The following is a 72,089-nucleotide window of genomic DNA, read 5'->3' on the forward strand; positions in this document are numbered from 1 at the left end:
CCAAAATTTTCGCCCCCTCCCCCACCCTATGATCCACTTCCGCTTCCATGGTTCCATCCGCTGACAGATCCACTCCCAGATATCTAAAACACTTCACTTCCTCCAGTTTTTCTCCATTCAAACTCACCTCCCAATTGACTTGACCCTCAACCCTACTGTACCTAATAACCTTGCTCTTATTCACATTTACTCTTAACTTTCTTCTTCCACACACTTTACCAAACTCAGTCACCAGCTTCTGCAGTTTCTCACATGAATCAGCCACCAGCGTTGTATCATCAGCGAACAACAACTGACTCACTTCCCAAGCTCTCTCATCCCCAACAGACTTCATACTTGCCCCTCTTTCCAGGACTCTTGCATTTACCTCCCTAACAACCCCATCCATAAACAAATTAAACAACCATGGAGACATCACACACCCCTGCCGCAAACCTACATTCACTGAGAACCAATCACTTTCCTCTCTTCCTACACGTACACATGCCTTACATCCTCGATAAAAACTTTTCAGTTTTTATATATATATATATATATATATATATATATATATATATATATATATATATATATATATATATATATATATATATATATATATATATATGAACTTACGTTTGCCTCATATTCCAGTAATCTGTACTCACGCACTCCTACAATCCCCCTAGAATATAACATTGACTCAACACATACACACTTAAATAACCCGACAAGCATTAAACAACCGACCTCCTAAACTAGTACTTAACTCCAATCCACCAGACAAACACGAATCATATTCTCCCGTTTACTCTCTGGACATCATCTGCTACTACAACACTCCAAGCATCTATTCCTATGAAAGTTTGGGATGTGTTTCAACGTATCCCAAAGTTTGGGATGTGTTTCAACGTATCTCAAAGTTTGGGATGTGTTTCAACGTATCCCAAAACCCTTCATGCCCATGAAGTAAGCACCATAAAGAAGAAAAGGAGAAATGACTACGCAACTACTCTTGCATGCACACACACACACACACACACACACACGGTAACACTTTATGACTTATTTCCCCGACTGGTGGATGTGGCTAGCTTCTTGAGTGCTACCTGGACCCCATAAAGATAGAAGGGTTACCAGACGTAGAAAGTTAGGAAATACCTAAATTCATTTAGATTAGATTTAGTCTAAGTAATGGATCTTTATGGTCTAGATACTTGGCTTATCGTTCTATATATACCTGTTTGATGTATCACAATGCCCTGTATGATTCAGTATTATATCTTCATACTTTTGGATTGATTTCATTCCCAAAAGAAATTTTTGCTGAAGGTGATTTCGTCAGTAGTACAGAACAGGTTTAATTAGCATACGGGTTTATCTGGAATCACCTCTTTTCACAGGAATGCTCAACTGTTAGTTCAGTTCCATGGAAATGCTGGACGGCCAATGGCTACTGCTTTACATTTATCTCCTTAGATAGCTACCGACAACATTTCATATAAACTGACATTTTCCGCTCTTTCTTCCTACAGCATACTTTAATCAATTGGGAGGTAAGTTTGAATGGAGGAAAACTGGAGGAAGTGGTTTTAGATATCTGGTAGTGGATTTGGCAGGGGATGGAACAACGGAAGCAGAAGTGAGTCACAGGGTGGGGGAGTGGGCAAAAGTTCTGGGAGCTTTGAAAAATGTGTGGGAGGCGAGAGACATTATCTCGGAAAGCAAAAATGGGTATGTTTGAAGGAATAGTGGTTCCAACAATGTTATATGGTTGCGAGGCGTGGGCTATAGATAGAGTTGTGCGAAGGAGGATGGATGTGTTGGAAATGAGATATTTGAGGACAATACGTGGTGTGAGTTGGTTTGATCGAGTAAGTAATGAAAGGGTAAGAGAGACGTGTGGTAATAAAGAGTGTGGTTGCGAGAGCAGAAAAGAGTGTTTTGAAATGATTTGGTCACCTGGAGAGAATGAGTGCGGAAAGATTGACAAAGAGGATATATGTGTCAGATGGAGGGAACGAGAAGTGGGAGACCAAATTGAGGTGGAAAGATGGAGTGAAAAATATTTTAAGCGATCAGGGCCTGAACATGCAGGAGGGTGAAAGGCGTGCAAGAAATAGAGTGAATTGGAACGATGTGGTATACCGGGGGTCGACGTTCTGTCAATGGATTGAACCTGTACGAAGATTCTATCTACCAAGATTCTGTCTACCAAAATTCCATCCTCAAAGATCTCGTCTACCAAGATCCTGTCTATCAAGAACCCGTCTCTCAAGATGCCATCCACCAAAATCCCGTCACCCAAGACCCCGTCTTCCAAGATTCTGTCTATCAAGCCATCAAACAAGCAACAGTCCGTGTAGCTCGAGAAACAGTAGAAGTGTTTATGATTATTTTCTCATATATTAAGTAACTTCGACGTTAAGAGAAATATAACGATACTAATTTGCATACGACATCACGGCTACTTTTTGGGACGAGATCGGAATAATTTCCGTAGAACAACTGTTCGCTTTCTAAAGTAATTGTAATTTGTCGTTTTCTCCTCGAAATAAATTAAGGCACCTCAAACAGAATTCTAATTTGTAGTGAGTGGGCTTCAGTCCCACTCTATTTCATTGGGGCTGGACAACCTGTGGACATTCCATTACAATCAGCTGAAAGAATCGAATCCCACTACTGCTCCAGACAACCATGTTGACTCTATAAACAGTTTTGCAACTAGTGGGTACGCAGGTAGACGAACCGCCATCACCGCTGTCCAAACTCTCAAGCGCCATTGTATATATATTGGACACGCGAATTACTAACAGAAAGAAATGGAAGTGATTAGGGTGCAGGTTTTTTTTCTAAATGGTGACATAATGGATTACTGGGACAAAGGAAGTCCAATGACTTTTATGGAGAACAAATTAATAGTAGCAATTCTTTCTTTACCTCTCATAAAAGATTGAAATGCTAGTAATCTAAATAGTTAGGCAATATTTCAACGATATTCTTACCATAAATGGTAAAATACATTGAGCCAAATATCATTCTCTTCATTAAGCTTTCTTAGCATGTAACTTACTATGAAAGGTGATTATGGCAGTTTCTTATATAAACTAGGATTAGACTCCCTGCCACAAACCTGTACGAATAACGTTAACAGTCATTGTAGAAATGTGAAAATAGACTTCATATACAAGGAAAAAAGCATGGTTGAGGATCTCAATTAGTATATGAAGCTGACTAACCTGTCATCTTCTGACTGTATAATCATGACGTGAGAAATAGTTGCCAACGGCCTCCTTATACGATCTCGGCCGTTATAGGTGTATTGTTTGTGTTCTGGGAATGCGTTATCTCGATGAGCTAGAAACAATGGTTCGATACTCGTTGTTGGCTTCTCGAGACACGAGTGAATACATTGATCTAGGCTTATGGAGATGATTAAGCATGGGATCTCCTACTTCAGGCGTTGAAGGCGAGGACCTTAATATGTCTTCTGTTGTTTTTTCAGTTGATCAAGACATTTCAAGGGTGACGTGCTGCTGAACAGGTTGTGGTACAAGTGAGACCCCCTGAGGAGATTCGGTTACTGGGTGACGACGGTTGGTATGAAGAGGGAGTCGCTGTGGAGAGGTGGTCATTGTAGACAAGTGGTTGTTTTGAGAGAGTGGTCACTATCAAGGAGGTATAGGTGGCTGTGGAGAGACGGTCACCCTGGTAAGGAAGGCTCTTGCTGTGTGAAGAAGGGGAAGTGGCTGTGAGTTAAAAAGGTAGTCACCCAGAGCTTATCAATACAGTGAGGTGACCGTTGTAGGGGAAGTGGTCACTGAAAACAGGTCTTCGTAAGACGAGGGTCTCTCCTGCGGGGAAGTCGGCTGTCAGTTACAGTTGGTCTCGTAGGTAAGGTATTCACTGTAGTAAGACTTTCGCTATAAAATCGACGTTTTTTTATCAGAAGATAACGAAAACGGATCTTTAAGTAGCTGGAATGATCCAGACTTGTTCTAACGTGTTATAAATGTCCTAATTCACTTTTTTTGGTGACGAGTGTTCTTCAACATTAGAACACTGTATTTCCCTTTTGATTCCTCATATAGTTGGTCATATCTAGAAGTCCCGTATTAAGTAATCAGATGATTCACCCATGAAACTATTGATATCAAGCTGAACGTGTTGATTACTTTCTTCAGGTGAATAACTGGAATTAAATCTCCGGTATTGGTTTTTATATAACAGGGGTAGACGTAAAGTGTGTGACAGCCTCTTTGATTCAAGGACATTTTTTTCTCCCCCATGAAATGAGAGAGAGAGAGAGAGAGAGAGAGAGAGAGAGAGAGAGAGAGAGAGAGAGAGAGAGAGAGAGAGAGAGAGAGAGAGAGAGAGAGAGAGAGAGAGAGAGAGAGAGAGAGAGAGAGAGAGAGATATGAGGAGGAGGTGGCTCTGTAGGATGACGAGAGAGAGGGAGGTGTGAAGCCATTAATACATTAGCATTAGGGCCTTGGATTACTTCAGAGAGAGAGAGAGAGAGAGAGAGAGAGAGAGAGAGAGAGAGAGAGAGAGAGAGAGAGAGAGAGAGAGAGAGAGAGGGTGAACGGTAATGCATCTAATGCATCCACGTGTCAGGTCTTCAGATGCCAGCAGCCGAGGCGGCGGATCCCAGTGGTGTTAGAATTCAATCTGCCTGCATCTGCTGAGATCCGTATTCCGATCTGTAATGTTGCCAGCCTAATCTCCATTCACCAAGGCCATTCTCTGTTTCTCTGTTCAACTCGCAGTCTGCTTCACTCCTCCCCCTTCTCTGCTTAGATGTAGCCACACATTGATCTTCCAGATGGTCTCCTCCTCTAATGGATATGAAATGGGTAATATCGCCTCCTGGAATGGCACGAGATGCTACAAGATGCAGACAAACCTTCGATATACATCTGCTCCCAGTAATTATCATATCATTTATAATCAATTCAAGACCAATTTCCTTGAGAGTGTTCTAGTGTCACTCAGCACCTTTCTAATGGCTGCACCTCTTCTGATACCATGAAGACGTACGTTGCGTTACATCCGGTAGCAGGATAATGTAGAGCGAGAACTTCTTCGCAGAGACTGTACCCTCAGTGGTAGAGCCTCACCAAAGGTGGCTTTTCACTCGCTGTGTGACTTTGAGTAGGCGGAGTCTGAGATCGCCAATATTTCAGCTTCAATACCTATATATACAAATCTGTTACCTGAGCAGATGTATGTCATACGTGCTATCTTGTTAAAGGTCCTGTAGGCCATTAGCAACCTTACCAATATGGTATTAGGAAGACGATCTCTTTTACCAACATCAATTCAACTCCTTTTCGTTTATAATGGACCTCACGAGGCTTGATATTCATAAGCCAAGAATGCAAGATGCCACAAGCAGAAAATTCCAATACCGAAGAGAAGCAGATATCTTTAAGGATATTAAGTTTCACATACTGTTTGTAGTGAGGTTTTAACGTTATGTAGCTGCGATACATGGATTCATAGGGACATATTAATAGCCTCTAAGGTATATACAGACGAGGCTACCCGTAAAGTGGAGTGGATTCCCCCGCCCGGATTCAGTTTATCTTCCCATCTATCGCTATCAACCTGAGTTAAGTAATGTCTGTGAACTTAATGTCTTCAAGTTAAGCTTTTAGTCTGCTGGTCGAGAATATCTTTATTCATCATTCGCCTTACAGAATAAGGTAATAAGTTTTATCTAATCCTTTGTTCAGAGTGAGGCATATAAAAGACTATAACGCTGCGTTGAAAGATCATTTTCTTTCCATTCCATATTAATATCTATGGTTTTATTCTAACAGAAAACTAAACACCAAAGATGTAGCATCATCCCCAGGACCTTCCAAAATGAAAACCTATTAGCAAGTACCAACCAAAGCGAGTGTCTGTTAATGAGTGCCTACTAAAAATGATACCTTCTAACGGATAGTTACAAAAACGAGTACCTGCTGACGAGAAGCTACCAAAGCCACTACCTACAAGTAAGAAACTGGTAACGGGTACCTACCAAAACGAGTACCTACAAACGAGGACTCACTAACAGGTACCTACCAAAACGAGTACTTACAAAGAGATGTTATCATTAGGTAAGGCAAGAGCGTAAGGGTGTCAATAAGAAAATGAGGATTATAAAGGAAATGAAACAGATGGAAATAAGAGGGTATGTTAGTGAGAGGGAGAATTAAGGAAGTACACCTGGAATGAGATGAAGGCAGGATGAAAGGTTAGGAAGGCCATGGAGATGAGATGATAAAGTGTCATATACGAATAAGTGAAGTTTAGCAGTAGTGGAGTCAAATAATAGAAGGCAATGTAACTTATGATAATGAGAAAAAAAGAAGAAAATTGGAATCAGTTATAAAAGTATATGAAAGAGAAAAAGAATAAGAAGCAAAGTGAACACAGATAAAAAGAAAATTGCCATATAAAAAAAATCAAAACGAAATGAAACGAGAAAAATGAAGAGTTCACTGACGAAGCTAATGGACAAGGACCGTAAAGAATACAAGCTTCGAATGGAAAGAGAAACAACAAGCTAGAAAAAAGAAAGACTTCAGCAAAGTGGAGAATGGAAAGAATCATAGAAGACGAAATATATAAGCAAAAAACTGGTTTATCGCGAGGAGAATCCTATGAAAAGCCGAAACAAAAGCCCCGAAAAAGGGGATTAATCATATGGACAAGAGATCCACCTGAAGAGGGAACTGAGTGAACAAGAAAACATGAAACAGAGAAGAGAAAGGACAACAAGAAACAGGATCATTAGGTGTTTCAAAAGACAGAATTCAAGTACAAAATTCACTATTGACTATAATTCAAAAAGTTTTCAAACAGCATGTCATGAACTTGCATACAGTTACCTTTGAATAAGACTCGTTCACAGGTATGTGTGTTCGCATCCTGCAAATTTCAACATTCACTGAACTAAAATCAGGTTATAATTTCTGTCTATGAGTCCAGACTTATGAGACAAATCTCTTCCTTGAATCCGGACTTTTCAGGCAAATTATCTTCCATGAGTCCGGACTTTTGAGACTAGACATTGGTCTGGACATTTCCGATCGGACTTTTGAGAGAAAAGGCTTGCCTATGAGTCCGGACTTTGGAAACAGTATTACCGACGAGACCGAACTTTTGCAGCAGACTGTAGGTACAATTCGACGAGAGAGAGAGAGAGAGAGAGAGAGAGAGAGAGAGAGAGAGAGAGAGAGAGAGAGAGAGAGAGAGAGAGAGAGAGAGAGAGTGGGAGAGAGAGAGAGAGGAGAAAGAGGCAGCTCCAGCGGACCAACCAAACCACTCAGGTGTTTGCATCGGTGCCCACCTCTTTGCATTGGTGCTCAGGTGCGGCCTACGTGTGTGTAAACAATGGTATCGGCGGGTCATATAATCGGTTCCGATGCCCCAGAAAGGAGATCGGTATCAGCATATTTCTGGCGCTGTGTGATAGATCCCATTCTTGTCGCCATCAACAGCGGAATGTTTGTCGTATCTCAACCTAAGAGTCGATACTGAGGAGCGATATTGCCAGGCTAGGCAAGGATGGGAAGCATTTTTCTCTCTTTTTTTCTTTCCTATTCTTTTAATTTTTTTTTTCTTGGGGGTGTCATTTTTCTTCGTGTTCTGTTGTTCTTTGTTAGGGACTCCTTTTAAAATGTGTTAATATGAACGAAGGGTGCGTTCTGCTGTTTTTTGTGAAGGGCATTCTTTTTTTTTACAGTTTGTTCATATGAACGAAGATGTGTTCTGTTGTTCTTTGTGAAGGAGTTTTTTTACAGTTTGTTCATATGAATGAAGGGTGATCTCATGTCATAAAGGTCTGTAAGGGTAATGGTAGGGGAGCCAAGGGAGATACCAGAGTAAAAGGAAATTCCTGATCCTCAAAGATGCCATATTTGGATCAGATTGTTAGAATGTTTATGACTTCAAGTCGAGGCTTACCTGGGGGAAAAAGACGCCTGTTTACATCAGATGCATAAGTCAATTGTATTAAATAGAGAACATCTTGTTCAATCCAAGTTTGCTGATCTACATGTACATAAAAGGTGTTTGTGAGTTTACATTGCTGTTTGCCTCTTAATAGGTTTAAACATGTAAAGGTGTTAGCAGAGAGAAGAATAACAGTTCATACTATATGTCAACTATCAGTTAACTGTTTTAATGATTTCTCACGAGACAGTTTTTTTTTGGTCACAAAACATGATCGTTTTGTAATGCCCTTATACCAAGCGACCTGCAGGATACTGCATTATACTTGACGAATATATGATTAGCTATTGTAACTTGAACCCACAATGTTTCATAAGACCAGAACCTCATTATTTCATAATTATTGAACAATTTTCAAATCAACATTTGATGACCAAACTTTTGGTTGTGATTCTTTAAACTTCCAGTACAAATTTGTGAAATTAGAATGAATTATTGTGCGTTTATATTATGACGTAATACTGTCAAAAATCACAATGACTGCAATATATATATATATATATATATATATATATATATATATATATATATATATATATATATATATATATATGTATAACAGTTCTATACAATCTATACACGACACGGCTGGAATGATTTCTCAATATCAAAGGACCTGCTTCATATTGACTGAGGCATGAAAACATTTGTGCAGAGTCTCAGTTAATCACAATTGGTCAGTATTATTTGCAGGTAAAAGTTACTGAAGTTGTAAAGTCGCATTTGCTCCAGTGATGGTTTCTCTTTCATTTCAGCATTTTGAAGTAGGATATATAAAATACGGGATACAACTGCACAATGACACGGATCACTGGCCGTATATATCTTTCAAAATTGAAGTCTGACGCTTTTATCTTTTTTTCTCTCTTTTTTTTTTTTTTGGCATAGCCTTAAAATATGCAAGGTGAATTCCGGACTGTGCGTGACGCTTGCTTGCTTGATAGCATGATAAAAGGCCTCGATGGTTGCTGGTCAGAATGTGGCTGATTAAACTCGAAGTATAGTACCACAAAAAAAGGCGTGTGGTTACTCCACGTTTCAGCAAATACTGTACACTTTACAGACATATGTGGGTAATCTACTGTTACGGTTAGCTAACATGTGTTTAGGAGACATTTTTCTGTAAAGTATTATCATTAATATTAGTAGCAATAGACATCAACAAAGCCTTTGACACCGTTCCTCGACACATCCCCACACAAAAGACATTTGACATTACATGTAAGTGATAAAATCTGGCTCGCCGGCTTCATAGCTGGCCGCTAACCCAAATGCATATAAGATAGCGTCATCTATAGACTCCCTCAACTCTACAGTGGAGTACTCCACGGAGCAGTTCTTTCTCCAACCCTATCCAGTCTCATTCTATATGCCCTCCCATCACCTGCAGACTTCCGTGTAAAGATCCTCTCATGAGCAGACAATCTTAAAACCACATCATAACACGCGGACACGACACAGGCAGCAACAAACATGTAGTAAACACTACACAGTTGGAACACTGGCTTACCCTATACAAAATATTTGCAAGTCCACTGATATGTTTAGTCCCCTTTTAAACCTCGGACAGGTACGAATCCAACTTGCACCCTTCTATCACCGTAAATGGTCAATCGCTCCTACTCGATAAAACTCCAACTAATCTGACCATCACATATTACACGCGTATGATGTTCATTCCCCACACGACAAAGTCTAGGTTAAAGGAAACAAACAAACTAATTGCCCTCAAAACACTTAATGATACCATATTTAGACCAAGAAATGAATTCAACCGCCTAACCCTAAACGATTCCTTACTTGCCTGATCATTCACTCTGTCAAAAACAAATGTGGAAAGAAGCTGCAAAACACGCAAAATATAACGCTCAGAACAATCGCTGGCTGCCTGGCGACTACAAGCACAATATAATGAAACGAAGATTCCCAGAATACAAATTCTACCTCAAAATCCTTTGCAACAATAAAGACACTATCTAGATCCCTCTAATAACCACCAATGAACCCGAAACAAATAAAAAGCTTACCTTTGCCTCATAAATCAACAGCCTATGCTAACAGATCCCCCCCACCACAACCAAACAGAAAACTGATAAAACAAATAGGCACCAGGATGACCCAACAAGCACTAAACAGCCACCTTCAGAATTAACCTTTTTATAATTACTTTAGGATTGATAGTTGAAGTGATGTGAATAGGAGGAGTCTAGTACTTATAGAAATATCTAAATAACTAAGCATATTGAGGCGAGATTGAATTGATTTTTTTCCTCTAAAATTGTATATTCATGGTCGCTAGTCAGCCGGTGATTATTCTGAGTGCTCTCTTTCGAGTATACATATTTTTGGCACGGTCGATAACCGTGCAGTTGAAGGGAAGTTAAAAGTGGAGTGGATGAATCGTTTGCATCGAGCATACTGTTTTTTTTTTTTTTTTTCCTAACTCCGCTTGGGATTTTTGATACCGCTGCTGTTAGAGCTCATTTTCAACCATACTATATCATCCATCGTCAGCGGACGGAGAGAATTGCAGTGATTTCGAAGGCCATCCCTCCGAAAAGAAACCCGACGCGCCCTGCATCCGTGTGGAGTAAATGAATAGGTAAGGGATATAAAGAACAGTTGATTAAATTTAGGCAGCCATTTGGCTGAAACTAATCAGATAAAGTATTACAGCTATTGCAGAGGTGGGAGGGAGGTCTTAACAGAACCAGTTAACTAAACATAAAGGAACCTAAGTTTAATATGGGTCTGGATATTTCGTGGTTTTGTGTGTGTGTGTGTGTGTGTGTGTGTGTGTGTGTGTGTGTGTGTGTGTGTGCAAACCCATGTTCATTGTATAAATGGCGGACATAGATCGTACTTTTGACCTGACTCGATGATCAGGTCTTTATCAGAATCATGATAGTGTGGTGCTCGCAAAACATCTTCAGTCTTAGAACATATTTCCAACGGTGAAGGTTCTCGATGAAGATTAATCGAAGACGATTTCTTCTTAAGAATCAAGATCAAGAGTCTGACTGCGTGGAAAAAAACAGATTTCACCAAAATATAATTCAACGACATTCGTAAATAACAAGACTTATATACCTTTACTGCGATGCACCGAGTACATTTTGTGGTTTAGAACAGTCTGAACAAGCATTTCAAAATTCATTTCAACTTCTTCGATCTTGTTGCCTAACTTACGAAGTCAAACAGAGTAATTTGCGGCGTTGCATAATATATAACCACTTCGTCTGCTGACGTAATGCTGCATATTCTCTCGTACTAATACATTTTTTGAGGAGTTTATTTATCACTAAAACGAGAAATATCAGCAGAATGACAGTAACTTTGTTCATAGAAAAACAACTCCACGGGGCTGTCTGCGTCTGAGAAGAAGTCATTTTGAGAATAACATCACTAATTTGGTATGTAGCTGTTTATCATCAGTTCAAAAGTGAGTAAAGCTGGATAGTAAGGGGATATCTGGTAAACAAACAACAAACAAAAACAAACAAACAACGGAAGCTTGATCATTTGAAGTGAAGAAGATTTCAATTTTCTAACAACTACATCTCTGTATGTATATGTATATATGTTGATACGTGCATGTATGGGCGTTTAGGTATATATATGTTCATATGAGTGGATGGGCCGTTCTTCGTCTGTATCCTGGCGGTAGCTCGCTGACGTGGAAAATGGCGATCAAATATAATAAATGAATAGAATAAAAACTTTTCTGCTCTCGCCATACTAATCTGTGAGTTTCTGATGTTTCCCATTATCACAAAACTGACTCGAAAGGATCCAGTAGTCTGTTGCCGATTGAGTTCCCTCGTGTTCCTTTATACTGATGAATTATCTGTTTTTAAAACTACCCAACACCTTAGCCTCCGTGACTGCGGTGGATTTGAGACAGACCCTTCTCTCAGACATGGTGTGTGACATGGGTGTTCCTCCAGATGGCTTTAGTGACAGATACAAAGATCCGCGGGACTATTATTAATCAAAATTTAAGTCCCCAAGGTGGACGGGGCGCGTTAATATCAAAATTTATCAAAAATACCTACAGTCCCTCCTGTTATGTATAAGACTGAATCATATCTAGTACTATCATTTCGGCTTGGATCAAACCAACTGCGTCAAATCTGTAGATCCAACACTTTTCGCTACCCTGACTGATACTCTTCCTAGAATATAGCCATATTCTTGAACACTTATAACACAACACAGTTCATGTATCTATCAGTGCTGCCACGGTGAATGCTTGAAGTGCTGTCACTACAGTCGAGAACAATAGTGTTAAAGCAGCGTTGTACTAAGAATAAACAATGTAATGTCTACCTTACAAATTGACTGTTTGTCATGTTCTTCGCTCTCAAGCTAATAGAAACTAATACACAATATGATCATCTCTCAATCTATCCTCATCATTTGCCCTATACTCCTGAGAACAGAAAATAGCATGATTACTTCTGAAGTAATGTACAAATAGGCGAGAACTGTTGTAAAAGGGATTCGAGTCAAACTGCTGTGGATTCCCATCTCACAGAGTGTTCTAAGAACACACTGGAGTTCATAACTTACCTATACTTTTGGCAGAGACACTAAAGAATGATGTTGATTTCTCCGAGGGAAGTGTAATCTTGTGATCAAGAAAGAACAAACAGTTAAATCTGAAGACGAAGAGTTAACTAGACACTAGTAAATCTCTTATCCATCATTAATGATGCACACCATTCAAAACATGTATATGAAAGCAAAAAACAGTAAGGTCTAATTGCTACAAGATACTGTCACTGCTAGATTACCCCGAGGTCAGAGATAACATTGCCAGTTTAGCTTTTATTATGCAAGTAATATAGATATACACATATGTGGAAATCTACATGATTATGATTTTTAACCTTAAAATGATTTACCCTTATTGCGTCAGGTCTAAACAGCTCCATGCAAAATACAGCACAGCTTATGTGAGAATGTTGAGACTATATCCACATTTTGCCTCAAACATTGGTCGGTCGGTTGTTTGGGCTTAAGCGTAAGCTTATTAACTGCTAGGGTCATTAAGGCCGTCAACGTAAAGCTACATCAACCAGCTGAAAATCCTTAACACCTTCTGCAGGTGTTAACGGCATTTGATTCTAAATACCGCATTCACTTTCGCAGTGTATGTGGTCTTCACCATGTATGTGGTTCTCACATCAAATAAACCCTGGCAGTCTCGGACCATATGACCCTCCCTCCCACTAGCTTGGGGCCGACTAAGTTCGTGTCCATGACATTATCGCTTTACAACACGTGTTTATATTTTACGACGAAGTGCGTTCTTACAGAGATGAAGAAATATGAATGTGATCCTAAATGGTTTATCTTGAATTTATCTTAGATAAACATCTAAAAATAATGTATCATGTTGCAAAAAATAAGATAACCTTTTCATTGTTCATGTATATATATATATATATATATATATATATATATATATATATATATATATATATATATATATATATATATATAATGTTATTTCCATATCATCCATATATTCATAGAAAACAGAACTATTCAGTTGTATTGTCTATCAATACCATTAGTATCAAAGTGAAAATTAACACATATAGATAAATGATTCAGAAACAGTTCCACCTATCTATATTTACATCAACCAAATTGTAATTGGTAACTTGTCAAAAGCAAATCCAATCAGATTCATAGAGGCAATAAAGTATACAGTCTCAAATAGTACATATACATAGATTAGAAGAGAAACCCAAAGCAAGCATGAAAGAAAACACATGCAAGTGCTTCAAATAAGCAAATACAAAAGACAAAAATGTGGCATTAACTCATGAAACACATTCATGGTAACAAAAAAGTTACAAAGATAAAAGTGAGCAAAGAATGTAGACAGCATGGCAGAAAAAAAGGCTTGCAAATGCAGTTGCCAGAATAACAAGGAAAAAAAGGAATATAAATTAACCAAAGCAGACATTTGGCCCAAATTTACTACTAACAAATTCTGATTGTTTTTATGAGTCAGTCACATATTTCAACGTAAATAAATTTGAGCTACGTTAGGCTAAGTTAGGGTAGGTGAGTTGATGTTAGCGGAGGTGGTCGGTCCCCTGGGTAATGCAAATGCTGGGAAATATTAGGTTTCTAAAGAAGGCACGGGATTTTCTTTTATATTTGATAATCATTTCGTGTAGGAAATTTGAAATATTTCCACTAATCCAGTCTTTTCTCACTCATCTGACGTTGAAACTCATATATTATACTCACGGGTATAAAATTTCTTAACATATGGCCTTAGAAACTCATATTCGGCTTCAAGCACGTCATGAATTTGTTACTGTGTGAAATGATTAAGCATTTACCTCACGAGTATTTTAACTTTTATCTCTGCATTTTCATTATCTTTCGAAAAGTCTGTTGCTTCAGATTTTTATTTTACTTTTCCTATAGACAAAGAAGTTTTCACATCCCCGTAGATCCATGTTTTTATACTTCCTTCTTCAAAGAAACCATTAGAAAAAAAAGTGTCAACAGAGCTGCGCAGACGACTAGCAGCCGAGTGTTGTGGCACCATCTGTCGGCTGAGCTAGCGGTTAATCTAGTTGCGAGACATCGCTATCATGTTATATTTCCATTACATCAATCTCCGGGAGTCACATTCCTCAAATAGATTATCTTTGGTATGATGAGAGGCCCAACCAACAGCAACAACGCGAATGACACTTACGAAAGCCAGTGATGCGCAGTAAAGCCAGCATTTCGTATACAAAGAATAATTCATGCAGTATACAGTGTATGGAAACATTTAGAGGATAGATTTCATTATATACAGGGAGCGTATGAAAATCCTGGGAGCTAAAAAGAAATCTGTAAACTAATATAAGAAATCTGATGAAATCTGGCAACTGGAGTCTGACAGGCTCCCTCTATAACCTCTGTAATCATTTTTGCGCTACCGCTCGCATGATGAACATGTGGGCAGCGCAGTAAATCATCTGCTAACAGCAACAAAATTGAAATTGGATTAACCTCTTATCCCTGTCCTTGAAGACTCGTTCCTGCGGTTGGCCAATCACGGTTCCTGCCCGCTCGTGCCGTAATTGTTAACTGGTCATCAGACTACTACGCTGTAATTATTACGGTATTACGCGATTAAATTTTACGATCGCTTATCCTCGAGGACCAGCGTGATGAATGGTCGTGCCGGAACTCGCTCTCCCCATTTTCCTCGCCGTTGTGGAGTAATTTCAGATTATTAATTATCGCGAATTGTTGACGAGATTTTCCAGTAGCCAGCCACCCAGCCGTTGAGTGAGGGGTGGGGAAATGTGTGTATTGGGCGTATTTATCTAAACAGATTATTAAGCCTTCTGTTTTCTGGGGGACCATTGTTTTTTTTTTATTGTCTTACACACAATGAGTGGTTGGGTTGATGTGGAGAAAACATAGACTCTTCCTCTCTTAATCTATTGCTCTGTTCTTCACACACACACACACACACACACACACACACACAGAGTTATGTAACATGCTTGGTGGCAGAGAGAAATGATATTACCAACTAAGTAAGACTTGCGGTGAACACTCCGCGATAGCCCTACCTATGGGTAAAATTTTGTCGGCGGTACTCATTAGTAGTCAAACCTTAATGGTCTTGGCAAATATGTACCTTGGATGGATTTATCAAAAGTCATAAACAAAAGGAATATAGCCATTATTGTTTCCATTTCTTCCATTCTCTCAGAACTTCGCTTATGGGAGAAGTCTGTTTCACGAATATCATAAAGAGAAAGACATGCTCTAATTAGGTTTGTTTTTAAGGAGAGACTGTTCTCTGTAATTCGGTAGTAAAAGCTGAAATCTGTCATATCTCATTATTCAGCCTTACGTTTGCAATTCTCTAATTTGTGTCATCATCCTCAACGTCGTTCACTTTAAAATGGGGTGGATCTAATGCATGCAGTCCATCATTTCATAGATAGATAGAGGGGATCTAATGCATCATTTCATAGATAGATAGAGGATATGAGCTTCAGGATTCTGTGTGTGAGTGGGATTTAAGAATCATCATCCCTTACCTGTCACCAGAGTCCCACTTTATGAAATAGATTAGGGGATCAACTGTCTATTGGCAGATGTTACAATTGATCTCAAGTTCATGGACTAGGAAATGGGTATTCAACAAAGTCTTTACGTCCTACATAAGGCTAAAAACTGATATATGCTTCTGAGTTTGTCCACAACACGTAAAAAGAACTGATAGAGGAGGTCCAGAGGACAGTAACAAAAAATGTATCAGAATGGAAGTAGCCGAGTTATAGTGAAATGCTAAGAAGCCTTGGAATTGCCCACTATAGAAGAGAGAAGAGTGAGGGGTGATCACAACCTTTGATCTTTTTAACCAGACTAATGATATAGACAGTCAACTGTCTTATAAAAGAAAGTATAGGGATAGAGCAACCAGACGACACAGCATGAGATTAAGTAAAGTTTGTGGGGAAAAATATGTAAACAAATGCTTTTCTAGTATAAGAACATCGGATTAATGACATAAACTGAATGATGATATGGGAATTGCAGAGGCCAGACAGAAGTCTGCCAAGTTATATCACAGAGAATGTTGAAAATATGAGATGCCACTGGTTAAAGACTCCTTCCCCCTATAGTACAAATAGTTAACTACAAATGAATTGTTACACTTCCTCTGCTCGCGTTCCCTGGACTTATAAACAAACTTTTTATGTAATAAGAATTGCTTTATCATTTTGGGCAGCTGTGGATATTGCCAACGTGACCTCACGTGGTGTTTATTGACTGAATTTTGCTGTTTACCTTAACACATGGTAAATATAAATGACTAATTAGGATAACCTTATGTACTAATTACCCAAAAATCTTTTTCATTTTTTTGTTTGTACTTGAAGCCTACAGATAATGCCACAGTGATTGGCTGCTGTCGTCTGCAACGCTCTGCTCGCTCTTTTTTTCTTTTTTTCTTTTGAGGTTCTCGTTGAAGATGGAAGCCCATAATCATGGGTCCATGTGAATGGAAAGACTTCTTTGCTTATAGAGGAAATAACACAAACATCTGAAAGAATCGGTTTCTAAAAGATTCCTAACCTGTAGAGGTAAAGGCTCCAGCAATCATGATGAGGTAGATGCTTCATTATTTCACACAGTAATAGCGTCATGATATGACTATAGCCTAACATAAATTTCTGAGGCCATACAGTAGGAATTTTAGTGCTCATTTTTGTGTAGGATATATTTCAGTTACAGCGTAAGACTAGGGAGTTAGATTTGATATCTGGAAATATTTTACACTTCTTTCATAGAATTATTTTCCATTAAGGAAAGATTTCCCGTGTATTCTTTAAAAAACTTGATATTTCCCAAACTTTGCATTTCCTAAAGTTTCGAGCCTCTCAGCTAACATGGACTGACCAACCCTAACTCAACCTAACGTAGCTCAACTTAAAGTAACATATATGTTTGACGTACAAAAATCGCAAAATTTACTATAAAAAGATTTCAGGCCAAAAATCTTCCTTTTTAGCTTATATTCTTTTTTCCTTGTTATTCTAGCAATTGCATTTGCAACAATTTTTCCTGTTCCTTTTTTTGTTCATTTTTATTATTTTCTATATTTTTTCCTTTGCCATAAATGATTTTCAGATATTAACGCCACTTTTATGTTTGATTGTTTTTACGGTAGAGACACTTGCATGTGTTTTGTCATGCCTGCTTTTGTTTGTTTATCCTCTGTTTTGCCTTTATTATCTATGTACATATGTTATTTGAGGCTGTTTTTGCTTTCAGTAAGTTACCCATTACAAATAAGGTTTATGTAAATATTTCTATAATAAAGATGATTTATAGAATGAATTATTTTGTTCCTACTATACGTTTCAGCTGCGCACAAACGCTGGCTTTCACAAATTTCTCCTAAACGAATGGTTGTATCACTATGATATTTCAGCACACTATCCTTAACACCCGGGCCTAATTTATGGCTGACATACCACATTGCTATATGTGCTATGTGAGGAGTTTACTGAGTGATATTAAGCCTACGCCAGTCATCATATCGAAGGCGTTATAGAGAATCGGACGAGTGTGGGGCACTCGTCTAACCCTCCCTCAACACCTCGAACCCCCCCAGACTAATACTACTCCCATCCCCCCACGCCAATATCGCAGTATCTCCCTCCCCATTTCCGTCTTCATCCCCATATTTACACCATCCACTGTCTGTCTATATTTGATTTTGTCGTATTCTAATTACGTACATAAATAATAGGTATGACAGTATGTATGCACGTATCATACATTAGTAACAATATGTAATACAGTTATTGTGTGTGGACGTGAAAACCAGAGTGCGTCAAGCGACCTTGAAAGCAACAGGTAATCCCATTGTTAATAACTGACGTGTCGACGGCGACCAGAAGGATGAAGTCAGTTTTGGTTTTGGACAACCAAATGAAATCATTTATGGGTATTTCATGTGTTCTCTACGTTTTTAAATAAGAAATATATGCCTTAATATAATATCCACAGTCCCCCATATCTCCTCCCCCTCTCTGAGGTATGAGGTACCCTCATCCCGAGGCTACAACTCTAGCCACTGCCGAGGCGCGGTCATCATCAGCAACAATGTTGTCCTTCTGCCCCCGTGGATGTAGGAAGGTGCTTGTTCTTCGTCTTGTCACGTTGTACAAACGTGAATGCATCCGCGGCAGAACGTACATAAGTTTGAATAGATGCGTAGACAATATATTCTGGTTCGAACGTACATTATTACATTTATATACATATGAAATATGAAAGTAAAGCAGACTGTATTGTGTCGCAATGTCATATTAATTATCATAATGAGGTGAGACGAAATGTGTAAGATAACATTAATTTTTATGCACACAGGCCTTACGAGCGAGTTGTGCACATCGTGGGCATGGTTGTGTCAAGAGTGAGGGACATAGTCAACACCACCACCACAGCCTCCCCTTCCACACCGGCACCACCACCACCACCTACATCGGCTGTTTGTGATAACTTTACTGTCAGTGCAGTACGGCGCCACATCCACAAGAAGGTTTCGGAAAAATATCTAACACTGAGAGTCATCATATCAGCCGACCTGAAAACACATGGTATCCTCCCGTAGGATACCTCTGTCACAACAGTTTGGCGGATCCTGCACACCATGGGATGTCAATACAGACTGTCACAGCGAAAGATGTATGTAAGGAGGGAATCGCTGGACGTTGTGTGTCGTCGGATTGACGCTCTCCGGGCTCTACAGCGCCACCGAGAGGAGGGAAGGAGGGTGGTATATGTGGATGAGACGTGGTTTACCACCAGGATGGGCCACAGTAGGGAATGGGTAGATACCACACAGGTTCCAAGCAACACCACGTACAGTCGTCAGGTACCACCTGGTGTAGAGGAGCGATGTGTAGTGGTCGCAGGTGGCACGGACGAAGGCTTTGTTGACGGCTCATACCTGTGGTACCCAGCCAAGACCAGCCAGGGTGATCATCATGGAGAAATGAATGCCGAACTGTTCCTGCGATGGCTAACAACGCAGCTCCTTCCGTCACTGCCAGAGCCATCGGTACTTGTGCTAGACAATGCACCATACCACAGCCAGCTGACGGAGGAGAGTCGATGCCCTACCACAGCCACCAGGAAGGCGGACCTCATCATCAGGTGGCTGGAGCAGCGCAAGATTTCCATCCCACCTGCTGCCACTCGCCCTGAGCTGCTGGTCCTCTGCCAGCAGAAGCGTCCACAGCCCCAGTATAAGATCGACAACACCATCCGTACGTGGGGCCACGAGGTCATACAGTTGCCACCTGGCCACCCCGAGCTCAACGCCATCGAGTAAGTATGGGGATTTATGAAGCGTCATGTGCTCTCCACACTCCAGCGGTTTACCCGGACGGACCTACAGGCACGATTGGAAGAAGCCAGGCAATTGGTACACAAGGACGTGTGGGCGGGAGCTGTTCAGCACTCCCGTAAATTTGAAGAAGAATACTGGAGGACTGACAACATACGCGAGGGAGTCGAACCCGTTATTATTAACATCACCAGTGATGATGAAGACGATGACGTTTTCTTTGACAGTGATTACGAATAGATTTGGTTTTCTCATGTTGTCATCATTTTATTCATACAGTATTTTATATATACATATATATATATATATATATATATATATATATATATATATATATATATATATATATATATATATATATATATATATAGAGGGCGAAAATATATGCAGATTATAATTTCGTCATTAAATAGATATGAAAGAGACCAGTCAACAAACTGACAGTATATCAACTGGACCAGGTTAACAGTTTATGATGGGTAGGTATGTACTAATGTACGTACTAATGTACTAATGTACTAGTAACAGCAATAACATTTCCTAAAAGGTCCAGACCACAGGTAATGGCAATACATTATGTTCATTTGGTTGACCATTAGGACTGTAAAATCGACCTTCTACATACTACATGTATGTAAATATGCTGTTGTACAGTAATTATCAACGTGAAATAAGTCTTGCGTCTATGGAATTATACCATACTGTTACTTAATAATCATACCTATACATATACACCTACATAACATTGTATTATAGTTATATATTAAAGTTATGGGAAAATAGGGAGGGACACAAGATTGGGTGATGAGGAGTTGGGGGAGAAGCGGAGGGATAACGAGGGCGAGAAGGGGGGGAATTGGGAGGGTGTTGTGGGGGCACACTTTCCTTCGAAAGCGTCAATATGACTACTCGGCTTTGTATTTTTTTTTCCACGAGTAAACTCCTCACATAACACATATAGCAATGTGGTATGTCAGCCATACACTTGGCCCGGGTGTTAAAGACAGTGTGCTGAAATATCATAATGATACAATGAATCGTTTACGAGATGTATGCGAAAAACACCGTTTGTTTGCCGCTGAAACGTATAGTAGTTTCTAATTGCTCTTGATGCAGTCTGAACTCATTGTATGAATCATTTCATCAGAAAAAGGCCGATGGGGAATGAGCATGGTAAATATAATGTTCAGTACAATATCAGTGAATTTACATTTCTCCGTATGAATGAAGTACTATAATCATGCAAAACATATTTACATGGAGGCATACAAAGGTGCGCATCTGCAGCAATTATATACTATATATAAGCAAGCTTTGTACTCATAAAGCACGTTTTCAATGAGGTGTTACTCATGCATTAAGTCAAATGACCCTAAGTGTTCTCTATATGTTCTCCTTTACGAGTTACGAAGTGCTCGCCAATAATATGGCGCTTGTGACAATTTTAAAGTACTCTCAAGAAATTCAGGTCACGTGAATGAGTCGTCATACTTCCGAAACAGATGATCTTGACCATACAGCTGTCTCGAGTGTCCAATAACAGCCCAGCTTCGTTTAGTTTACCCGGAACACTGGCGCCTGTGGATGTAGCTAGTGTGTTCGTGTTTGTCAAGTTGTTTTGAGCGTTTTTTTCTACTTTGTCATCTGAGTGTTACGTTGTGAAAACTGTCTACTTACTAGTGAATATAAGAAACGATGGCTGATAACTCTAGCGTATGTTTTCGGGTGTAAAAACTTTAAGAATGTTTACAGGTCCAGACGGTGATTCAGTGAAGGCCACAAGTACTCGTTACGAGAGGCAGGGAATATAAAGGTTAGTTGTTGAAAGGTTACTGTGCTATCCGTTTGAGTACAAACCCTAAAGTTATAGGGAAGTTGTTGGATGACCTTGATGCGGTAAGCTGTTTCTTATGAAAAATTGATAAACATGCTTGGTGCTAGTTGGTGAGTGACTAAGTGAGGCTTCGAGACCCCGGACTCAGGTAGGTGGAACTATTTCCGAATCATATACCTTCATGTGTTTGAGTTTGCTATAATATTAGTGGTATTCATAGGCAATACAACTGGATGGTTCTATTGTCTATAAACGATGTGAAAATGATGTTTTATGTATAGGCTCATTGAAAAGATGTTATATTTTTCGTAGCATGATTTTATATAAGGATGCTAATTTTTCTGTTTAGATGTTTATTTAAAACAAATTCTAGATAAACTCTTTAGGATCGTATTGATATTTCTTCATAGCCGTATGAACGCACTTCAGCATTAAAGATATAGACATGTATAGCGCTCATGTCAGGGACCACGAACCTGTAGTTGGTCTCCTAGCTAGTGAGAGTGAGGGTCATGTAGTTCGAAACCACAGGCGTTATTCATCTTATTTGATCCGATTGTGTGTGTGTGTGTGTGTGTGTGTGTGTTCATCGATATAGTATATATTCTTTCGATAAATTCATCAAAGTTGGTGACCGAGGACGCAGTTTAGTTCACTTCCATAATGCACATAAAGTTTTCTTACTAAATTTGTTTCGTAAAAAATTCATCTGCATTTTTTTATGATCTTAAGAAATCAAATCGTAAAAGAGGCAAATGCCACAGGAAACACACTGCATCTTGTATACTGTGGGCATTTTGAGTGCCTGGGAGGGTAAATGGACACTTTATTCCCGCTAACAATCAATTTCGTGTGTGCATGATTAGTGATCAGCTTGTGTTACTGTGGAATACAAGACTTGATTCTTTACGTATCACGAAATATGACTTTAACATACTTGAGTTGATATGGTTAATCCTTCCCCTCCAACCCACATTAAAGTGAAAGCGAGATAAAGATGATGAGTATAAAGAGAAGGAGATTCAACGAAAAATATCATAGTTAATCATAGTCAATGAAATAAATTGGTTACTCAAGATTCATTGAGACATATGTCTGTATTCTTACATAGTCTGTAAGAAATATCATTACTGAAAGTCAGTGAGAAATTCTAGTTACTCAGATTCAGTAATAAATAGTACTATGACAGTAATAAATATTATAAGTACTTAGAGTCAGTGAAAAATATTGAGATTACTCATAATGAGAAATATCACGATGCTCATATGAGCACGGTGAAATAATCTTCGTATTACAGCTACCAGTTTTGTAAAAGCAGAACAGGTATAGAGAAACTGCTCATTCCTAAAGACCTCCTCTTTTCAAGAGAGGCACGTAAATGTGTTCTCCTTCTCTTCTCACCTCATCGACTCTGCGAAAACGTAAGAGCCACTTAGAAAATGTGATTAGAAAAAAAAAAAAGGAAATCCTGGGGAGGTTTTTCTCGACTTCCCTTTTATCAATTTTTTCTCTTTTTTTTGTAGGAAAGAGTTAAAGGCGTGAGTGGCATCGGCAATTCACTCTTCGTTTTGAGACTCTCTCTGAGAGAGAGAGAGAGAGAGAGAGAGAGAGAGAGAGAGAGAGAGAGAGAGAGAGCAGCACACAGATTTGATAGCTTTTGGGGGAGGAGGAGGAGTGAGGGTGGGAATGAAGGAGTGGCAGGGAGATGGAGTGCCTGATGGAAAGGGTTAGTAAGGTTGTTCGACTGGCAGTAAAAAGATGGTGTGGGAGGAGAGGCGCAGGTGGGGAGTGTGGAGGAGCAGGGGAGTGCTTGAAGGTGAAATACGTGTTGGATTCTATCGGGACGGTAGAACACACTAGGGCAAAGACGTGGTGCATATATACACGGTTAAGAGACAGGGCAACACGGGTGTAAAACTCTTTCCCCGTAACACACAAATAGCGGTCACACACACACACACACACACACACACACACACACTCCAGACCAACCTTCACAGCTCAACGTCCGTCATCATAATCACCTTTTACCAACCAGTGCTCTTGCAGACTGATACAAGAATCCTCCTATACCTACTATTGTAAATGTAGCAAGCAATCCATATACAACTGCACAGATAAGGGAGACATATAGTTCTCTCTTAGGTATATATAGAATATTACACCACTGTAACTCAACCAACGTGAAGTTATTCATCCTTTGGTGTTCACCATCAAGTTCGTAATGAATGTCAGCCACAATATGACTGCAGTTCAACCAACTTGAACCTATTCGTCACTGAATGTTTAACTAACTCCCCGCTAGATGTATAATGCATAAACTATAGAATTTGAACTGTAAGACTTCCTGTAGTATTTAGGTGTACCTCGCCCATGTGCTTATCCAAAGTGAAGAAGTATCCAGCCCCTACCCTGATCTTATGATCTTTTGTGATTTATTAACTAGTTACTACTATGAATCCCCCCCCCCCTCACCCCGCCCACCCATACACACACACACACACACACACACACACACACACCACTTCTGTGATATCTCAACAGTATATTTTCAATCGAAGGGCTGTCTAGATTCAATAAGCTGCTTTTTTATATACAAACATATATATATATATATATATATATATATATATATATATATATATATATATATATATATATATATATATATATATACATATATATATATATACGTGGGCCTCCGTGGTGTATTGGTAAGCGTTATTAACAACGAGCTGGCATGGGTCCGCATGGTTATCGAATCCTAGGCTCTGCAGTCGGCCCACATACATACCAGGTGTTCATCCTTTCCCCGTGGTTGGTCAGTAAATAGGCATCTGACTCAGGCTGGTGTGTGTGTGTGTGTGTGTGTGTGTCTGTGAGTGTGTATGTGTGTGTGTGTGTGTGTGTGTGTGTGTGTGTGTGTGAGTGTGTGTGTGTGTCCGTATGTGTGTGTTGTGTGTGCGTGTGTGTGTGTGTGTGTGTGTGTGTATGTATGTGTGTGCGTGTGTTTGTCAGTGTATATATTTAGGAACAAAGACATGGCGCATATAATCGAGGTTACGCGTGCGGGTATAAATCTTTTCCTGTAATACAAATGATAATCCCACAATGTGTCAGTATTATAAGATGATCAATGCTAAGCATGAGGATATTTTTTTCTAGCGTAAATCATAATATATACGTGAACAAACTCTGTATTTTAATTCAATAGGAGAGTTAAAAAATGCTTTTGTGAAATATTAATCCAAGATTATAACCATATAAGATTTGAGCGTATGAAGGAAATTAGAACGAGGATTAATCATACGGAGAGTAGATTAATCAAAATGGTCTCCTTGTGAGGTACTCGAAGCTCTACATTAATTCTGCCGATTTGTTCTCAAGTATGGCATTGATCAGCAGCTTGGAGTACAGATCGACCGGGTTTTCACAGAGGAGGCCCTCAGCACCATCTGGCAAGGGAGTTACCTGATCATGTTAAGTACATTTATGGAGATGATAAGGATGTCGAGAGACCAGGAGAAGTAAACCAAGGTGTAGATGTGTAATGAGACAGAAAAGGAAGTGAAATGGGAACTAGATGATAGATAAAGATTAGAATATTATGAGGAAAAGAATATGCTTCCAGAAAAGAGTGAGTAATTAGGAGGGAAGGATAAATCAGAAAGAGACTAAAAAAGAAGATTAATACAAAGGAGATATAAAACAGTTAGCAAGAGGTTGACAAAAATTATTACAGTTATGAAAGAGAATAATAGAGAAAGTGCGACAAGAGAAAGAGATAAGACTTGATGATATAGGGAGGAAAACAATAAAACCAGAGAAAATGAAGAGAGCAGTAAAGATGATAGAATGAAAAAGGGAACAGAAAATCATATCATGAAACAGATTAAAGTGATGCCATGAAACCAAGAGAAGTAGAGGATTAAAAAGATGAAGACAAAGAGGAGGAATTGTTGGAGACAAAATTGGGAAGTTGCTTTCGTTTCTGGGTTTGGTCATTCATGAAAAATGTAAGCACAAGTACCAATAACTGACATCTGAGGTGTGATCTAACGTGCACGTAACAATTTTCAGCTCTATTATTCAGTCGATTGCTCACGTTTCCCAAGGCAATGCTCCCTGGCTTTGGATATTATCAATGCTCCTACTTTATCATTATTTAGACCTTTCACTTGATGATGGGGTTGTTCTGTGGAACTATCATGTCGACTTTGTCTAGTTCCATTGTTGAACGGAGACATTAAGTGTTCAATCTCAAACTATACAAAACACTTGCAGACTTATTCAAGTAATTATTCACATGATCTTCATACGCTCACAAAAGTTTTTGCTTTCTTCGTTTACGTTTTTGTTCATCGCTGTATAGTTTAACTGTTCATTTTATTTATATCAACTAGACTGATGACTTATCAATCAATCTCTTAATGTAACTCCGTATGTTTCACTGTACTGGCTAGTCTTTATACTTGACTGTTTACTCAAGGACGCAGATGTTTGCTGAATCACTTAGTTGTTCACATAATTCCCCAGATTATTCAGTTATTCACTGAACCATCGCTTCGTGATTTACGTGATTATTGTGTGGTGATTTACTACCTCCCTCATTTCTTTCCTAAGCCACTAATTCATACGTTAGCATAGTACTTCCTTTTGCAGCACACATGGCAAAACTGGAGTGAGTAGATGATTATTGATTTCCTGAATTAGTTGCAACCCAAGGCTGAAAAATATGGAGAGAAAATATGCAGAGTAAAGACAGTGGAGATGCAGAAAGAAGAGGCAATGAGTAAACGGAAAAGAATAACACTAGTATGTCTAGGAAGTGTAACTTTGGACTGGTGCGTGTCTGGTGGATGGCAGACTCTGTTAGATGGATGAGTTGCTGCTTGGTGCTCACTGATTTCATTCGGTGTGCATTAGATTGTGTCATCGTTGTCTTTGCTGGTGAAAATGGAGGGAGTTGGAGGAATCTGTGAATGAAGGTTTCCAAAGTGTGTGGTTGGGGGTAATTATTTTCTTTGCTCATGCATAGGGTTTGCTAGATGGTTATAGTATGATTTGCGGTGAGAAAGGTTTATCGTTGCTGCAAAGAACTGAGTGTCACGTATATTGTTGTAAGATTATATTCGAAGTATTTTCATCACACTGTGTAGTTTCTGAATATAGATAAGTAGTTCTTTGTTATATCTCTATTTACACGTACTTTTTTATATTTTCAAAATTCTACGAACTTTGACAAAAACGACATTTGTCTTCAAAATACATCCGTTAGGTATGAATTCTGTTTCTCTTTATTCTGTATTTGATATTATGATGGAGTTCTTTACTACGGTAAAAAATCCTTAATATCATGTTGCCGTTCTTGACTGGGGTACATTGTCCTTAATATTATGATGTAATCACTGTACTTGATATTATGATGTAATTGTAGACTGCAGTACATTGTACTTAACATCATGATGTAATTCTTAACTCTGGTACAAAAATTGACCACCGACAATCTCCTACGTACAACCATAAGTTGTACTCGAAAACAATTATCACTTTACCGTTCATCCACTTACCAGGCAGTACAGCTTTCATTGCTCTTCTGAAAAATCCTTTAGTTAGTCCACGAACGCTTGCAATTGCACTATTTCGACTGTATGCTGTTGTAACTAATGTAATCACCGTGCTAGATGTGAATTACATTATTTTTGAGAGCGTGGGTCTGTCGTGGTGCACTGAGTAGCTCAGCGTTGCCGAAATTCGAGTGTTCCGGTTCGATTCCAGGCTTTTGGCACGGCTTAAAGGGTCAATTTGCCATGGCTGTGGCAGAGTAGGTCACAGGGCCATGGCAAAGCTTCCAGGCTATCCGACTCAGCGGGTGAAAATTAGAGTCAAGGGAATTCTGGAATTGCATTTTCTATCTCTAATGTGATATTTAATTAGATTTCGCATTTTGCGTTCGTGTTACCGCCAAGACCATAATCTAAAAGGCTTGAAATTATCTTCGCAGAAGTGGCAATATAGATGGGAAGAGAATTTACTCCTTTTTTTCCCCCTCTTTGGTGGAAATATATCGTGTGTTCAATAATGGTTGACATCGGAGTTTGAAATTGGGCTATTGCCGAAGGGTGTGAGGTCAAGCTGCTTCAAGAGCGTCTGACCTATTAGCACAGTGGGTGTACTGCCCAACAAGCTTACTCTCTAAGCTTATCTGTATTCCTCTCTCTCTCTCTCTCTCTCTCTCTCTCTCTCTCTCTCTCTCTCTCTCTCTCTCTCTCTCTTTCTCTGTATATATATATATATATATATATATATATATATATATATATATATATATATATATATATATATATATATATATCCATTTCAGCATAACTGAAGACAAGTAGTTGCCTAAACTATAAGAAAAACATTTTGCAACAATTCATGAAGAAGAGAATGAATGAAGAAAAAAAAGTATATAAATATCCTTGAAAGACGAAAAAAAAAAGTGAAAACTTTGTGAGGAAAAAGAATTTTTGCCTTGTGAATACATGTTTCTAAAGTGCAATTATTTTACAGTCCTGCTCTCCAGGTGCTGTGAATTGTGGGCCTTTTGTATTTCAGTATGAATGGCTCGTGTGTGGGAGAAGTGTTGCGGGTTAAAATGCTTTGGAGCTAAAGTGCTTTCAGTCACAGTAACAAGTTTTGAAGATTTATATTCCCTGCTTCGACTGAGGGAAAAATACCTAGTTGGCATCTCTTTACCTTGTTGTAAGTGCTAGTTTTTGGAAAATATAAGTAAAGTGTTTCTGCCAAGACCACTAAAGTGAGTTTGCTAACTTTTACTTCTACTGGTTCTATTACTACTACTACAGCTATTACTAATGCTACTACTACTACTTCGAATACTACGACAGCCATTGCAATTACTACTTGTGTTATTATTATTATTACTACTTCTACTCTTGCCATTACATATACTACTACTACTATTGCCACTGTATCAGTACGAATGACAACTACAGTAGTAATGTTGTTCAGTCATACAGCATACAATTAATCTAGAAAATCGTATTCCCATAGATCAAACGAGCACTCATACCCCCCCCCCCTCACCCCCACCCCCCAGAATCTGTTTCACTGAAAAGTGGTTAAGTTATGAGAAAATATCAAAGGCACACTTTAGCATTCGTGGCTGCATATAAGTGGAGACTGAGTGCATATAATGGACAAATGTGACTACGAATTTGACTAGTATTTGGAAAGCAGACGACTTATGTTCAAGGAAAAAATGAATATGTATGAATGCGATGCCACATATATAAAAAAACAGTTATCCATACCAGATATTGTCGGACGAAAAGAGCCATCGCGCAGTACTAAAAGGATTTAGAAAAAAATTCCAAACAAAAGAAAAATGTCAGATATTGTAGGACGATAAGAGCCATGGTGCAGTACTAAAAGGATTTAAGAAAACTTCCAAACCATAGGAAAAAAGGTCTATATCTCAGCTACAATCGTCAAGTCTTCCCGTAATGTTCACCGCAAATATTTTTCTCAGGGAACTCGTGGGGTGTAATCACTCTAATACTAGAAACAAACAGATGGTCTGTGTTCCTACGGGCAAAAATACCTTTAAGCTTCACCGTCTTTCTGCTAATTCAAGACTTTCAACATTTTTAAGAAATGTTTCGTGTTACGCAGGTAGGATACTGCAGTAGCAGCACGTAACTGCAGACAGATATAATGTGCAAAAAAAAAAAAAATGACTTACTGTTTTTCAGTTCGAAGACTTTAATCTCTTCTCTTTGGTTTAGAACGTTTTTGCTCGACCGTTCCCTGAGAGTGTCTGTGGGTAGGTTTAATAATTCAATTTTGTCCTTAGGGCACGACGGCACAACACCCTTAGGTATGTTCATATGAGTGATCTACGACCTGACCCCTTAAGCATCAGGTCAAAGGCTATACCATCATACCCAAGGGTCACTATGACGTGCTCAAGAATACATATCAGGTCTATATCTATGAAGATGAAAAGAAATGTGGATAGTGTGAAAAATAAATGTTGAGGCGAGAGGGAGAAAAGGAGGATAGAAATACAGTAAATGTAAAAAGATACTAAATCTAGCTCGGTACTTCAGTCTGAATTAGACGTCAAGACGAGCAGTCTTAACATGGAGGATGTAAGATGGTCCCACCTACCACTTCGACAGGACGGTAGTATTACCCATTTCCAACTGCTCGCTCCTGCAGTCAAGGCCAACAAAGTAGTGCTATCCCTCTGGTGGTGCTGCTTCCCTGCGTACGCGTTGCTCGAACGGGTGGGAGGATGATCTTCATGGGATTTCAGGCGAAAGAAATATTTTTCACCGCACTGGAGTTTTATTTCTTGTCGATCTCGGAATTCTCGTCTTTTGTAGAAAAGGGCTTTTGGAATTTTGTTTGGCTTTGCGTCAGTATGATGAAGAGAGCTGTTGACCTATAAGAAAGATGAATTTTTGACTCACTACCCACAGTGACATTTGCTGCAAATACTTGACACAAACGACTTAGCTTTTCAAGCTAAACTTAATGTCTTAGTCATTACGGGTTTGTATTGGACATATTTTGCATATGAGGTTTGAGTGTTGGAAAAAATGCACGTCCAAAGACGTTCAGTTAGTTATGGTTAGCACTTTGGGGTCTGTTTGAGAAGTATGGTGGCCACAGGCACTTCGAGAAATGACCGAACGTGACAGTGAAATGAAGACAGCTAGGCAGTCAATTGCAGGAGCATTATCGTCACACGAGCCTATATGATGCTGCTGAGTCCAAAAGACGAAAGATCATTACAATGTGGATAGATAGCGATCTCCGACCGGCCGTCGGTTCATCACCGACCGTATCTGTTCAAGAGACTGTAGCATATCCCGGATGAAGAATCATTAAGGAAAGACCACCATTCGAATCAATCTGACAACTGTGAGCGAAGAAATCTGATATTGATAATTTATATTGGAGTAGATAATCAATTAAGTTCGACATAAAGTGGGAGGGAGGTAGGCTTAATGACATGCTACATAAAATTAAATTTCACCATATGCTATGGTTTCTGATGTAGTCTATCTTTTATCTTAATTCATATGACCAACACAGCAGGGTCAGAACGTGCCACAGGTCATGGCCATCTTGGACGATAAGATAATAAGTGAGAGAAAAAATCAATCTCCCAGTCGTTTGTAGACCTCATTCTTAAAGGGAGAAAAATTATAGTAAAACGGTAAGAAGAAACCGGGCGGGCCTGTATTCAGAGACCAGCCTTCAGCCAACAGCCATCTCAGTTGTTCATCCTCCCCTCGGGGTTGACCGATGAATGGGTACCTTGCTTCGCTGTTCGAGAAAAGGAGACACCGTAACTGTCAATTGTCGAGTGGTTCTTATCCAAATAGAAATGATGGGGAGCAGCAGTCGCAGGTCCAAACCTTAGGGGTAATGACAAACGCAGACAGCTCAAACGAGCAGTGGTGACAGTGATATTTGTAGGAAAGGAAGAAGGCAGCATCATCACGGAAGACGGAAGTGGAAGATGGTTGTTAGAGAAAGTTTTAGTCAAAGAGGTTTACAAAACCTTAGGAAGAGAGCAGAATTGAGAGCAATGGCGTGGTAGATGGAAGGTTTACAACAGCCTTCTTTCCTCAGGATAGGCTGGATCAAGACATGCTTTCAAGAAGGGAAAGATTAGTCTTTATAGAGAGACGAAATTGGCGAGCAAGGAAGGATCGAAACTTTTTCAAAGGCACACTCCTGATTACGCTCTGTCCTCTTTGCAACAGGCATTTTAGCGATTGCAATCGAATCATGACCGTGGATGAAGGTAGGCAAAGGGATCATAGACTATATCCCAGCCTATATAGTCTCTTTTGTTTGGTCAACATCGAGTGGAAACATGACGGCCAGTGGAGCAACAACTGTCCAAAGAGAAGTCATCGTGCCGAAAGCTGATGTCAAATGACACGAAATATCGCTATCAATCGATATACCACAATATCATGGAAGCAGGGCTGCCGGTGTGATGCTGGATGAATGGAAATTCTTGAAAATCCTTCGTCAGTAGTATCATATCATTTCATAAAACATGGTAAGAAACTTTTTTTTTTATTTTACCGTGTGTATACATGTGTGTATGTTGGTAGTGATACGACCGCAAGTTGGTAGGCTCTGTTCAGCCTAGCTGTTTAGGATACCGACATGGTCGTTCATCCTGGCATAGAGATTGGGGACTTTTAAGGCATTTTCAGAGGGTGATTATATTGTCCCAAGCACAATTTACACAGGTATGAAGAGAGATCAGTACTGCTCCAAACAGCGACTCTGATTAAGCTAACAACTTTCACGTCACATATTGATAACTGACACCTTAATGACCACATCTATGGGACTTAGAGAGTGGAAAACTGGAGATACGTAGATGAAATTTACATTTCTCTTAATCTCTGGATATTTCGTCTATGATCTGAGCTTTATAGTGGGTGATATATAATATACTTGCTTATTCTCCTTCGCCCGATGCTGGTTTCTATGACATTATGCTCATATTTAGTCTTCAGTGGTGGCTTTCTTTTACCATGTCCATCTCCTCCAAGAACTGGAGATATCTTACGACCTAACGCCTTCTTAAGAATTCATATCAATATAGATGGGGCCAAAGACGTCAAAGCTATAGAAAAGAAAACGATGCTGTGTGAAAGCATTTCATCTGTTAGGAATTAAGAAGAAAAAAAATGATAAGAGACGAAACTACGGAGATTCCAGTTCATACACTCTCTTTACTACCACACATCTCTCTTGCCCTTTCATTACTTACTCGTCAAACCATCTCACACCACATATTGTACCCAAACATTTCAAATACAACACATCCACCCTCTTTCGCACACCTCTACCTATAGCACATGCCTCTCAACCACATAACATTGTTGGAACCACTATTCCTTCAAACATACCCATTTTTGCTCTCCGAGACAACATTCTCGTCTTCAATACATTCTTCAACGTTCTCAGAACCTTCGCCCCCTCCCCCACCCTGTGACTCACTTCCGCTTCCATGGTACCATCCACTGCTAAGTCCACACGCGGATCTCTAAAACACTTCACTTTCTCCATTTTTTCTCGATTCAACCTTACCTCCCAATTAACTTGTCCCTCATCCCTACTGAACCTTGCTCTTATTCACATTTGCTCTCAACTTTCTTCCTTCACATACTTTACCAAACTCAGTCACCAGCTTTTGCAGTTTCCCACCCGAATCAGCCATCAGCGGCGTATCATGAGCAAACAACTGACTCACTTCACAAACCCTCTCATCCACAACAGACTGAATACTTGCCCCTCTCTCGTAACTCTTGCATTAACCTTCCTAACTACCCCGTCCATAAATAAATTAAGCATCCATGGAGACAATACCCTCCCATATAATTTCCCAGGAATGCTCAACAAACTTATGCCTTCGTAATTTGAACACTCACTTTTATCCCCTTTGCTTTTGTACAATGGCACTATGCATGCCTTCCGCCAGTTATTAGGCATTTCACCATGATCCATACATACACTGAATATTCTTACTAACCAATCAACAACACAGTCACCACCTTTTTTACTAAATTCCACTGCAATACCATCGAAACCCGCCGCCTTGCCTGCTTTTATCCTCAGCAAAGCTTTCACTATCTCTTCTATGTTTACCAAACCATTCTCCCTGGCCCTCTCACTTCGCACACCACCCCGACCAGAACACCCTATATCTGCCTATATTCACAACTCAGCCGACGAGGTGAGCACACCTTTACGAGAAAGTCAGAGGAAGGTATTTGTTCTGAGAAACTTTTCTTTAGCTCGTTATTTGAATAAGATTTGCAAACGGATCCAGCATATTGACGCTCCTGATTTCTATAATTCACCCCCGAAATCATTCCTAGACAATTGTGTTTTATATATATATATATATATATATATATATATATATATATATATATATATATATATATATAAACACAATTGATTAGCAGTGATTTTGGAGGTATATATAATCAGCAGCGTCAATAATGTCTGAGCCGATGGCAAATCTTTTTCAAATAACGAACTAAAGAAAAGTTTCTCAGAACAAATACCTTCCTCTGACTTTCTCGTAAAGGTGTACTCACCTCGGTGGCTGAGTTGTGAATATGGCCGTGTGTTGCATTGATCCGAGGCAAAGATCCTGTTCCATATTCTCGAAACCCAGATCTATATTCGCACTGCCTAAGGAATCTGTCTCCGAAGACAGATTCACCAGATACCCCATCTGGTTGCAGATACCTGGGAATGGAACGTCGAATCCCTTTATGGATATCTTGAGTCTGGATCCATATTCGGGCGTCGAACAGGCCCTGTGTGTTTGTGTGGTAACACATTTTAGGATGTAAGGAAACTGGAGCATTTGGATAAGTAATATTATCGCAGGAAGAACATATGTTGATAAAAAGTTTCTCTATTACATACATACATACATCCATACATACTTACACATTACATATATATATATATATATATATATATATATATATATATATATATATATATATATATATATATATATATATATATATATAGGTGAGTATTCAAATTTCAGAGGTATAGGATTGTTGAGTATTCCTGGATAATTCTATGGTAGGGTACTGATTGAGAGGATGAAGGCATGTACAGAGCATCAGATTGGGGATGAGCAGTGTGGTTTCAGAAGTGGTAGAATATGTGGATCAGGTGTTTGCTTTGAAGAATGCATGTGAGAAATATTCAGAAAAAACAAATGGATTTGTATGTAGCATTCATGGATCTGGAGAAGGCATATGATAGAGTTGATAGAGATGCTCTGTGGAAGGTATTAAGAGTATATGGTGTGGGAGACAAGTTGCTAGAAGCAGTGAAAAGTTTTTATCGAGGATGTAAGGGATGTATACGAGGAGGAAGAGAGGAAGGTGATTGGTTCTCAGTGAATGTCGGTTTGCGGCAGCGGTGCGTGATGTTTCCATGGTTGCTTGATTTGTTTATGGATGGGGTTGTTAGGGAGGTGAATGCAGGAGTTTTGGAGAGATGGGCAAGTATGCAGTCTTTTGTGGATGAGAGAGCTTGGAAAGTGAGTCAGTCGTTGTCCGCTGTTGATACATCGCTGGTGGCTGATTCAGATGAGAAACTGTAGAAGCTGGTGATTGAGTTTGGTAAAGTATGTGAAAGAAGAAAGCTGAGGGTAAATGTGAATAAGAGCAAGGTTATTCGGCACAGCAGGGTTGAGGGACAAGTCAACTGGGAGGTAAGTTTGAATGGAGAAAAACTGGAGGAAGTGAAGTGTTTTAGATATCTGGGAGTGGATTTGGCAGCGGATGGAGCCATGGAAGCGGAAGCGAGTCACAGGGTGGAGGAGGGGGCGAAGGTTCTGGGATCGTAGAAAAATGTCTGGAAGGCAAGAACATTATCTTGGAAAGCAAGAATGGGTATGTTTGAAGAATTAGTGAATCCAACAATGTTATACGGTTGTGAAGTGTTGGCTATAGATAGGATTTTTCTGATGAGGGTGGATGTGCTGGAAATGAGATGTTTGAGGACAATATGTGCTGCGAGGTGGTTTGATCGATCAAACCGATCGATCAAATTTATTTACCATACTAAATGTCTACATCCTGACTGCAATGATTTAATATTAATCATTCTATATTGATTAGACTGGTCAGCATCTAACGTATTTCAAGGATGGCTATGTAGTGAATGTAGTATTACACATCCGTCACAGAACAACTTAGCCCACAACTGCAGGTTTCACTGCTACTGTCTCATGTATGAGTGAGATGATAGTTTTTTTTTCTTTTACTTTGGGTTGTTTTATCTTTTGACCAGGTCTCCATTATGACCTTCGTGATGCTATTTCTTGACCATTAATTTTCCTTTTAGTATAAACTTTCACCTTCATTCTTCGCTCGTACCAGTGTTATTTAAGAACCCGAATATCACCTAAAAGAACTTTATTCTTAAAATGCTTCCCGGTCTAAACAGATGAGTTTTTTCTCTGGTCTCAATTAGACAGATATATTTCTAATCCTTAGCTGTAAAATAATTGCGTTTAAAGATATACATTAGCTAGTTATCCTTCATACAGTGATATATGGGAAGCATACAGACTACCTGTACACTAGGGTTTACTTTAAGGAATATAGACATAACCCACCGCCCCTAAAAAAGAGTATGAATCTTACTTTCTCGCGTGGCAGGGCAGTAGAAGATGGAGAGAATGTCGGCAACATTGATTTTACGTCAGGCGCTGTTTTGTTCGTGTATTTCCCCCAGACGCCGCCGCGTGAGCACAACAAATACTACATTGTGACTCCACGTAAAATGTATTCATGTGCAGTAAACAGGCGGCGAAAACCTGCCTCACGGATCTTTTTGTTATTTCGAGATCTGTGACGAGGAGTTTGTACCTCATAAACTTTTTATAGCAATAAGGGACTAATGCATAAGCTGGGCTTCTCTGATTACAATTTGCTCTAGAAGATGATTGCATGAGTAGATAAAAACTGTAAGTTTTCATCATACCTTCGATTACATAGAAAGTGAGACCTTGATTTTTGGCAAAGCTTCTTTTTCGCAAAAGCCAGGGAGCCTGGGGTACGTGAAGGAGTCAGGAGCAGCCTGGGGTCCATGTAGGATACAGGGGCAGTTTGGAGTCCTTGTAGGGGACAGGGACAGCCTTGGGTCCATGTAGGAGACAATGACAGCCTGGGATCCGTATAAAAGACAGGGACGGCATGGGATCCATGTAAGAGACAAGGGCAGCCTGGTGTCCATGTAAGAGACAGGAGCAGCCTGGGGTCCATATAGGAGACAAGGACAGCCTGGAGTCCATTTGGAAGCTAGACAACCTAGGGTCCAGATGGAAGCCATGAGCAGCTTGGAATCCAGGCGAAGGCCAGGCTGCCTGGAACTACCGAAGCATACCTGGGACAATTAGTTGAATTTCTGGTACCATGGCCGCTTCGTCATCATTTCCCTTTTGTGATATACTGTATATCACCCCAGACTCTACACAATAGTCGACTGTGGCCTCTGATGGAAATAGCCACAACTTATCCAGACTGGCTACACATTGCAGATTAAGATTATTACCAGCCCCATAATGCATTCTCTCTCCAGCCCTATAATGCATTCTCTCTATATCTAACCTGAAGAAAGTGAGAGATATTTCATGCCAAAAAAATAATGATTGTCGATATACCGACGTTTACAAGCACGTCGCAGAAAAGAGAGGCTGTCATTCAGATTTCGTGAATGAATTCCCAAGAAATATATTGTGTCGCTTAAGTGCGTCAAGTCGTAGTTCTTTTTACACAAAGAAAGACTGAGATGAGTTTTGGTCCCTGTAATGAAAGTGATTTCCATTCAGATATCCTGGAACGGTATGCAAAGCTGGACAACCTACGTGCCATAAGACGTGCTTTTGCACTTTTAAGTTTAAAAGGAATTATTTCTGCATTTTTAGAAGTGTCCGATGACAGAAAGAAAACGAAAATGCACCATCCAATGTATTTTCTTTTACCAACCAAAAAGATCTTCTAGGGGGCCCTAATAGATCGAGCCGTGAGATACAGTCATATGAATACGGGCAGAGAGGGTAAAATCTGCGAAGGATATGGATAGAATAGCTTACTGCTTACGTGGGACGGCAGGGGTCGCACATTCCATGAACACCAGGCCATGATTATCGAAAAATGATCCAAATAACTCAAGGGAGACGGAAAGCAGTACACATGGAACTAATTTTGAATCATTGACATCCAATTACTCGATAACTTAAAGTAAACCAGCCATAGAAAATCATTCTGATTTTACAGTCGGTGTTTCATTATGAGTTTACTGTTAATGTCTCTGTAATATCTTACCAGATGTACATCCTTGGATCTGTAGGTTTCAAGCACCATGGTAATATGTATCCAACAATGACACAAATCCGGTGTACGAACATATCTTCACACGCTTCAGATTGTGATGGAAATTAACATCACCTTTCCTTTCTTTGATATCTATTACAGACGAGATAGAATCTGGTTATTTATTTAAAAAGTACCAGTTAAGTGCAGACGTTATCTTTATTTTCTTAAGCATTCACTACCCATTATGAAATCAGATCTAATAACGCTATGAAAGGTCTTAATTGAAGGCTGAAGGAAGGATACTACAAACCTTATCTATACCACTTCAAATTCATCCTTGCTGATCATTTACGGTACCTGTAAGATAAGATAATACAGAAATGACGCCACTGCCTGAAAGAAATATTTTTTGGTTGTTCAAATTCAGACTTCAGAACCTGGTGTAATCGATTATACACAACTTGTATACGTCCCTCGTATACCATTTGGCATACACAGGTGGGTATGAAAATTAAAGAGAGCAGCTGCTTGATTATCAGTTGATCAATCCTAATTGCGTATTGATGTTTAGAATTGATTAGTCTTCCATAATCTTTTTGTACTCCACCTTCCACATTTTTGATCTTCCTTCGACCTCCACATTCTCCACTCTTCTCCGTCTTCCACAGTTTTTATACGTGAACGTATCACATATCTTGTGTCTTTCATTCTCAATATTCTTGATATTCTTTTTACGTGTTTTACTTTCCTACCCTTCTCCATCGTTTCAAATCATTACTCATTTTGATCCTTCACACATTCATGATTTCCTTCATTCCTATTTCCTTACCCCCCCCCCTACATCTAATCTATCTCCCGTTTTCTTTTCCTACTTCACTCATTGTATCACTCCTGTCCTACATCGTCTGCAGTCTTATTCTACATCATCCTCTATCCATACTCATATTCATTCTCATGTTCTTGCTCTCCTTCATCCCCTGCGTCATAATTCTCCTTCATCCTTCGTATCCTTCTCTCTTCTATCATCCACAGCAACACTCTTACCTTGCTCAAAACAATCATCATCAATCATCTGATAACCTCTGACTCACAGTCCTAAATCACCTCTCATAATCCCTTGATGTGTTAGTCCCGTCCCTTGATCTCTCCCCGCCCTTGCAAACATGCACACACACACACACACACACACACACACACACACACACACACATGACTATAAATGGAAATACAAATACAAATAAACACATACACACACACACACACACACACACACACACACACACACATGACTATAAATGGAAATACAAATACAGATAAACACATACACATACGCATACACAGACACACAGACACACTCGACTTAGGCTGACCATTGGTGTGTAGCGCCTGTGCATGCACATGCATGGTTAAGATAAGGGTAACATGAGTATTGAACTCTCTCTATAATACACATATAGTAATCACATAATCACAAATGATAAACACAAACACACACGAATTCTAAGAGTGAGTAAGCTCGGCTTTAAACAAGAGATAAGAATGGATGGATTGTGTTTATCTGGACTTCCAGGAAACATTTAACATTCTACCATACAGGAGGATTGCAAATAAACTGGATCATCGGGAAGGAATGAATTGGAGACTTCTTCGATTGAGAGACCATTGCTTCAGTAATGGGAAAAAAGGAGTCTTGCCAGAGGAGAGAGCCTTCTCGAAATGCATTGTGGAGACCAGTAGCACAACGCAGGGCTTAGTTCTCGGACATTTGCTTAACTTGATCTATATAAATGGCTCACCTGAAGGACCGGAGCCCTCATACCTGTATATGCTGGTGGAGGATGAGGAAACTAAAGTGTGAAGGGAATCTCATCTAACTTCCAATGGGGCTTTGACAAACTCAACAATTAGTCTGTTACGTGGTTCGTGCAACTCGAGTAAATGCAGTGGAATGAGGATAGGGCACAATGAAAAATAAAACCCTGTCCGTAAACAGTCAACCAAATCAAAAGGTTTGTAAAGAAGGCAACTTATAAATTGATCGATGTTTGAAGTTGCCTTCATGTACACGGACGGAGGATATCTCGCCTAAGCCCATAGATCAAACACAAATATACCATCATTTGTGATTACGCTTCATACCTGGAATCATGCAACCCTGGACCCATTTTTATGTGGCTTCTGCAGCTTCGAATATGAATTCCCAACAGAAGTAGGGTAATGATGGAACTCCTTTGGAGTGAGAGGCTGCTTAACGACGGTGTACTTCCTTTTATCCAGTGATGATAATGCAGCCTCGCCAAAGATATGTTTTCACTCTCGGTGTAACCACTTGAAGTTGATGTCCGGTAGACCCATCTATCTAATATGTAATCGAAATTCAGACGAAGGTTGATACAAAAAATATATTCCAAAGTATGGAAGCTAAGCTACAGCAAGAGATAAGCAAGCATAGATTTGCTTTTGTTGGGAAATACAAGTCCATAGGGAATACGATTATGATTCTCATTTTATCCCTTTGAATGGACTTAATGGTTTTGATACTGAACAGTTCGTTGAAAAAGAGGAAGATGATATGAATGAAAGATGTCAGAAAATACGAAGAATCGAGTCGTGCGATTTACATATTGTCGAGTGTTGTGTATGTGTGTGTGTGTGTGTGTGTGTGTGTGTGTGTGTGTGTGTGTGTGTGTGTGTGTGTTTATGTGTGTGTGTGTGTGTGTGTGTGTGTGTGTGTGTGTGGTGAGGACATTTGTATGTTTATAGACTACTTGCCAACAGCTGAGAAAAGAAAGTTTTTGGAATATTTCATTCAAAGAAATAAATGATAGTTCCTCATACAATGAAAAAGAAAACGAGAAAATATTACGCACCTGAGATGTTTTAAGATTCAAATGAAATTCGGGACGTCCGTCTTTAGTTCCCTGAAATAAGTAAGGATTTTTGGAATATTAATGATGCATGGAAAAAGCAGACGTTTCCAGCGAAAATGTTATTGGACAAGCGGAAATGTGTGATTGAATTTCATCACTGTCTCTCTGCTCTGATGTAGGAATTCTAAAGTAACTTGAAGTGGTATTGATCCTTGAGGTCTCGAGCACGACAGAGACCTCAGCACGACAGAGTGGCCCTTAAGCACGTTGTTACGAGACTTAAGCGCGAGAATGCGCTCTTTGAGCACGATGTTACGAGACTTTAGCAGGTCAGTGCGGCCTTGAGCACGATGTTACGAGGCTTTAGCACGTCAGTGTGGCCTTGAGCACGATGTTACGAGACTTTGGCACGGCAAAGCGGACCTTGAGCACGATGTTACGAGACTTTAGCACGACAGTGCAGCCCTTAAGCACGATGTTACGAGAATTTGGCACGACAGTATCGCCCTCGAGCACCATGTTACGAGACTTTAGCACGACGGTACAGCCCTCCTGCACGATGTTACGAGACTTTAGCACGACAGTATGGCCCTCGAGCACCATGTTACGAGACTCTAGCACGACGGTACAGCCCTCCTGCACGACGGTACGACTAACTGAGCACGACATAGGGGAAACGGTAGCTTGGACTTTGACCACACCCTTGAGAGTCATCCTCTCACTGGTCTTTGAAGTTAGAAGTTGTTACTCAATAGATGATTACTTTATTGATTCGTGACAGATTTGATTCTCAGTATTCATCTTTCGATGTTCCTAATTTACATCAGTTTAGTTCTCTATTTATCTTATTCAGTCTTTCTTTTTTTTTTTTTGTCGTCACACTTTGCATCATTCTTGATGGTTCTTAGATTTCTGCATTTCCAAAACATCTGATGAAATTCTTTACATTTTTGATCCAAATTTAAGGAACACATACGTGAAAACTCAAATTCCTTTAAGAATTTAGAAAAAGCTTCTTAGTACAGAAATGTCACTGGATTTTGAAGAATACTTTCTTCACAACATAAACTTCGGATGCATAAGATGTAGAATCAAATGCAAAAATTTCTCCAGATTTATAGACTGCACAGTTCAAAACGCAAATTGAATGAAGCATTTAAACCTTTTGTGCCCAAGACAGTCGTGGTGGTTATTCACAGCGTGTGGGAGAAGTTAAACCACTTTTGTGGAAGTGCTCAAAACTCCCGTGAATGTTAAACCCACTGTGTCGCAGGATTTAAGCTTAACGTCTGCGAGAGTAGAAGCTGTTAAACCTTGTCCTAATAGGTTTTAGATCTCATGTATAAGACTGGTTTAACCTCGAGTTAAAGGGAAATAAAAGCATGTTCTTTAGAACACACACCTATGGTCAAATAAAAAGTAAAATAATTTGACTTCGAAGAATGGTAAGGTTAGTTACTGACTGTGCCTGTAGTTAAGTAAATCTTGTTTGTCTAAGGAATCAAGCGTTTTGGACAGTAGGGGCTAAACCTTTAATGCCAAAAAAAGAAGAAATCAATTAGAATATAGAAGAGACTGACCATTTCACATAAAGGATGATTTGTGTGTGTTAAATTGAAATCATTTGCTCTGTAAAGTGGTAGGATCCCTTGCTCGAGGGAATCACATTCCTCTGTGGAATTATAACCCTTTGCGCTTGTGAACTAAGACAAAGTGTCAAATACGGAAGGAACTTGGGTGGGTGGCAAAGGGGTGAAAGAAAGCTGAAGTAGAAATAATTTTGAACGTGTGACATGTTGATGTTATTGACTGGTCGGCTGAACTATATTGCGTCTATTATAAACCTCCGGTAAATTCCTGAACTCCCTTCCTCTGAACTTAGGTATAAGATGGAGACTAGTATTATCAATTTGCTGAGGCCCTGTTAACTATAGAGACCTCAGTTTCATTGAGAAATTAGAGAAAACATTTAAGAATTCAGTATTCGAATTACGCTCGTAAAACTTATATATATATATATATATATATATATATATATATATATATATATATATATATATATATATATATATATAAATATATATATATATAAATATATATATATTTAGGGTTAGGGAAAATGATTTGGTAAACAGAGAAGAGGTAGTAAAGGCTTTGCGGAAGATGAAAGCCGGCAAGGCAACAGGTTTGGATGGTATTGCAGTGGAATTTATTAAAAAAGGGGGTGACTGTATTGTTGACTGGTTGGTAAGGTTATTTAATGTATGTATGACTCATGGTGAGGTGCCTGAGGATTGGCGGAATGCGTGCATAGTGCCATTGTACAAAGGCAAAGGGGATAAGAGTGAGTGCTCAAATTACAGAGGTATAAGTTTGTTGAGTATTCCTGGTAAATTATATGGGAGGATATTGATTGAGAGGGTGAAGGCATGTACAGAGCATCAGATTGGGGAAGAGCAGTGTGGTTTCAGAAGTGGTAGAGGATGTGTGGATCAGGTGTTTGCTTTGAGGAATGTATGTGAGAAATACTTAGAAAAGCAAATGGATTTGTATGTAGCATTTATGGATCTGCAGAAGGCATATGATAGAGTTGATAGAGATGCTCTGTGGAAGGTATTAAGAAAATATGGTGTGGGAGGCAAGTTGTTAGAAGCAGTGAAAAGTTTTTATCGAGGATGTAAGGCATGTGTACGTGTAGGAAGAGAGGAAAGTGATTGGTTCTCAGTGAATGTAGGTTTGCGGCAGGGGTGTGATGTCTCCATGGTTGTTTAATTTGTTTATGGATGGGGTTGTTAGGGAGGTGAATGCAAGAGTTTTGGAAAGAGGGGCAAGTATGAAGTCTGTTGTGGATGAGAGAGCTTGGGAAGTGAGTCAGTTGTTCGCTGATGATACAGCGCTGGTGGCTGATTCATGTGAGAAACTGCAGAAGCTGGTGACTGAGTTTGGTAAAGTGTGTGAAAGAAGAAAGTTAAGAGTAAATGTGAATAAGAGCAAGGTTATTAGGTACAGTAGGGTTGAGGGTCAAGTCAATTGGGAGGTGAGTTTGAATGGAGAAAAACTGGAGGAAGTGAAGTGTTTTAGATATCTAGGAGTGGATCTGGCAGCGGATGGAACCATGGAAGCGGAAGTGGATCATAGGATGGGGGAGGGGGCGAAAATCCTGGGAGCCTTGAAGAATGTGTGGAAGTCGAGAACATTATCTCAGAAAGCAAAAATGGGTATGTTTGAAGGAATAGTGGTTCCAACAATGTTGTATGGTTGCGAGGCGTGGGCTATGGATAGAATTGTGTGCAGGAGGGTGGATGTTTGAGGACAATGTGTGGTGTGAGGTGGTTTGATCGAGTAAGTAATGTAAGGGTAAGAGAGATGTGTGGAAATAAAAAGAGCTTGGTTGAGAGAGCAGAAGAGGGTGTTTTGAAATCGTTTGGGCATATCGAGAGAATGAGTGAGGAAAGATTGACCAAGAGGATATATGTGTCGGAGGTTGAGGGAACGAGAAGTGGGAGACCAAATTGGAGGTGGAAAGATGGAGTGAAAAAGATTTTGAGTGATCGGGGCCTGAACATGCAGGAGGGTGAAAGGCGGGCAAGGAATAAAGTGAACTGGATCGATGTGGTATACCGGGGTTGACGTGCTGTCAGTGGATTGAATCAGGGCATGTGAAGCGTCAGGGGTAAACCATGGAAAGTTGTGTGGGGCCTGGATGTGGAAAGGGAGCTGTGGTTTCGGGCATTATTGCATGACAGCTAGAGACTGAGTGTGAACGAATGGGGCCTTTGTTGTCTTTTCCTAGCGCTACCTCGCAAACATGAGGGGAGAGGGGGATGGTATTCCATATGTGGCGAGGTGGCGATGGGAATGAATAAAGGCAGACAGTGTGAATTGTGTGCATGTGTATATATGTATGTGTCTGTGTGTGTATATATATGTGTACATTGAGATGTATAGGTATGTATATTTGCGTGTGTGGACGTGTATGTATATACATGTGTATGGGGGTGGGTTGGGCCATTTTTTCGTCTGTTTCCTTGCGCTACCTCGCAAACGCGGGAGACAGCGACAAAGCAAAATAATAAAAAAGAAATATGTATATGTGCGTATTCTTCGTGATTTGTCGGTGCTACGTCGAGTGGCGTTAAATCTACTTCAAAAAGAAATGAGAGAGAACAAAAACAAAATGCTTCACCCAAAAATCAATGACAAGAGAATCGTCTTGTACCTGCTCCTCTTGCAGCAGACGTGACGTCGCGGTCTGATTGTGGTATTAACTTGGAAGACTCGGAGTTACAGATTGCGGTTGCCGCAATGGATGTTCTCCTCCCAGAGTTTGACCGTTCCTGAGCTGTGGTTGAAGCCTAACTGATCGAGTAAATGATTGTCCGGCAACTTTCCTAACTCTCTCTACATTCCTGTGATTAACTTAGCCGAGAGCCATGCTACCGGACTCCGCCTATGTGTCATTACACCATGAAGGGCAAGCCACCTTCGGCGAGGGTGTATCATGAGAATGGAGGAAATGGAGCACAGTTTTGCCGAGGCGTTTCTCGCTCTGAAGAAGTCCATCCGTACCTTACTTCTGATTGGAGTGCAAATTTGAGAATATAGGAGAAACAAAAGAACAATCATGGATTTATATGATAAATGATAATCGCTGATAAATGCTAATCATAGATTATTCCTTTAGCATCGGTCTGCTATGTTCATAATACATACTGGGAACCTTAAACTAAAAGAGGAAAAAATCGAGGCCTTTTAAGTAGTTTTTTGGGTTACAAAAGAAAATTGGGCAATAGGGTAGATTTCTACTGCGAGGAAATGGGTAATTTTGGCCCGAAGAGACTGTGGAGTTGAATTCTCACAAAAGGTATAATTTTATGAGCATTTGATTTACCTTGCAAATAAATGAGAATATATATATAATAGAAAACAATAGGTAGTGAAACCAGACACTCGTCTAGCTTAGCAGAAATTACCTGACGGTTTAGATATAGCGTTTTATCCTGATAATTCCACGACCATTTTTCGTTAACCTTTTTAGGCTATTTTTACGCCAGGCCAAAATATCCTCCTCAGCGGCACTAAAGGCATGTCGTGGATCCATTTCTTCCCTTGAATAATCTTCAAGCGATGGCGACAGAATCCCCCGGGATATCAGACCTTGTTAGCGTTAGCTTCTCCCGAGTAACAGTAATAAGCTTTTCAAAGTGATGATTTGGCGAAGAAGATGAAGCAGGATCTGAACACCTCATACGAAAGATTGGGTGATGTATTATGTTAGTAATGGCAACACAAAATTCTCATATTTCTGCCTCTTATATCTTCACTCATTCATCGAAATATATATATATATATATATATATATATATATATATATATATATATATATATATATATATATGTGATGTGTGTGTGTGTGTGTGTGTGTGTGTGTGTGTGTGTGTGTGCGCGTGTGTGTGTGTTTATGTATGTGTGTGTGTGTGTGTGTGTGTGTGTGTGTGTGTGGTGAGGACATTGTATGTTTATAGACTACTTGCCAACAGCTGAGAAAAGAAAGTTTTTGGAATATTTCATTCAAAGAAATAAATGATAGTTCCTCATACAATGAAAAAGAAAACGAGAAAATATTACGCACCTGAGATGTTTTAAGATTCAAATGAAATTCGGGACGTCCGTCTTTAGTTCCCTGAAATAAGTAAGGATTGGATTTTTGGAATATTAATGATGCATGGAAAAAGCAGACGTTTCCAGCGAAAATGTTATTGGACAAGCGGAAATGTGTGATTGAATTTCATCACTGTCTCTCTGCTCTGATGTAGGAATTCTAAAGTAACTTGAAGTGGTATTGATCCTTGAGGTCTCGAGCACGACAGAGACCTCAGCACGACAGAGTGGCCCTTAAGCACGTTGTTACGAGACTTAAGCGCGAGAATGCGCTCTTTGAGCACGATGTTACGAGACTTTAGCAGGTCAGTGCGGCCTTGAGCACGATGTTACGAGGCTTTAGCACGTCAGTGTGGCCTTGAGCACGATGTTACGAGACTTTGGCACGGCAAAGCGGACCTTGAGCACGATGTTACGAGACTTTAGCACGACAGTGCAGCCCTTAAGCACGATGTTACGAGAATTTAGCACGACAGTATGGCCCTCGAGCACCATGTTACGAGACTTTAGCACGACGGTACAGCCCTCCTGCACGATGTTACGAGACTTTAGCACGACAGTATGGCCCTCGAGCACCATGTTACGAGACTCTAGCACGACGGTACAGCCCTCTTGCACGACGGTACGACTAACTGAGCACGATATAGGGGAAACGGTAGCTTGGACTTTGACCACACCCTTGAGAGTCATCCTCTCACTGGTCTTTGAAGTTAGAAGTTGTTACTCAATAGATGATTACTTTATTGATTCGTGACAGATTTGATTCTCAGTATTCATCTTTCGATGTTCCTAATTTACATCAGTTTAGTTCTCTATTTATCTTATTCAGTCTTTCTTTTTTTTTTTTTTTGTCGTCACACTTTGCATCATTCTTGATGGTTCTTAGATTTCTGCATTGCCAAAACATCTGATGAAATTCTTTACATTTTTGATCCATATTTAAGGAACACATACGTGAAAACTCAAATTCCTTTAAGAATTTAGAAAAAGCTTCTTAGTACAGAAATGTCACTGGATTTTGAAGAATACTTTCTTCACAACATAAACTTCGGATGCATAAGATGTAGAATCAAATGCAAAAATTTCTCCAGATTTATAGACTGCACAGTTCAAAACGCAAATTGAATGAAGCATTTAAACCTTTTGTGCCCAAGACAGTCGTGGTGGTTATTCACAGCGTGTGGGAGAAGTTAAACCACTTTTGTGGAAGTGCTCAAAACTCCCGTGAATGTTAAACCCACTGTGTCGCAGGATTTAAGCTTAACGTCTGCGAGAGTAAAAGCTGTTAAACCTTGTCCTAATAGGTTTTAGATCTCATGTATAAGACTGGTTTAACCTCGAGTTAAAGGGAAATAAAAGCATGTTCTTTAGAACACACACCTATGGTCAAATAAAAAGTAAAATAATTTGACTTCGAAGAATGGTAAGGTTAGTTACTGACTGTGCCTGTAGTTAAGTAAATCTTGTTTGTCTAAGGAATCAAGCGTTTTGGACAGTAGGGGCTAAACCTTTAATGCCAAAAAAAGAAGAAATCAATTAGAATATAGAAGAGACTGACCATTTCACATAAAAGGATGATTTGTGTGTGTTAAATTGAAATCATTTGCTCTGTAAAGTGGTATGATCCCTTGCTCGAGGGAATCACATTCCTCTGTGGAATTATAACCCTTTGCGCTTGTGAACTAAGACAAAGTGTCAAATACGGAAGGAACGTGGGTGGGTGGCAAAGGAGTGAAAGAAAGCTGAAGTAGAAATAATTTTGAACGTGTGACATGTTAATGTTATTGACTGGTCGGCTGAACTATATTGCGTCTATTATAAACCTTCGGTAAATTCCTGAACTCCCTTCCTCTGAACTTAGGTATAAAATGGAGACTAGTATTATCAATTTGCTGGGGCCCTGTTAACTATAGACACATCAGTTTCATTGAGAAATTAGAGAAAACATTTAAGAATTCAGTATTCGAATTACGCTCGTAAAACTTATATATATATATATATATATATATATATATATATATATATATATATATATATATATATATATATATATATATATATATTTAGGGTTAGGGAAAATGATTTGGTAAACAGAGAAGAGGTAGTAAAAGCTTTGCGGAAGATGAAAGCCGGCAAGGCAACAGGTTTGGATGGTATTGCAGTGGAATTTATTAAAAAAGGGGGTGACTGTATTGTTGACTGGTTGGTAAGGTTATTTAATGTATGTATGACTCATGGTGAGGTGCCTGAGGATTGGCGGAATGCGTGCATAGTGCCATTGTACAAAGGCAAAGGGGATAAGAGTGAGTGCTCAAATTACAGAGGTATAAGTTTGTTGAGTATTCCTGGTAAATTATATGGGAGGATATTGATTGAGAGGGTGAAGGCATGTACAGAGCATCAGATTGGGGAAGAGCAGTGTGGTTTCAGAAGTGGTAGAGGATGTGTGGATCAGGTGTTTGCTTTGAGGAATGTATGTGAGAAATACTTAGAAAAGCAAATGGATTTGTATGTAGCATTTATGGATCTGGAGAAGGCATATGATAGAGTTGATAGAGATGCTCTGTGGAAGGTATTAAGAATATATGGTGTGGGAGGCAAGTTGTTAGAAGCAGTGAAAAGTTTTTATCGAGGATGTAAGGCATGTGTACGTGTAGGAAGAGAGGAAAGTGATTGGTTCTCAGTGAATGTAGGTTTGCGGCAGGGGTGTGTGATGTCTCCATGGTTGTTTAATTTGTTTATGGATGGGGTTGTTAGGGAGGTGAATGCAAGAGTTTTGGAAAGAGGGGCAAGTATGAAGTCTGTTGTGGATGAGAGAGCTTGGGAAGTGAGTCAGTTGTTGTTCGCTGATGATACAGCGCTGGTGGCTGATTCATGTGAGAAACTGCAGAAGCTGGTGACTGAGTTTGGTAAAGTGTGTGAAAGAAGAAAGTTAAGAGTAAATGTGAATAAGAGCAAGGTTATTAGGTACAGTAGGGTTGAGGGTCAAGTCAATTGGGAGGTGAGTTTGAATGGAGAAAAACTGGAGGAAGTGAAGTGTTTTAGATATCTGGGAGTGGATCTGGCAGCGGATGGAACCATGGAAGCGGAAGTGGATCATAGGATGGGGGAGGGGCGAAAATCCTGGGAGCCTTGAAGAATGTGTGGTAGTCGAGAACATTATCTCGGAAAGCAAAAATGGGTATGTTTGAAGGAATAGTGGTTCCAACAATGTTGTATGGTTGCGAGGCGTGGGCTATGGATAGAATTGTGTGCAGGAGGGTGGATGTTTGAGGACAATGTGTGGTGTGAGGTGCTTTGATCGAGTAAGTAATGTAAGGGTAAGAGAGATGTGTGGAAATAAAAAGAGCGTGGTTGAGAGAGCAGAAGAGGGTGTTTTGAAATGGTTTGGGCATATGGAGAGAATGAGTGAGGAAAGATTGACCAAGAGGATATATGTGTCGGAGGTTGAGGGAACGAGGAGAAGTGGGAGACCAAATTGGAGGTGGAAAGATGGAGTGAAAAAGATTTTGAGTGATCGGGGCCTGAACATGCAGGAGGGTGAAAGGCGGGCAAGGAATAAAGTGAACTGGATCGATGTGGTATACCGGGGTTGACGTGCTGTCAGTGGATTGAATCAGGGCATGTGAAGCGTCAGGGGTAAACCATGGAAAGTTGTGTGGGGCCTGGATGTGGAAAGGGAGCTGTGGTTTCGGGCATTATTGCATGACAGCTAGAGACTGAGTGTGAACGAATGGGGCCTTTGTTGTCTTTTCCTAGCGCTACCTCGCAAACATGAGGGGAGAGGGGGATGGTATTCCATGTGTGGCGAGGTGGCGATGGGAATGAATAAAGGCAGACAGTGTGAATTGTGTGCATGTGTATATATGTATGTGTCTGTGTGTGTATATATATGTGTACATTGAGATGTATAGGTATGTATATTTGCGTGTGTGGACGTGTATGTATATACATGTGTATGGGGGTGGGTTGGGCCATTTTTTCGTCTGTGTCCTTGCGCTACCTCGCAAACGCGAGAGACAGCGACAAAGCAAAATAATAAAAAAGAAATATATATATGTGCGTATTCTTCGTGATTTGTCGGTGCTACGTCGAGTGGCGTTAAATCTACTTCAAAAAGAAATGAGAGAGAACAAAAACAAAATGCTTCACCCAAAAATCAATGACAAGAGAATCGTCTTGTACCTGCTCCTCTTGCAGCAGACGTGACGTCGCGGTCTGATTGTGGTATTAACTTGGAAGACTCGGAGTTACAGATTGCGGTTGCCGCAATGGATGTTCTCCTCCCAGAGTTTGACCGTTCCTGAGCTGTGGTTGAAGCCTAACTGATCGAGTAAATGATTGTCCGGCAATTTTCCTAACTCTCTCTATATTCCTGTGATTAACTTAGCCGAGAGCCATGCTACCGGACTCCGTCTATGTGTCATTACACCATGAAGGGCAAGTCACCTTCGGCTAGGGTGTATCATGTGAATGGAGGAAAAGGAGCACAGTTTTGCCGAGGCGTTTCTCGCTCTGAAGAAGTCCATCTGTACCTTACTTCTGATTGGAGTGCAAATTTGAGAATATAGGAGAAACAAAAGAAACGATCATGGATTTATATGATAAATGATAATCACTGATAAATGCTAATCATAGATTATTCCTTTGGCATCGGTCTGCTATGTTCATAACACATACTGGAAACCTTAAACTAAAAGAGGAAAAAAATCGAGGCATTTTAAGTAGTTTTTTGGTTTACAAAAGAAAATTGGGCAATAGGGTAGATTTCTACTACGAGGAAATGGGTAATTTTGGCCCGAAGAGACTGTGGAGTTGAACTCTCACAAAAGGTATAATTTTATGAGCATTTGATTTACCTTGCAAATAAATGAGAATATATATATAATAGAAAACAATAGGTAGTGAAACCAGACACTCGTCTAGCTTAGCAGAAATTACCTGACGGTTTAGATATAGCGTTTTATCCTGATAATTCCACGACCATTTTTCGTTAACCTTTTTAGGCTATTTTTACGCCAGGCCAAAATATCCTCCTCAGCGGCACTAAAGGCATGTCGTGGATCCATTTCTTCCCTTGAATAATCTTCAAGCGATGGCGACAGAATCCCCCGGGATATCAGACCTTGTTAGCGTTAGCTTCTCCCGAGTAACAGTAATAAGCTTTTCAAAGTGATGATTTGGCGAAGAAGATGAAGCAGGATCTGAACACCTCATACGAAAGATTGGGTGATGTATTATGTTAGTAATGGCAACACAAAATTCTCATATTTCTGCCTCTTATATCTTCACTCATTCATCGAAATATATATATATATATATATATATATATATATATATATATATATATATATATATATATATATATATATATATATGTGTGTGTGTGTGTGTGTGTGTGTGTGTCTGTGTGTGTGTGTGTATGTGTGTGTCTGTGTGTTCCTATGAGTCCACGGGGAAAATGAAACACGAAAAGTTCCCAAGTGCACTTTCGTGTAATAATCACATCATCAGGGGAGACACAAGAGGGGAATATAACAGTCAGTTGATATACATCGAAGAGACGAAGCTAGGACACCATTTGGCGTCCTAGCTTCGTCTCTTCGATGTATATCAACTGACTGTTATATTCCTCCCTTGTGTCTCCCCTGATGATGTGATTATTACACGAAAGTGCACTGGGGAACTTTTCGTGTTTCATTTTCCCTGTGGACTCATAGGAATATCTTGATCACGCGCAAAATTGTGATCCTTTCCAATATGTGTGTGTGTGTGTGTGTGTGTGTGTGTGTTTTACCGCGGTCGACCTTTTTGAGGTTACACCACGCGTGAAGTTATCTTTGGCAAAGCCGTATCATCGTAAGTTGGCGAAGCAGAATAGAGTCTTGTCAAAGACCAATTTACCTCAAAGGATGTCATCTTGTTCCAGCCACTTAGTATATGTAGCGCAGCCCTCGGATGCATGAGCCCCTTGGAAAGGCGTCATCGTAATTTAAGTCATATGCGAGAATGAATATATACTTTTTCCTTGCATTTATCCATCTCTTCTTCAGTCTACCTCACTATGTTGTTCCTTCGGCTGTACTAACATCTTGACAAACCTATCATTTGCTATACGTTCTGCATGACTGCAGCACTCTATTGGACCTTCGTCCATGCTCTTTTCCATTACCTAATGTTTTCACCTTATAAATCCTTTTCTTCATCTTCATCTTTTCATTTATCACTCCTCCTAATTCAAAATACATTTCGGCAGCTGTCCATTTCTACTATTCACATTTCCCACCTCTCCTGTCCTCAGCAAACTTGTATTACACGTCAATAATTTAGCGACCGGAGATGTCTGAAAGAGTCGTGGGTACAAGTCACTATGAGAGGCATCTGTTCGTCTGGAATAAATGTATACGTATATCAGGAGCAAATACATTTATGCATCTGGAAAGTATCCATCTCTGGAACAGATCCATCTATACGTCTAGAGCAGATACATAAAAATGCATCAATCGTCGGTGCTTAAATGACATGATAATGGATTATGTGCGCTTGGGGTAGATGCTTCTGTGCATGAGGAAGGGATACTTGTCTGCCTCTAGAATTGAAGCTTATATGTATCTAGAATCGGTACTTTCTTAATATATGATACAATTATGCAATCCTCTATAACAGACAAATGAGTATCGCCAGAAAGGATGGTACTTTTTCATATGTGATGCAATCGTACAATTCTCTATAACAAATGAGCATCTCTAAAAAAGGAAGGAGTCGTACTTCTTTACAATGTAATTCTGAGTACTCGGAATACGCAAGTGGGAAAATCTTCTTAGAAAAGGTGTGCAAGTTCACATGGAATGGGTGGGCTTTTCCTTACACCTAGATCTGAGGGGCAGGTCTGGAACGAGAGAGGAAGGAAGACAGTGTAGAGCGCGAAAATAGAATGGAACGAATATAAGACTATAGAAATTGAACAGACGAACAAGAATGTGAATGACGATAAGATTAAACTTTAGCTTCCTGCCGAATTGCAATATCAAAATATTTCGGGAAACTAACGGGTCTTTTTCCAGGCATTCATGTAAAAGAATTCCTGGAATAGTCGCCACAAGGAGAATGAAACACGAAGATCTACGAATATATATATATATATATATATATATATATATATATATATATATATATATATATATATATATATATATATATATATTCCTATGAGTCCAAGGGGAAAATGAAACACGATAAGTTCCCAAGTGCACATTCGTGTAATAATCACATCATCAGGGGAGACATAAGACAGAAATATAAGTCAGTTGATATACATCGAAAAGACGAAGCTAAGACGCCGTTTGGTAAACATGCGATTGTCCAAGATATAAAACGAGCGTTCATAAACTTATCATTTTGCAAATTTTATCAACAATAAAGTTACCTAGTTTGTATAGACTACACTAATATTAAGATTATAATTCTTTGTGTATCTAATAATAGAAGACTCAGTGACATTTCTCGTGGTAATAGAGTTAGAGTTAATAACCGAGATGGCATTACTCCAGTCAATACAATGATCATAGTTCTTAACGTGATTAAACAAGGCATTTGATTCTTGTCCCGTTCTTATACTATATTTATGTTGCTTAAGTCTAACAGAAAGATCCTTACCAGTCTGCCCAACATAAGATTTATCACAATTTCCACATGTCACTTTATAGATGCATCCAAGAGAATTTTCAGGTAAATTCCTGATTAAGATATTCTTTACAGTATTATTGTTGCTGAGGGCAACATTTACACTATAGGATTTAAGCAACATGGGAAGTAAAGCGAAATTATTATTAAAAGGGAGAACTAAAAGATTCTTGGTGTCAGTGGGAGGTTTGGGCTCAACTCTATAAAATGATTTCTTTGCTAACTTAAGGGATTTATCAATAAAAGATCTGAGGTACTTTAACTTAGATCGAATAGAATATATCTTCTTAAACTCATCATCAGTGAACTCGGGACTGCAAATACGTAATGCCCTAAGGAACATAGATTAAAATGATGATATTTTAACTCTGTCATGTTGAGATGAGTAATAATGGATATATGAGCATACATTGGTAGGTTTTCTGTTTATGCTAAACTTAAACTTGTTTCCTTTCCGAGATAACGTTCTCGCCTTCCACACATTTTTCAACGCCCTCAGAACCTTTGACCCCTCTCCCAACCTGTGATTCACTTCCACTTCCATGGATCCATCCGCTGCCAAATCCACTCCCAGATATCTATAACATTTCGCTTCCTCCAGTTTTTCTCCATTGAACTTACCTCCCCAGTGGACTTGTTCCTCAACACCACTGTACCTAATGAATATTCATGTTTACCCTCAGCTTCTTACTTTCACACACTTTACCAAACTCAGTCACCAGCTTCTTCAGTTTCTCACCCGAATCAGCCACCAGCGCTGTATCATCAGCGAACAACAACTGACTCACTTCCCAAGCCCTTTCATTCACGACAGACTGCATAAAAGCCCCTCTCTCCAAAACTCTTCCATTCACCTCCCAAACAACCCCATCATAAACATAGACATCACACACCCCTGCCGCAAACCGACATTCACTGAGAACCAATCACTTTCCTCTCTTCCTATACGTACAGATGTCTCATATCCTTGATAAAGACTTTTCACTGCTTCTAGCAACTTCCTTCCCACACCATATATTCTTAATACCTTCCACAGAGCATCTCTATCAACTCTGTCATATGCCTTCTCCAGATCCATAAATACTACATACAAACCCATTTCTTTTTCTAAGTATTTCTCACATACATTCTTCAATGTATATATATATATATATATATATATATATATATATATATATATATATATATATATATATATATATATGCGTCCGTTTTTTGGTAACGTTCAATAAACAGGTCTCAGATTTCATGATAACACAGTATCCATCACTGATTCAAACAATAACCTTTAATTATTACCAGTCCATACATCTGAGTATATTTACCCTGTATTTTGCCCATAAAACGGATAGAAATAGTTTGCCACATCAAGACAACCAAGTCACAGAGATCGAGATGGGAGACCATGTCGAATGCAAGCGGCAGTTCATGTAAAATCGTTCCAGAAAAATAGTTGAGCCAGTGTTGATCTTTCTCTTTACATACCTCCAGCAACGTCTGGGGATCTGTATTGCTCGCTAGGGTGAAGCTAATCTCGCTGCTCTTCCATGAGATTTATGTAGATAGAGCCTCGCTTGCAAGCCCGACTTATTTATGAGTTGGTATTAAGAGCCATCAGGGCGGAAAAATATACCTGCATAAGCTAGAACTCGGACTAAAGATGCCAAAGGTTCGGCTGCATGGAGAGAGAGAGAGGGAGAGAGAGAGAGAGAGAGAGAGAGAGAGAGAGAGAGAGAGAGAGAGAGAGAGAGAGAGAGAGAGAGAGGTGGGGGCTGGAAGGTAATCATTATCGTGACTTTCTTATCATTTTAGTGCTGTTGGCTTTGTGGTGTCTTACAGTCATATTTGCATGATGTAGAAAATGCATTTCTCTTTCTACTAGAAATGCTGTAAGAACTCTGTGGATAAGACTTATTGGATGTATTAAGCTTATTGGAAGTACAAAGACTATAGAAAAAAAGACTGAATATCTTACAAGCTTGTTTATATCTGCAAATGGTCGAATACAGATACTTGACTGTTATATAAATCGCCTTTAATTGCCTCCCCACTTCATCATCTCTGCATAAATGTTGCGTAATACGAGAGAAAGTGTCAGTTAGTGTAGTTGTAAAAGCCTTCCCTTCCCTGACTCTGTGGAAGAGAATAAATTTGCAGAAATAAATCTTCTGGTTAAGTCTGAGAAAGCATTTGTGTACACTTGATGCGGCTACAGCTTGGTTCTTTTCTTGGTGGCTTAAGTATATATCTTTTTCAGGCAGAATGCCTGAACTCTGTCTATCCAAGTGCCTTGATTATTATACTTCTTATGTAGCATTAACGCCTATCACCTAGTTTTCCCATTCCTGTGGACTGAGAAGCATCTCGATCATTTTCGTTTAGCTATAAAGCAGTTTGCACTGACCATACTCGTGTTTGATATAATGATAAATGACATCCTCACAGACCAAATAGAAATATGTCTGTTTTCATATCCATACATGAATAGCCACACAGCACGGTATGCAGATCACTGGCCATGTAACTAGTCAGCTGTTCAATGAGCTTTGAAGATTTTTTTATGGATCGATTCTATGTATTTAATCATGTAAAGCCTTTTGATGATCACCGTTCTTCATACTGATATTAGTCAACCAGCTTTTGGTATATGGTTATTTCCAGACCTGCTTCTCAAGTTACTCCGCTGTTATCCTTAGAAATGTTATCATATCGTCAATATAGCGTAGTATTCATCACTGATAACGCATTTGGTAGCGCTATCCGTCCGTACAAAACTGCGAAATTCGGAACTGAAAATAATACCTTCTGGCCTAGTAGGTGGACCTTATCAAGGATCTACCGTGGCAGAGATGATGGCTTCAGTGTATTACAGTCTACCTTTAGAGGAGATTAATTAACTTTCGTTTGCCTTATGTAATATGACGATGATTACACAAGAAACTTAGTCTGTTTATACATTTTCTTTTCTCGAAAGGTAATGACTTTGGGCTGTACTTCTTTAGTATATTTTTTGTACTGAATATTGTTTGACCTGATGCGATTAGATCTGTTGAAGCAGAGAGGCTCTTCCCCATTTACATATAAGAGGACATGATGTTTTCTAGCAGTAAGCTGGAATGTACGTACATATTCTGCATGAGGTCTCCCTTGCTTCATAGAGAGTGGAAAAATACAAAGACTGTCCTTTAAAAATCCATGAAATTCCCGTATCCTGAGCACTTTACTCTCTACAACACACTAGAGCTTGTACGTCGTTTGGTCCTGCTCGCTTGATTACCTTGTGTTTAGAACAGACTTGAAGATAGTATTCTCCTGCTGAATATTATCATGATGAGCGTTCTTCATCACTCGTATGTTGATGATTAGTATCTAAGGTGCAGGATCTTTCTCTACCACCGCCAGTGACTGACTGTTATGGTTCCCACACTCCTCTTCATGTATTAGACTCTAAAGTAGGAAGCACTCTCTTGACGTGACCTACCGGGTGACTCTGAGAATCATTCTTAGGAATGATGATCCAAGTTTATGATATCGTCCACTATAACAGGCGGCATCGAAAGGACCCAGTTGTTTGTTGCCGTTTGAATTCTGTAGTATCAACGCTCTATTATCTGCCCATATCTCGGACCACAACTCATTGCCTCTACTATATATATATACACAAGACTTAAACACCAGGTTTTGAGAGGTTAAGGTAATTGATATGATAAAGGAAAACCCATACTTGAAACCCCTCTCGGGGATCATATGATCAAGAAGACTAGTTTTCCCAGAAAACCATTCCACCTCAGACGTTGTATTGTGCATGGCTGCTGCTTCCTGTGGGCACCGAGTAATCGAAGTTGAGCAAAAATCTCTCAAATTACGATCTCGAGGGCACAACATTACCTGCGGGAATGAATCACTCCGTCGGTTCCCACTTTTTTCCAGAAATGCTGGTGGCAGATCTCATAATTAGAGGTGCCACGTTCATCAAGGGTAACTCATCAAAGGAACAGAATCTACGCGGCGTGAGAGGATGGGACGGATGGAGGAAATGAAAGAGCAGCTGCGTGAAAAGCAGTTACGAGGAACAGCTGGAGACGAGGTGAACAATGGTGGTGAGAGAGAATGGGATGGATGGAGGAAATGAGAGAGCAAGTAAAGGCGGTGAGTGTGAGTGACAGTTGGAAATGAGATGAACAAGGTGAGAATAGGTGAATGAAGGGGAGAAAGGGGGGGAAGAGAATAGAGAGATGAATAAAGGAAGGAGAAATGTATTAATTGGGTGGGTAGATACGAAAGAGCATACAGGAGAGGAACGGTAATTATGTGGATGATAATGACGAAAAGGGGATCGGTTTGGGGGTGTAACCAAGATAATGATGAATTACAGAGAGGAACAATCGTGGGGAGAAAGTAGGGGTGCATACCCTACGGCTAATAAGCGAGGAACAATAGCGAAGAGGGTATGGTAGAGGGGCGAATGATGGTGGAGATGGCGCACCAGACGATGGGGTGAGAACCTCTTAAAGGGACTGGATAATACACCCCTCAGGCCTCAAGGGTTGCTTCATTGCTTCCACAGCGCCTCGTCACCACATTATCAAGACGTCTGACTTCAAAACTTATAATCTGATGTAACTATTTCCAAAAATGATTACTGTAAATTAGGAAAAAGAGAAAAATTGGGTAAAGTTAGCTTTGGGGAGGATAATAATGCCCTCAATTCTGAAATGAGAAAATCGTAAAGCCAAGAAAACAGTTTTCTCTACTGCCTCAGCCGCTGAAATAAGATTTCATCCGCGACAGCTTTGGGAAGCATTGATAAATCGCCGTCTTGAAAGAAATGGGGCGCTAACAGCAGCACTATATCACACATCGATAGAGAAGTCGACAAACTTCTTTCCTATATCGAGAGACGAGTGAAATCTCTTTCGCCAGCCGGAATATCGCTTTAGTGGTGGATTCATTCCACCTTGATACGTTAACTTTGGCAACCTTCGATACTCAGTAGGCTGGCGGCTCTTGCCCTTACCCACTGCGTTAATTAGGTACAATACTTAGAGGTTGAACCGATATACTGATACTGTAAAAGCATTGCTGGGAAAATTGCTGCCGGACGAGAGAGCTTCGACAACTGCTCCAGAACTGCCAAACTCTGGCTCAGTAACATCCATTTCCAGGGCCGTAACGCTCAGGCCTGGTGCCCTCATCCGGTTAATACTGCGCTACGCTCGGATGCAGCCGCTGCTAGGGCCAGTTCCAAGGAGGTTTCTGTTGTCGCTCTTCCATTTAAAAGACTGCTGCTGGCTGCTCCTCACACTTAACGTTAATAGCAGCGGAGGGGAAGGCTTGGTAAAGTACAGAGGAGAGTAGACATTGAAATAGAAGAGTGGTACTTCCGAAGAGAGTTTTGCTACCCTTTGGACTTCGAGGCTGAACGAAGCTTGATGAGCGAGGCTGCGGAACTTGGCATATGTGCATTAGCCATCAACAATATCCAGCAAGGAAGTACAGTTTGAAGTAAATGAAATTTTCCAAAAAAATTAAAAGAAGTTAGTGTATTTCTTCGAATATTTGTGAAACTACTGGGAATATTTCATTAGTAGGTATTAGTTTTTTTGGGGGTTTTCTTTAAATCAGAAGACTATATATGATATTTCCTGTAGCTTTAGGAGGGTCTTACGGATGCGTAAAGACATTTCAGTAGAATCTTGAGATCTAATGAATCCTGTTGAGTTTGCTTATTTTGCCTTATATTCATTCAATCTTCTGAGCGCGAACGCAGTGCACACCTCCCAATCAGTAAGTTTAGCACATATCAGGAATAAATGGAGGAAAATGGGAATTTAGTGAATATTACTTTGAAGTTAAAGGTTCAGTTATACTAAATCTCTTTTTCCCTTCAAAAGTTTAGCTTTTGTTTATTCATGCATTATTATCTTATCTATATTACTGTTATTGTTATTTTCAATATTAATATTATCATCATTATTATTATGGTTATTATTATCACTATCAACATTGTTACTATTACTATTAACATTATTATCATCATTATTGTTATTATCATTATCATTATTAGTTGTTATCATTATCATTATTATTATTCTTATTATTATTATTATTATTATTATTATTATTATTATTATTATAATTATTATTATCATTACTATTATTATTACTATTATTATTATTATTATTATTGTTGTTATCATTATTGTTATCATTATTATTATGATTATTATCATGATTATTAATACTGTTATTATTGTTATCATTATCATTATTATTATCATTTTCATCATTATTATTATTACTATTATTATTATTATTATTATTATTATTATTATTATTATTATTATTATTATTATTATCATTATTATCATCATTATCATCATTATTGTTTTTATTATTATCATTATCATTATCATTTTTATCATTAGTATTATTATTATTATTACCATTATTATTATTATTATTATTATTATTATTATTATTATTATTATTATTATTATTATTATCATTATTATTATTATTGTCATTACTATACTATTACTGTTACAATTATTTACTACTCCACCGAAATGTCGGGCTTTTAATCGTACCCTAATTACCCATCAACTGTATGAAATACAAGATAGTGGCTGAGGAAATAAATCATATCACATTAGGGAAAGTCTGACAGTTGGGAGGAGACGCTGGCAGTAGTTGAAGTTGTTTGCAAGAGGAAATAGGTTCGTTAGGGTAGCGGAAAGTTAACAATCAGGAACAGTAGACCGCCAGCATTCAAGAGTAACAGAACGGCCTCACTCGGGAGAAGTAGAAAGTCAACACCCCGAAAAGTAGCAGGGCTTAGCGCTGAAGAGCAGCAGAAAGTTAACACTCAGTAGCAACAAAAAAGTTAACAATCAGGAGCAACGGAACATGTATACTCAGTAGCAGCAGAACAGAATGTTATTGCAACAGAGGGTCAGCACTGAATGGTACTAGAATGTCAACACTCAAAGTGGCAAAACATGAGCACTAGAATAGCAGTAGAGCGTCAGCACAATAAAAAAAACAATCATTCGTAGCAGAATGTCAACATACAAAAAGAGCTGAATATCGACACTCGAGAGCAGCAAAACGTCAGCATTTAGAAAGCGCGCAAGATCAACACATTTACGCGACCTCTAAATAGCAGAACGTCAGCAGTTTAGAAAACGCTATAAATACTTCTTTTAGTTCGCTTATCGATGTTACTGGAGAATCGTTTATGCAACTGCTTACACTGATACATTTGAGAACGCAGTGCAACTTGAGCTATCACCTCATAAGGCTATTTGTTTAGCTTTCTTAATTTGAGAATGCAGTGTAACTTAAGCTATCACCTCATAAGGCTATTTGTTTAGCTTTCTTAATTTGAGAGCGCAGTGTAACTTGAGCTATCACCTCATAAGGCTTCTTCTTGTTTAGCTTTCTTAATTTGAGAACGCAGTGTAACTTGAGCTATCTCCTCATAAGGCTATTTGTTTAACTTTCTTATTTTTTCACTGCATGTCTCACACACGTTTCAAGACAAGAGTAGTGGTCTAAGTTAGTCTATCGTACCCGGGTCTTTCACCAATCCATAACATTTTTCTGCCAGTCTGTGTCAGTAAGGTAGATTTATCTTATCCCTTCACTGCGTACCGCAATAATTGCTGGAGTACCACAGGCCCTTTCCTGTATGAGAGTACATGAAGGAGGAGGGACTGGCAGTGGAAAGGAAAGGACTGAAGAGGAACGGAGCAAACACGAGAGTTGATAAGATAGGAGAGCAAAGGAGTAGGTGTAAAGTCCTGGTGAGGAGTACTTAGGCTGATGTCACCAAGTCAAAAACAAGACTGATGTGGTATGCAAGTTGCTAGAGCCCAAGGCATTATGTCTTGATAACCATATCCACGAATCCATTAGTGATGTACAAATGAGCGACATACACCTCAGAAAAGATTATATAATCATCATCCATAGTACTGTCATTAAGTGATTCAAACTTGAGCTTTCAACCGAGTGGGTCAGACATATTTCGCTGTTAACTTACGCTAGTGCAGCAGCCAATTAAACTCTTACCCAGAGTCATTTGTCCATCTGCCTGATGGATATGAATGGGAATCTATCTGAAAGTATTGCTTCTACTCAGAGAGCCGATCGTGCTTGTTGACACGCAGAGCGAGGCTAGATCGTGAGTCCGCAGGTTGGGTGGTAGGGTTTTAGTCCTATCATTTGCCAGGGTCACTAAGGCCTTCAGCGTCATCCTACATATGTACCAGTCGGAGACTCTTTGACCCCGTTCTCAGGTTTCAGGGTTAATCCTGAGACTACATACAGTCTCATTTTGTGTATGACCCCTCTGCAGGACGAGGCCTAGTGGTCTTAATTGGTCTCACTAAAGCAGGACGTTGCCTAATTCTTGTACCTTTTGTAATTGCCTGAGATCCAGTGTGTGTAACTCATATCATCAAAGGTGATACGATTGGCAAATGAAAAACAGAATTCCATGGCGATTTTGTGGACAGGCGCCACCATCACCTCTACTGCCTACACACAGTTAGTTTTCTTCTGGCATCCGCTGTCTCTATTCCTTATTTACAGACCCATCTGCGATTTGTTGACTCGGCTAATGGATGCTGAAGGGAATCATATCCATTGCAGATACATATCATTGCACTGACGCAAACGCGCAACTTTTCCCGACGAAAAGGGTCAGCAGCTATTCCAGATTCACTAACATTTATCACCTGCAGAAAGACATATCATTATAGTTTAGGTGAATCCATCATCCCATCCCAGAGGCGCACATCTTGCTTTTCCTTGTATCACTAACGCACCAATTCTCAGATGCAGTGTCATTTTTTCCTTTTATCATGACACTCCCAAACTTTCTATTATAGATTAATAACTTCCTGCATTTGCCATAAACACGGTCCTATCAAAGGCACACCTATCCATATGTTTCAGATGCTCTCATCCAATTCCTTCTTCCAGGCTTCACACATGTATACATCAGAAGCACATACATGCACACCTCAACACACGCACACCCAGCAAATCGAGACGTTCACATCTAGCATTACCAGACCGCACCCCAGAATATGCCCATTTTCTATGCATACTTGATACCTTTGTGAAACACGTCCATATACAACTGTTCTATATTCCTCGAAACCGCATATCCACCTGGTTCTAATGTTAGATCCACATGGTTCTAATGCCCACAGCCATCTTCTCCAAAAAGGGTCCCTCAAAGCGAACGAAGCGATTCACCATTGTACGTAAATTTACTCCCTCACTTTTTATACCCTCCCGCCGATTCAAACGCGACAGCATCAATTTCCAACCTATACGTGAATACGAGCTTAGGTCACTCCTAGTTCCTACTTCTTCGTCGTATGGTACAACTATCGAGACGATCTAAATGCTCATGGTGTAATAAATATCAACACGAACTAAATGTTCAGTGTGTATACAAGACAGAAGAATAATCTTCAGAGTTTACATCATATAAGCGATTCTCAGAGAGCGTGTAATGAGAGGCTTTGCTTTTTCATCGCGCCACGTTTACTCAAAGCTCCATTATAACTATGAAATCACCTGAGCAAGAAGATCTCGTCTTAGTGTTTGCGATGCTTTGGTTCCTGAAATTAATTTCACTGTGGTTACGTTCTCTTACTTTCCCCAGAAAATCTATGTAAAGCGTTATCCCTGACTACAGAATCTTGAATATATATATATATATATATATATATATATATATATATATATATATATATATATATATATATATATATATATATATATATATATATATAAACTTATCATTTTGCAAACTTATCATTTTTATGAACGCTCGTTGTATGTTTTGGACAATCACATGTTTACCAAATGGCGTCCTTGCTTCGTCTCTTCGATGCATATCAACTGGCTGTTATAATTCTCTCTTGTGTCTCCCCTGATGATGTGATTATTACACGAAAGTGCACTTGGGAACTTTTCGTGTTTCATTTTCCCCGTGGATTCATAGGAATATCTTGATCACGCGCAAAATTGTGATCCTTTCCAACATCCAATATATATATATATATATATATATATATATATATATATATATATATATATATATATATATATATATATATATATATATATATGTGTGTGTGTGTGTGTGTGTGTGTGTGTGTGTGTGTGTGTGTGTGTGTGTGTTCATTCATTTATACACAACTAAACATAATCCCAAAGTGAGTAACTGAACATGAAGTACGGTTTTCAGCATTTACATCAGAACAAACCAGCCAGAAATTTCCCCCCGGCACACACACCCGTACCCGGAGTGTCACTCCTTCCGACACCTGTCAGGCACACCTGCTCCCTCAATATCACAATTTTGCATACACGTTCCATCAGTCCCTATCAGAAACATATTTAGCGGAAGCAATGCATATAGCAGCCAATCTTCCTCAGTACCTGATCAGCTTTATGCCATTGTCGATCCATACTCTCCTGGGTTTTGTGAAAACTGGATCGAGTTTAAGGTTGATTTCCAGAGTCTTATTATGAAAATTTTAAGCTATACTTGTTGAGGAATTTACGTGTTTCAGTATATTACATTGGGCATGAATGAAATTTGAAACGACTACATCACACGTTGAATGAAAATACATTTCTGACTGTCTTTCTCTTACACACACACACACACACACACACATATATATGTATATATATATATATATATATATATATATATATATATATATATATATATATATATATATATATATATATATATATTCCTATGAGTCTACACGGAAAATGAAACACGATAATTTCCCAAGTGCACTTTAGTGTAATATCCCATCATTAGGGGAGACACAAGAAAGAATTATAAGTCAGTTGATATATATCGAAGAGACGAAGCTAGGCCGCCATTTGGTAAGCATGCGATTGTCCAAGACATACAACGAGCGTTGGACAATCGCATGTTTACCAAATGGCGTCTTCGCTTCGTCTCTTCCATGTATATCAACTGACTTATAATTCTCTCTTGTGTCTCCCCTAATGATGTGATTATCACACGAAAGTGCACTTGGGAAGTTATCGTGTTTCATTTTCCCCGTGGACTCATAGGAATATCTTGATCACGCGCAAAATTGTGATCCTTTCCAATATACATATATATAACTGTGGGGCCTTCAATAATTCCAGGGTGGGCTGAGTCGATGTCTGTTTCTTCCCTACACCTCCAGACTTTGGAAATGTCTACCCGCTTAGGTCTTTCCTAACTATTACGACAAAACCCTTTCATAAGGCAGTTATTCCATTTCCTTCGAAATTTCTTAAATCTTCTATTCTTTCTTGTTATCTCTCCCTCTCGTTAATCCTTTCCACTTTATATCTAATTCCTAGTCTACATATAGACTTTATTCCGTGACTGTGACCTCCAGCATCTAAAAACTATATGTAAAATGAGTGATTTATACCTCTGACCGTCATTTCTGGGTAGTGCAAGCGAATATTCTATTGAACACATAGATTTAGAGGCTTCCAGTTACTAATTGTCAAGTTATGCTTTTGTCTAAATATTTCCGCAAATATTTCCGCAAGACCAAGAATATGCATGCTAATTGTATTTGCTCGTTTTTCGGCACTTAGTAAAGGTTGACTCACTTCTGAAGGCGCCACACTAAGGATAATAGTCTGAGAACCACAGTTAGATCGTATAGTCAGACTTTACTTACTAGAGCTTTGAAAAGGGACTAGATTACTTCTGACATTTTGTCGTCTATACTTCTAGTTGTAAAACAAAAATTCTTTTCCTTTCGACACTGTTAACTTCAGTTTGTCACTATAGCAACCAGAACATCCTCCTCTTGATTTGCTGTATCAGCAGGTTTCCTAATATTTGCGTTACCTTTTTTATATTTTTTTGAATTATTCCAAAGTCCAGACTACGTATAGCTTTGCCTCATAGTTTTGCATCATCCGCAGATTTAGAGATATCTTATATGAGACCCAGTTGTGAATAATTAATGTATAACATGAAAAGAAATAGGGCCAAAGACCAATCCCTATGGCACACCACTCGTCACGTTCAGCCGGTCTGAGGTTTCGCCACTTACAACTGCACTTTGCTCTCTGTCGGTGAGGCAGTCACTAATCCATGGACAAGGTTCTTTCCTTATTCCGCGTAACACCAGTTTATAAAGGAATCGCAATTATGGTACTTTATCGATTGCTTTTTAAGGGTAAACTGCATCATAGGGTTCTCAGAGAGAGAGAGAGAGAGAGAGAGAGAGAGAGAGAGAGAGAGAGAGAGAGAGAGAGAGAGAGAGAGAGAGAGAGAGAGAGAGAGAGAGAGAGGTGCCAGCGTCATATAGCCTTCAAAAGATTTTGTGCTATTTCAATTCCTCTTTCATGATGAGAACGATATCAGTATATCGATCTTTTTATACACATCTTACTTTACATGGAATCAGAGATTATGATATGCTTATTCTGAAAGCAGAGGCGATAGAAACATTCTCCAATAGATATCCTGTGACCCTGACGAGCTTGTTTCTCTCTATGATATAAAAGTTGATCAATTTTACCTTCCTCGTGCTTTAAGATCACACGTTTTGCGGTATTTCCAAATTGAACTCTAAATGCCAGTGGCCATATAGTTCTGAGCCTTTTGAAGGCTTTGGTGTATACGAAATCATTTGTAGGATTAGTGTAAGGTCTACTGAAGCGTTGTGACATTCTCTCGTATGATGCATCGATGGTTCGTCTGTTAACAAGACCAGTAGGAAAACTCAAAGAAATCTAATCACCAGTCATTCCCGGGGATGGAGTAAGAAGCTGTTCCAATATGATAGGCCACTGGTTTCAGCAATGATCCACTGTCTTTTCAGTGGTAGTATGTTAAAGTCTCTGTTCATATAGTCTCATTTCAAGGCAAAAAGGACCGAGAAGTTTTGAGCACATTTGCATATGTAGCCATTTAGCAAAAGGAGTATCATTACTTACGGTCTGAATATGGATTATGATGATTTTTTCTTTAGATACATCATTATAGACAAAAAATGACGTTTTTTTCTATCACCATAACTTCGATGGTAATCCGTATTCAAGTTTCCTTACACGAACACCATTTAGTTGTATGTGTATATCTTCAAGTTCTCATTGATCGACTGTCTAATATTCTCCGCTAGATGACAAAGCTTTTCCAAAATATAAACGTTGCACTAGAATTCACATTAATAAAAAAATATATCAAGTAATTATTTTCCAAGTGTAAATTTTGACATATGCTCTAAGAGATATAAGGAAAATCCCTACATCACGTCCTTAAGTACCCAGCAGTACACATAGTTGACGAGGCTAAAAGACTGACAGATTTTGAATGATTTGGTTACAATAAGTCCACTTACGTTTCGTGAAAGTGCAGTATTAATTTCAATAGACTAGACGTTTTTCAAAAGCGTAGAGGATTTCTGCCCTTTTCCGCGTTAGCGAGGTAGTGCCAGTAACAGACGACGAAATGACCTCATTCGCTCACATCCACTCTTTAGCCATCATGTATAATGCACCAAAACCAAAGCCCCCTATCCACAATCAGGGCCTACAGACATACCCCTGATTTCTTCCAAACGTCTCATATGTCCTGGTTCAGCCCAATGACAACCCGTTATCCCCTGTATACCACATCGCTCCAATTCGTTCTATCTCTGGCACGCCTTGCACAGAATCAGATAGAAATACATTAAACATAGCATTTGGTTCATAATCAGCAAAATGATGATCACACAGACATCTCTTGTGGAAAATATTGCAAAATACAAACAGGTCGACATCATTAGAGGAGATAGAGAAAAATTCTGTTTCGAAAATTCCCTAGATTAGTTTGACACAGATAGTTGAGAATGGATTCCGTGAAAATGTTTCGATTAATTCCTGATCACAAGAGAATAGATTAGAAAGAATGAATAACCACGAATATACAATAGCCATGAAATGAAAATGTACGACGATTTTGATATATGCAAAGGCACGTTATCTGATTCTGACAAATCTTTTCAGTCTCAATTGGCTAGAGAGAGGTTTTCTGTCATCATGTATCTCTCTCAATTATCATGTTTCCTAGGTAGCGACAGCTTTTTTCATGATAAGCCTTTCCATAAAATCAAATTCATCGTTCGTTTGGGTTACTGTAGTTTATACCAGACATTCGGATAGGCAGCTGTCAGCAGTAACTTGATGCTCTGATAGAAATCTGTTTAGATTTTATTCATCCATGGTCTACTCAGCAGTGATTTTTTAAAACTATAGTTTACCAAATTCATGGGATACCCAAGTGGAGTTTACCTACATATGTTTTACCGGATCGTAGTTGACTTACAAGTGGACTACTGGCCGCCTCCATGACTCCTGCAAATTTGAGGCATAATCCTAAAACCACAATTTCATGTGCGACTGCTGCCTTAGATGGTAGCATATTGGCTCCTCTCATTCCCTCAGCTAACTCAAGGAATTTCCCGTCCCCTATCCTTGGAGCAATGCCTTAGGTAATAAGTTGCTGACAGCAGCCTCACAGAGCGTTGAAGTAGTGCCAAGGACCATCTTACATCCTCCATATAAATATTCCTTGTCTTACTTTCTGTCTCCCTTTTTACTCGAACAGCATAATTATGGAATTTTCTTCCTCAGTCTTTCCCTTATAATGATTTTTCCTTGAAGAGGCAGGTCTGCAAACACTTGCAAAACCCTGATTTCTATCTCTCCAACAATTTTCTTTCTCGTGTGTTGACCTTGATAGAGGCACATTTCCCGTGCCATATATATAAAAGAAAGGGCTCAAGTAATTTCGAAACAAGCAGAAAACTCAATGTGGAGGCGAATAGATATCTATATCTGATTATTAAGACCTCTTATCTGATAAGATACAGAGAGTAGTGATAACCTCAATACTAAGTAGTAAAATGATGTCAGAGGTACAGAAGGGAAAGTCAGACAAAGACGCTTTGCACATGATACAAGAGTCAGGAAATCATTGCATCAGAAAAAAAGGAAAAGATGCTAAACGACTTGGATAATTCTAATATGGACAGGAGAGACCTTAATGATTAAATCTAATGTAATATAACAGTGACAGCCTATGGTAAAGGACAGCAAGGGAATAGAAAGGAAGTGAGGGGAATATCAAAGCTCTAAAGCACTTCGTGAAGGCGATACTTGAGCCAAAAGAGCTTATTGATAAGAGAACCATCGAGCCATGCAAAAAGTGGGATGATAATGAGAGCTTCCATAACGAGACATACAAAGAACGTAGACATTGAATATCTTCAATGTGAATGTGAGATGCAAGAATTTGATACTACTGCATTGTATAGTCAGCAACTTAACAAGCTGAAATACGTCAGCTAAAATGAACTGAGAAACCATTTACAAATGAATCTGATTGGATGAAACATATGAACTCCTACGAAAGTCTAAGGTAGCTGCAACTGTACAAATTTGAAAGATGTGAAGATATATGAAAATCTATTAATGGCAGCGAATAGAACAAACTCAAAATCTATTACAATTAAGAGCCTTACTTATGGGAAGAGGCAGATTGATTAAATGTGAAAGTATACCTTTGAGAATAACAAAAAGATGCAATACATAAATGCCCCACTAGAAAGATGGTCAAACTAGTCAGTATTTCAATCACTGAAACAAGAAACACCTCTGCAGTAAGCATAGGGGCCTTTAAAAAGGAAGATAGACGGATGGTTAAACAGAGTACCAGATCAACAAAGAATTGATGGTGTCCAAAGAAACGAGAAAAGGGAATGGAAACACACCAGCCGGATGTAGGGTGAATGCTACACGCTAATCACTCCTCGAGTAATATCTCATCGTTGGTACTTTTGTGTGTTCTCTCTCTCTCTCTCTCTCTCTCTCTCTCTCTCTCTCTCTCTCTCTCTCTCTCTCTCTCTCTCTCTCTCTCTCTCTTTCTCTCTCTCTAAAGCGTCACGATAAGACAAACAGCGAACTTCGGTAAACATTTCCCCTTTTCCGTCAGGCGTACTAATGCAGCTCCCAATGGTTATATATGACCCGTCTTCCTTACTTTCCCCTATATGAAGCGAAGAAGAAAAGAAGAAAACATAATTTAAAACAAATAAGTAGCAGCATCCAAGACCGCAGAAAGGGACGTGTCTGATTACCATAATAGACATATTATCTCTGAAATCTCCACCATCTTCCTCTGGGTTCCTTCTTCCCTAACGTCCATGATTTATATGTATATCTTTTCGTTATTTGTTTAATTCCTTCTCCTTCACTAGCCCGGGTCCTCTCTTCATAAGTATCTCAACCTCTCTATCCCTTAGATGTTGCACTGTCTTTGTAGCCAGCTATTCTTTTCATTATCCTTTCCCTCTCACACTATCCCCGTTCTCACTATCTCCCTCATCTATTCTTCTATCCTTCTCTCCAACCTCATCCTGGTCACGCCACATGACCATGAATGCCACCCAATTCTCCCTCCAGCCACTTCCGAGGATCACTGTCGAGTGAAGGAGGATCCCTTAACACGCAGTTACATTTACATTTCCTCGTAAATTTCCCTCCACACGCCACTGCCCTTCCTCTCTCTCCTCTCCCTCTCGTTCCCTTCCTAACCTGGCCTGCATGGTGGATGTCTGATCCACTTCTTCCACAGAAACCCGCCAGACAGTGGTCAATGTGGTCAGATTTGTGAAAGTATCCAGCTTTCGCGTTCCCTTGAATTTGCAGGTCCTATGAGGTCTTGAACATAGACTGAACCGGACCATGCGAAAAGTCAGTGATAGGCTATGGAAAGGTCTGTGGGGCCTTGATGTGGTGAATAGGGAGCTGTGGTTTTGGTGCACTAAAATCTCAACTAGTTCAGTAACACGAGGAAAACCTTTTAGTGGTATGCAAAAGGAAAATGTAGACTCAGGAAAGTACTAAGAAAAGAGCTCGTAAGTCAATCAATAAACAACAAAGGGAAAAAACACAAAAATATTAGACAATGAATATAGATTTTTTTCCTTCTCAACTAATATAACATATAATATAAACAAATCTAACTCATGTAACAAAAGTGTAAACAAACTCTAACAAACTAGCAGACAAATTTAACAGTAAATCTTGAACATTAACAATAGAAAGATAACCCCCACAAAAGCAATAGATATCTCCAGGTGCCAAACGCTTCATGCAGCGCTTATCCACCTCAATATCGAACAAATGAACGTCACGCTGTTCAGAACCTAATCAATCAACCTTTCAGCTAATACGATTATACAGAGCACAACATCATTCACTAATAATATTTACCTCAATTCTCAGTGTTCCAGGAGAGTAGTTGGTTGGTTGGCTGGGTTTTTGGACGTTAGGATTATCAAATGCTAGGAATCGTTAAGAGCCGTCAAAATCAGGTTACTTCCACAAATCGAAAGATCTTGAACACCCTCAAGTATTACGGATAATTCCTAGACCACATAATATTTCCTCAGTATACACGTGGTCCTTGCAATGTTTAACAGCAGCGTTTTAATACTTCGAAATGGATCTCTACAAGAGGTAGACGACCAGTAATCCTATTTTACGTTCCTCAAAATTCTCAAAGAATAAAAAAGGAAGATAGTTTTTTTTTTTTCTTTACAAATCACTCCCATTATTAAACAAAGATCAACTACAGCCCCTGAGATATATATAGGTTTCCAACCAGTATTCCTTTCATTCGTGATTTAATTAGTCTTTCTTTGAGCTGGGGTTCGTGGAGGATCACAGGAGTTCTTTGAGGTCTATAGTTTTACGGAGGCTGCCGGAGTTCACAGGGACATAAAGGGGGATCAAGGAGATTCACAAGAACTTCTAAGGATTCAGAAGACTTTACAGATACATCCAAGAGCTCTTGGCGTATATACGGTTTTACTGAAGTTTATTAAAAATCGTCCATATGGGCTTACGGATGGCTGAAGCATGACTTGTATCCAGAACTAGAAGAGGAAAAGAATTATGGTAAGATGATTTTAGAAACTAGACCTACGAGCTTTGACGCATTCAAACGAATCTTGTATCAGTTGTGATTTTTGGGTACCTTTTCCCAATATTGACTGAGGTCATTGTTGTCAGTATGCGTCATTCTGAACACAGGAATACCAAGGGATGCAGAGGAAAGCAAACAGAAACAGACTCATGGGTCCTTTGGAGGCTCTTTTTGTGATAGTGGAATA

The 72,089-nt window shown here is 39.3% G+C and overlaps 1 pseudogene; it reads left to right on the forward strand.

Moving 5' to 3' along the window:
• The first annotated feature begins 19,070 nt into the window (after window positions 1-19,070).
• Window positions 19,071-20,137, forward strand: LOC139749685 (uncharacterized; annotated as a pseudogene).
• The last annotated feature ends 51,952 nt before the right edge of the window (window positions 20,138-72,089 follow it).

This window comes from Panulirus ornatus, chromosome 8 (assembly GCF_036320965.1).
Source record: "Panulirus ornatus isolate Po-2019 chromosome 8, ASM3632096v1, whole genome shotgun sequence".
In the NCBI taxonomy this organism is placed as follows: domain Eukaryota; kingdom Metazoa; phylum Arthropoda; class Malacostraca; order Decapoda; family Palinuridae; genus Panulirus; species Panulirus ornatus.